General features: G+C 43.3%; 5 protein-coding genes across 8 annotated transcripts; 4 read left to right on the top strand and 1 right to left on the bottom strand.

The window, feature by feature from the left end:
* Positions 1–1305: 1305 nt before the first annotated feature.
* Positions 1306–5237, top strand: LOC124700086. 4 transcript variants are annotated; one of them, XR_007001622.1, is made up of 5 exons: positions 1306–1587; positions 1806–4044; positions 4184–4220; positions 4304–4369; positions 5038–5233. XR_007001622.1 is itself a non-coding variant. In XM_047232274.1 (2 exons), the coding sequence occupies exons 1-2, from the start codon at positions 1330–1332 to the stop codon at positions 3342–3344; spliced, it is 1797 nt and encodes a 598-aa protein (XP_047088230.1). In that variant the 5' UTR covers positions 1306–1329; the 3' UTR covers positions 3345–5237. The 4 variants fall into 4 exon arrangements, 1 of the variants encoding a protein (XP_047088230.1); XR_007001620.1 differs by having other exon boundaries at positions 4184–5237; XR_007001621.1 differs by having other exon boundaries at positions 1806–4369; positions 5038–5234.
* Positions 5238–20731: 15494 nt separating this feature from the next.
* Positions 20732–29950, top strand: LOC124697078. Its single transcript, XM_047229716.1, has 4 exons — positions 20732–20821; positions 20876–21143; positions 23296–23578; positions 28715–29950. Exons 1-4 carry the CDS (start codon positions 20732–20734, stop codon positions 29463–29465), a joined length of 1392 nt encoding a protein of 463 aa, XP_047085672.1. The 3' UTR covers positions 29466–29950.
* Positions 29951–32113: 2163 nt separating this feature from the next.
* On the top strand, positions 32114–37069 carry LOC124703904. Its single transcript, XM_047236143.1, has 10 exons — positions 32114–32345; positions 32947–33139; positions 33217–33374; positions 33496–33641; positions 34631–34693; positions 34808–34900; positions 35398–35559; positions 35678–35769; positions 35850–36013; positions 36371–37069. The coding sequence occupies exons 1-10, from the start codon at positions 32114–32116 to the stop codon at positions 36682–36684; spliced, it is 1617 nt and encodes a 538-aa protein (XP_047092099.1). The 3' UTR covers positions 36685–37069.
* Positions 37070–41676: 4607 nt separating this feature from the next.
* Positions 41677–46397, top strand: LOC124703903 (cationic amino acid transporter 3, mitochondrial-like). The gene is made up of 14 exons (XM_047236142.1): positions 41677–41988; positions 42997–43198; positions 43312–43396; positions 43486–43626; positions 43714–43832; positions 43911–44007; positions 44079–44251; positions 44352–44418; positions 44677–44835; positions 44985–45231; positions 45339–45447; positions 45531–45643; positions 45750–45825; positions 45924–46397. The coding sequence occupies exons 1-14, from the start codon at positions 41856–41858 to the stop codon at positions 46075–46077; spliced, it is 1875 nt and encodes a 624-aa protein (XP_047092098.1). The 5' UTR covers positions 41677–41855; the 3' UTR covers positions 46078–46397.
* A 483-nt stretch (positions 46398–46880) lies between these two features.
* Positions 46881–50567, bottom strand: LOC124697077 (RHOMBOID-like protein 12, mitochondrial). The gene is made up of 8 exons (XM_047229715.1): positions 50278–50567; positions 50033–50156; positions 49795–49914; positions 48792–48902; positions 48466–48495; positions 48146–48250; positions 48008–48049; positions 46881–47198 (listed from the first exon to the last, which is right to left on the bottom strand). Exons 1-8 carry the CDS (start codon positions 50565–50567, stop codon positions 47112–47114), a joined length of 909 nt encoding a protein of 302 aa, XP_047085671.1. The 3' UTR covers positions 46881–47111.
* Between the last annotated feature and the right edge of the window lie 20131 nt (positions 50568–70698).

Here is a 70698-nt window from a genome sequence, read left to right as displayed (position 1 = left end):
GCCAGGGCCGGTCCGACCGGATCTGGGACCGGCCAGGCTCTGAAAAACTTGCTGATTTTTCGTCGAATTGGGGGGGGGGGTCTCCCGTTGCCTTCTTGTTCCATTGCTACACCATCATACCTCTTTGGCTAATACCTGAACATCATCTTGTAGACATGTATTAGTCCAAATACTCTAGCACGGTGTCATAGATACCAAAATAATGGATAAGGGTAAAATACCCTTACAACAAGAAAGGCCAAATCGGAAACGCAACCGGTTAACTCTAGTTTCCTTATTTTTTTCTGAGGTGTATACTCGGCCGTATGTAGAGCACATGACTGGGAGGGCACCTAATTTTCCTGGGCTTGGGTCGACCACCCCTCCAGCACCCCTAGGGTTGGCCCTGCGTCCAATGTGGGTGTCCTAGCCCTATTCCTTTAACTGGGAGGAAGATGAAGTATGCAGTGATCGATTGGACATGGAGATGCCGAAGCTTCTAACTATGCCCCAATCAAGCTCCGACAAGGGTGCCACCGTCCTCTGTTTTCCCCGCGATGGCGTGAGATCTAAGGGTAGCATGAGGCAACCTCCAGTGCGGCCTCACCTAGTCACCCTCATTCCCTCCTTCCCATTCTCCGTTCCAAACTAATCGTCGTAACATTTTTTTAGATATAGATGTACCTACACGTTGAAATGAGTCTACATAAATTCATATGTAGATAAGCTGTGAAATTAATTTGTAACTCATATAATATTCTGGAGGCAGGCTGGTAAAAATGAGCCGGAATGTGGGATAGAGATTTGGTACACATGTGCACCAGTGATCTCGTTTTTAAAACAAATTAAAAATCATATTTTTGGGTTTCAAAAATTCTGAACAACATATCTGCATATAGCCAATAATGTATCCCACAAACATGTAAAATATCAATTTCAAATACTTTATATTTTAAGCTACACAAAAAAGACAAAAATAGAGATCTAAGTAGTCATTTTCAAATCTACAAAAACATGTCAGATTTGTTATTTTTGTCTGGCTCAAAGTAAAAAGAATTTTGGATTTAGATTTTCCATGATTGTGAGATGTATCACTAACAATCTACAGAATTATTTTTCAGATTTTTTAATAACTAATATTTTTTTTTTTTAAAAGCGAGAGCACTAGAGGTCGGGAGCCAAAAGCACTTTTCGCAATCTAAAAAAAAAGAAAATAAAAACTCACCCCTCCCCGCTCCTCCTCAATACTCGCTGCACCCAGCGCTGAAAAATTTGAAGGAAAAAAAGGTCCCCGCTTTTCTGTCCCATCCATCGGCGGCACAAATCCTAGGGTTTACCGCTCCGCCGGCGATGTCCGACGCCGATGAGCTGGAGGGCGCCCGCCGCCTGGCGCTGCTCGCCTTCGCGAAGCTCTCTCAGTACGGGCCCAGCGCGTCCTCTGCTCCTACCGCCGATCTCCCGCGACTCCTCAGCTGCTGCTTCCAGTTGCTGCGCCGCCTGGACCACGCCGACCTCGACCTAGCCACCAGATGCGCCGACCATCTCCGCTCCTTCATCCACAGCGTCCTCTCCCGCGACCCCGGCCCCTCCCTTCTCCCGGCCCTCGAGGTACCCTGCCTGCCCACATGCATCCTTAGTTCCTTCCTAGGCGCAATTAAGCTGCAATGTCCTCTTCCAAAAGAAAAATCTGCAATGTCCAGGGACGAGTTTGCTGAAACTTTTAGATGGGCCAATAAAAATTGTTGCTTGCGATCATTTTTCCATGAAGAAGGGGGAAGTTGATTTCAGAAATTTGATTAGGCATTCGGGCTATTGCTGTATTGCAGGTGTTATTTGAGAATCTTGCGGATGCCAACCAGCTGAGGGGGAGTTACACCATGCTCGATGATGATGCCACACAGAAAGGGTCGAGGATCTCTACCGTGGCCAAAACATGCCAGTGTGAGCTCCGAATCAACCTGGAGCTCATGTCCCACCATTTCATTTCATCTTTGCAAGATGAGGTGGGATCTGAGCAGTTTTTGGGCGCACTCGATTGGTCGGAGAAGGCAACGCAGCGCATCCCAGAACTTGGCTTGGCTACAGCTTTTTCCCTAGTCCGAAGGAGCTATTCGTTCTCTATGCCTGTCATTGCACAAGCTCATTTTGTATTGCTTGCGGCCAGATGTGTTGCCAATGGGGATCTGGACCTGCATTTGCAAGTGTTTCAGCATACCATGAGTGCTTATTTGATATGCTTGCCATCATTGGGTGTTTTCGACAGAAACAATGCCATGAAAACCCCGTTCAGTTACTGGGCCAACACGAGACCTCCTAACTCTTGCATCCCAGACGCGACTAATCAGAAACTAAACTGTCAGATCGATAGGCTGCTTTCTTGCTGCAAGGCGCACTCTGATGATGGCCTGCACCTCAAAGAGACGGATGCATTTGATATTTGTGTGAGCTTCATTGAAGAGAGCCAGCATATGTTTCCCGAACAACTGAGGCAGGAAGCTGTCATTATTGTCAAGAGAATAGTGTTAAATAGCCTTGGTTGTGCTAAGCAGAAGGAGACACATGGATTGGATGCTAAAGTTTCAGAGGAGGTGATCTACCTCGCTGCTGTACTTAGGCTAATGGGTTCTTCTTTTCTAGAGATTCTTAACTGTCTTAGGAAAATGAGGGTTGAAGATGGCATGCAACATGAGAAATTCACCGTGCTTTGCATATCTGAAACCATCCGCTTGCTTGGGCAATATGAAGCTAATGGACTTCATAGAGATGACTTGTTTGGCAGGTTTGACAAGCCTGTTGACAGGGAAATGCCCTTGGTGTCGATGCTTTTTCATTTTGCTAGTCTATTAGTCTTTTGTTTGAGAATGAGGTTTGGTTTTCTGTGGAAAGGTTGCATTATCATGCTGATGATGACCATGAATCTTGTGATTGATCAAGAGAGAAGTCTGAGTGCATTTCAGTTTCTTATTGCTTCAAAAGATTCTGCAACTCCTTCCATTCACCAAGAGGACAGTTTGAAGGTTTCTGTCCCCAGAAAGTCAATAGCGTCACAGTTCAACAATTTACGTAAACTTCGTGTTGGAGGTGACAGCAGTTTGGGCGCCCCTCAGAGGTGTAAATCTCGAGACGGAAGAGCCATTTTCGAGCTCATTCCAGGATACAAACAAAACTCTTCAGAGTGGGATGATCTTGTGGATTTTGTTGAATGCGATGAAGATATGGATTATTCAAGTTGGTTTATGCAGCGGGCCAAATTCAAGGAGTATAAGGACACCAAATGGAAGAGAAGCAAGCGACCCAGCGAGAACTCCTCCAAGATAAGGGAACTCTGTGCGAATAAAAGTGAAAGGCGGAAGCCCTCACGGTGACTCATCTGGCTGGATTCCATGGATTGGCCCAAATAACAGATTGCGTACTAGTCCTGCCTTGTTGTTTGAAATGAAACTGTTCTGTGATGTGATATAAGTGAAAGTATGTCCATTTACAGAAGTGTATATATGACAGTTGACTGCTGATCAGGGATCTTCTTAGCCGTTAATTTTTTGCGCTGTGCTTTCATGAAAAGAAAAGACAATTAAGGAAAATTGTTCTGTGTTTTCATGATGTTATCTGAGTTTGAAGGGTTTTATCATTTCTTAAATTGTTTTGCTATATCTTAGTCGACCACAAGAAAACTACAAGTCGACATTAAGAACCATCTGATTGAAATATTTGGATTTAAATAAGTAGGGATGAGAAGATCATCATCTAACAACTATGAATGTCGACTGAGAAGTTATAACTTTTTTGTGAAAATTATATGATCCAGTGGTGTTCGAGCTGTTCGTATCTTTGGAATATGTGCAGCCTTGAATTTCAACGGTCATACTAATTATTCCTGTGATTTATCTATCTATTTGCAATGGTCAAACTATAATGGATCTTTGATACTGTTTGATCTGCATATGCTTCATGGCTGGTCTTAGCTGCAGTGTTCTTCTTAGAACTGTGCATATGTTCTGATGTGCAGGACATCTGTGACTGAGACGGTGATGGACAATTATGTGTCTGAATATGACCGAAATTGAGGTACAAATTCAGTTTTTGGTCAACTGGAAATTTGGGAAATACTCAGTCCTTATTGAAGCTATATGACTTGTGATTAGATGGTTTACAGATATCAATGTGAAGGTGTGACGACAACTTACTGTCTATGTGCCTCTTGCAGATGATGGATACCATTTTTTTCTGCAGACGAGGTGCAGGTACATGTGTAGGACATTGTTTCCCTGATATATTAACGAGGTGCTGATGTTATTGCAAAAAAGGCAAATAACTTTTGATACAGGATGAATTCATGAATGAATTCCAGGGTTTTGGAAGGAAATCCAGGCAGCACCTTATTCATTGTAAGGTGCGTGGACCGGTTCGTGTTCTGACCTTAGTAACTAGTTCTGCAGCGATATTACTACTCCTACTTATATTGCCGATTCTTAATGTATTCTTAGATGGAGCTTGATGAGCACATGCATGTCTGAAATTATTTCATATGACTGCTCTGATGAATGAGCACTTTATTAGTAGGATTTGGAGGTTCATCTATCTTGTCAGTTCACTACTAGTATCTCAAAACCAGTACCACTTCATTAACAGTATTCTTCCTTACAGTCTGATTATTTTGGAGCAGTTCAATTTGATTTGGTTGGGATGCGCCAGGCCTGGGCAGTAGTGCACCGTGAGAACAAACCCAAAAGAATAGCCAAGCCGAACCATGTAAACGTAGCAGGATGAAAGTTAAAATGTTGTATTGTGTAACTACGTGAATGGTCTCTCTCTGAATATTATACCCTATATAAAAGCTAAACGGTTTAGGCGTCTGATATTGATTTGGCCACTGTAGATTGCATAATTTCCGTCCGTTTTCTTTCATTCCCTGAGCGACACGTGTTCCGTTATTTTTCTTTGCCTCCAACGATTATTTTTTCATTTATTTTTAGAGAGTCGGGCGATGTATTAGACTATGTATTATTAACTGCCTCTTTCGGTTTCCTTTCCTTACTTCACGTGTTTGATTTTGTTCAGTCAAAGCGGTGGTAGACCCCACCACCGAGCAATCGAGACAGTTCTGGATTGGGTCGTGGCAATGAGCCAGCATCTTTGGACTATTCCCCACCATCTCCGCCTCCATCGGCCTCTCCTTGGAGCTTTCCCTGGTCGAGAATTCGAGATCGCGACCGAGCTCTTTCTTCCCCAATACGCACAACCAGCCCGGGCATCACCTCTGGCCCCGGTTGTTTGCCCATGCTGGCTGCTGCGCGCCGCACCGTACTTCGCCGCCGGGCTGCCGCGCGAGCTCCGCCCTGCGATTTTGTCACCCAGCGCAGCCGACCTTGCTCGTGGCCCACGCCGCCTGCGCTGTGGGGCCGACCATGGTGGCGGTAGGCATCCACGAAGATGCCGGTGGGGGCACCTGCCTCCTATACGGTGGAGGCGCCGGGAGAAGCTACTTCTGCTTCATCTCTTATCTCCGGCAGGTGATCTCCTCTACAGTGGAGGCGGTGGGGAAGGCGGCTGCTGCTACTTCATCGAAGGTAGGCGCACCGGGGGATCCTGCCGCGGTGAACGCTTGGTACAGGGGCGCCTGAGTCCTTTTTTTGTCTTGCCTTCGTGATCTCTTTCCTCTAATTACTCCTCTGTATTCTGCTCGGCTATCTCCTTTTAGATTATTACCTTACCTTTACCTCTCTGTGTTGTATTGTTCATCTGATTGTTGTGTTTCGACCATGGCATAGAGCACTTCCGAACTATTAGACGTGATGCTTGAGAGAAGGCTTATCATTATCTTAATTTAGGACTAGCAAATCTGGAGATAATTAATTTTGTGTGTGTTTTAGCTGACCCTATTTGACATCAAGAACATCTGCACGAGATGGGAGTTTACTGCCATCATCAACACAAGAGGCTGGATGTAACTGTCCGTGCAGTGTGCCGTTGAGTTCTTCAAGTTGTCCGCCTTATTGAGAATTGCAAAACGAGTGTCAACAAGACTTCTACTGGGAAGGTGAGTACAGATTGATAGATTGTATTTTACTTTTGAGTATAGATTGGATTGGTTTGTACTTTCTACTTTCCTAAATCATTTATATCCATAAATTGTTATTTGACCAAGAGATTAGCCCCTTTGGTGACCATTTGGGTTACTTGATATAACATGGTGACCTTAGTTTACTCTCAGGAACATGGATAATGATAAAGCAATTAAAATGCACTGATTTTCATAAGAAATCATCAGAATATGTTGTATGTAATTGGCAAAAAATATAGAAGTACATCGAGTAGAAGTTTTTACTAGGTTTATGAATTGTTAATATCATCAGTGTTTACAGTAGCTTCATCCAATTTCTATTCTATTTAGTTTTCATTTATGGGTGACCTTTGGGTTTTTCTAGGCTGCCTAGAAAAAATGGTTCGAAGAATCATGAGTTGTTTTTTGCAACATTTGTATCACATATACTTCAGGTTTCCGCATGCTTTTTGAAGTATAGATGTAATATCTCTTCAAGTGGATGCTCCAGGTCCTGGTTCAGTTCTGATGTCAGTTAATAAATGGAAATGCTTTTCATGTTAGCAATTGTTATGCAGGGTTTAGTCTGTAAACTGGAGTGTCTGTTAACGATTTCGAATGTCCCGAGCCAATGAGTGTTCTTCAGGAGCCGGAATGTACTGATATTTACAGCCAACGCAATATTGGTATGTCCTGCAGTTTCCAGTACTATGACCACTCTATCGACTCCCATAATGTACAAAATCACTCATCTTTCTCTCAAGGGTTATTAATTTATGTGCATCCAAGCATTTAGTTCCATCCATGCAGTTTGTTTAGCAGACAATAGTTTCTATTCTATCTGCTGATAAGAAGAGACATCTAGCTTATTTGTGCACTTCACATCTTGCGAAGACAATAGTTTCTATTCTATCTGCTGATGAGAAGAGACATCTAGCTTATTTGTGCACTTCACATCTTGCGAAGTTCATAGAAATGGGAAGACATGTGCTTCTTTTTCATTACAGGTTAATATTCATAGTTACAGGTTTTCGCAGTAATGGATATTTACGAAAGTAATGTCTCATTCTGAGGATGAAAAGCTTTAGCTGCCAGTCAATAACAATTATTATCGTAAAATCGGCTTATCCCAAAGTTACACTCATCAACTGGGTAACAAGATGTTTCATTCTTGATTTTTGGAATATTGGCTTATCTTTTATTTTTCCAGTTTAGCCGTGCAAATCTGAAAGAAGTGAACCAAAGGTATGGTATTCTGCTCGTGCTGCTGACTAATTTATTTACTTCAGGATGAAGTCAGGACCCTTACTTCTGGCTATGTACACAAATTGAAGATGAGGCTCTGAGCAAGTCCCATTTCAGGTACATGTTCTTTTTATAATTTCAAGGTACATGCTCTCTTTTACATCCATGGGCAGAATCTGAAGCTATTATTGTATGCTGTTGGTGCAAACGAAGAAAAGTTCTTGAGTAGCTTTTATCTTCTTTTACTATATGTGCAATAATGCAACATTTACTGCATGTTTATGCATCCATATTAGCCTCTTATATCTAGGAGCTTCTTATTTATAACGTGCATCCCATCTGAAATGGGCAGTTAGCGCAAATTCCAATATTAATACCCGGTTATTAATATGGCCCTATCTCAATCCGAAGCTCGCAGTGTTGCCTCGATCACCGCCCATGCAGTAGCCCCAAGGAGAGTGTCACGGATAAACCATGGAAGCTGCGAGCAGTGTGCGGGACAACAGTCAGACGCTTTGGCTTCAAGGTTGGCGCCGTCGTCAAGGAGGCTCAAGCAGGCTCTGTTCTCGGTGGCCCTGACGCATGTGCTCTAGCTCACATATGGTTTTGAGGCTGCAATTTGGTTAACAGGTCGTGTATCCATTCGAAATTATTCAGTGACAGAGCATGTTGTTGGGTTTAAGCATGTTTTGGATGTCGGCATTGAGAGAATATACCAAAATTCCTTTTCTAACTTCAAAATTATAATGTATACTTGATTGCACAAGATGGCACCTTATAGAAAACTGAGCATCGACTAAGTATTTTGGTAGTGCCATATATTGTTATACTATACCTGATGTTCCCTTCCTGAAAATAAGATGGGACAAGTGAGCATTCACTGTATGTTGATATTACCCTGCAGGTTCCTGCAATACATGTTTCTGAAATAACTGAGGTCAAATCTAGAAGTTTGTGTGCACCCTAGCAATCTTTTTCACTTTACCACGAAAAGGCCTGAGCTTTTGTCCATCTAGCTTTTTTTTATTTTTAGATCTTTTGTCCATCTAGCTGATGTACTAAGGTTAGACACCCAATATCATCAGCTAGATAGACAATCTGAACTATAGCTCCTTTGGCGGCTCAGGAATGTTGTAATCGGTTAGATAGTTTGTTTTCTCTCTTTCACTAATGGTTGGCATCACTACATGTGATACATATCGAGTTACAATTCCTTATGTTGTGCAGCAGCAGTGTATGTTGAATTTGTATAATCTCACATAACTATGAACCATTGCCAAATCTGTTCTAGGATATAGGTTGTCTGGTACATCTTTTCACTATGTGGTACTCCTACATGAGCTGTAATGCTTCATTTTTCTTTGTCACTAAAAGTTTAGATAACCTAGCCTTGCTTTGACATGTGGCAGCAACCTTGGGACGTGCTGGCAATTATCCCCTAGCAAAGCCTAGCACCGCGAAACTACTTAGGCACCTAGACCTACCAGAATGCCTATCTTATGTTCTCTCACATCGATCAAAGCCTCTATAGAAAGAAAGGAAACTCCTCTACCAAACATCTCCACCGTCATTCTTCAGGTAAAATGTTCTACACCTATCAGAATCACACTCCAAACTAAAATAGGTAACATGAAGTACTCAAGCAAAATTGGTTAACACCACGCCGCGCCTACGCTTCCTAGTACTTATAAGGGGCTATATTTCTCACTGTAAATTATGATGCAGACTGATAAGTTGGATCTTGGATGTGCACTAGCCTTTGTGGACATGGTCCCTGCGGAGCTGGAAACGTATCAAATGGTGGCAACAAGTCTGATATAAGGCACTGATATGATAATCTGACACATGAAGTCATCGTGATGTTGTTCCACAAAGGCAACTTCCGGTGAACCTTGACCTTACTCCATACATACCGTGAATGACACTTCTGTCCAGCTTGGAAATGTTCCGAGTGTTTCTGGTTCTTGAACCTCTGCACCAGGCTCTGCTAAGAAGGCATCCTGCAGTTCATCCTGTGGGAAATACAGCTGGAGCTGTTGTAGTGGGGCTTGTACTTTCTTTTGTACTAGTAGTGATCGGTATTTCTCAGGCGGAAAGTTCAGTACGTTTCTTAGAGCGCGACGTATTTCGGACGCTCAAAAGTGGTCGCGAGCGTCCGTTTGCTTCGCCCCGCGGACATATTTTGTCCGCACGTCCATTTGCGTCTGGGTGTGCTCCCACCGGGGCGACCTATTTTTTGAATTGCAATATAGTTAAAAAACTTTCAAAGTAGTACATAAAAATACATAAAAACTATACAAATTAGATCTATAGGCCTAGACTACTTGCTTCCTGACGGACCGGCACCGTCGTTGCGTCGCTCCGTCGCCTGCTTCTCCGCCGCCTCCCGCGCGGCCGCTATGGCTCGGTGCGCCGCCGCGTCCTGGCTCAGTGCCTGCTCCAGCCTCGCGTTGGTGGCGTCGTCCTTGAGCGTCTCGAAAGACTCGACGATGGCCCTCTGCTCCGCCGCCCTCTCCTCCGGCATAGGCGCATCAGGGTCATCGGAGGACCAAGATATCTCCAAGTCGGAGTCCTCTGCTGCAGCGGCGGCCGCCAGCCTGCGCTGTTCCAGCTCGGCGTCCAACGCCGTGTGGCCCGCCAGCTCCTCATGTGCTTCCTTCTCCGCTTCAGCCAGGGTCTTGGCATCCCTGACCGGGTCGAGGAGGTCGCCCGTGCTGTCTTCGGAGTCGAACTCCTCGGAGGAGCTCGAGGCCGGAGGAGGTGGAGTGGGAGATGAAGGTGGAGGTGGAGGCGCGGCACCCTGGCCGCGTCCGGCGCTGCTCATGGTGGATCTGCTGGAGGCTAAGAGGAAGCGGCGCGACGGCAACGGCGGCTAGGGTTTAGTGCGGAGGAGATGAGATGCTCGCGTCCCTGTATATATAGGTCGGAGGCAGGGCGATGGCCGCGCCACGCGTGGCATCACCATTACTACGTGCGCAGAGGTAGGCGACGACCGCGCGCCACGCGAGGCATTGCCATTTACGCGGCCGCAGACTGCCGAAGTGACGCCTTGCTGCCAGTACTGGCGGAGAAGACGCATCGACGCAGGGTCGCTGCCAGGCGGGCCCGACGAAACGTCCGCTTGACGCGAGCGGACACTTTCCGCGTTCGCCGAGCGTCCGCCAGAGACGCATCCCATGCACATATTTGGGCCAGGTTTGCGTCTCCGCGGACGGTCCGATCACTTTGCGTCGCCCCGCTGGAGGTGGTGGCAGACGTATTTCCGGTCACGCCGGACACAAACGGTGCGTCACGCCGCTGGAGATGCCCTTACGTTGCATGCCGGAGCATGTCGGGTGAGAAGTGGAAATATAAAATGCAGTGTACTATATCACGACAATATCCAAATGAAGCGGAGTTGGAGTTGTATGTAGTCGTGACCGTGGGCAGAGTGTGTTATATCTCGAATGATTGCAGTTTGCTATTATTGTTAGCAAGTTAATAGTGATAGTCATAGCTTGGACAGTGAATTTTCAGGGAGGAGAAAAGCATAGAAATTTGCAACAGTAACCTACAGTTTCTCGTTGGAATTTGTAACAGTAACCTTCCAAACGGGCGGCCCTAGCTAGCGCTCGATCGCCCGGTTTAAGGAGAGCGATCGGTTTCCGATAGTCCAATTAGGAAAAGCCGTGTTAGCAACCCTAAATCCGTATTTGAAAATTTAAAATGTTTTATCTCACAAATGATAACTCCGATTTAAGATCTGTTTTCACCAATAAATCCGTCTCGACGAGATCTTCAAAACTAGCACCCATGTTGATATGTTTCGAGAAACTTTTTTTCGGGCTAAAAGTTATCAACCCTCTCTATCTGAATAATCAACCCCTCCGTACTTGATTGGTCAACGGTGAATGTATAAAATTATCAACCTGGTGCAGACTATTGAGGGAAAGTTCTGCATGCATACACAAATAGCCGAATCTGCTGATGTAAGCGGAATCTTTTCCAAATTTGTAAATTCAAAATGTTTTAACTTTCAAACGACAACTCTAAATTAAGATTCGCTTTCACCAATAAATTCGTCTCGACGAGATCTTCAAAACTAGCACCCATGTTGATATGTTTCGAGAAACTTTTTTTCGGGCTAAAAGTTATCAACCCTCTCTATCCGAATAATCAACCCCTCCGTACTTGAGTGATCAACGGTGAATGTATAAAATTATCAACCTGGTGCAGACTATTGAGGGAAAGTTCTGCATGCATGCACAAATAGCCGAATCTGCTGATGTCAGCGGAATCTTTTCCAAATTTGTAAATTCAAAATGTTTTAACTTTCAAACGATAACTCTAAATTAAGATTCGCTTTCTCCAATAAATTCGTCTCGACGAGATCTTCAAAACTAGCACTCATGTTGATATGTTTCGAGAAACTTTTTTTCGGGCTAAAAGTTATCAACCCTCTCTATCTGAATAATCAACCCCTCCGTACTTGAGTGATCAACGGTGAATGTATAAAATTATCAACCTGGTGTAGGCTATTGAGAAAAAGTTATGCATGCACAAATAGACGTATCTGCTGATGTCAGCGGAATCTTTTCCAAATTTGAAAATTCAAAACGTTTTAACTTTCAAACGACAACTCCAAATTAAGATTCGCTTTCACCAATAAATCCGTCACGACGAGATCTTCAAAACTAGCACCCATATTGATATGTTTCGAGAAACTTTTTTTCGAGCTAAAAGTTATCAATCCTCTCTGTTTGAATAATCAACCCCTCCGTACTTGAGTGATCAACGGTAACATGTATAAAATTATCAACCCAAAGTTAATTTTATTTGAAACAGTTTAGCGATTTTTTTTTAATTTAGAAACTATCAACCCGGTGTCCTGTTATTTATCAACAGTAAATATAAATAACTACCAACCCTAAAAATCTAATTTTATTTCGAATATTTTGGCGACTCTTTTTAGTTTACAAGTTATCAATCCGATGCCCCGTTATTTATCAATGGTAATTATAAATAACTATCAACCCTATAAAATATTCCATTTAGAATATTTTTTCGAACATTTTTTTATTTTACAAGCTATCAACCTGGTGCCTTGTTATTTATCAACGGTAAATATAAATAAATAATAACCCTATAAAGTATTTCATTTAGAATATTTTAGCGACTCTCTTTTAGTTTACAAGCTATCAACCCGGTGACCCGCTATTTATCAATGGTAAAATATAAATAAAAATCAACCCTAAAAATTTAATTTAATTTAAAATATGTAGCGACTCTTTTTTTGTTTACAAGTTATCAACCCGGTGCCCGTTATTTATCAACGGTAAATATAAATACCTAGCAACCCTAAAAAGTAAATTTCATTTAGAAATATTTTAGCAACTTTTGTTAGCTTACAACTTAAAACAGTACTTAATTTAAGTAGTAAGTGGTAGTTCATTTGAGTTGCAAGTGGATCTTCCCACCCGTTATTTTCCCCCTTAAATACCACTGGCCCGAAAAAAGGAATTGCAAAAGGACCCCATTAAATATGAATTACCGTACAAAAATAAAACCCAAAAAGGAATTGCAAAAAGAGAATTGAGTGTCTGCCTCGTGATGAAGAAAAAGAGTGAGATGATATATGTATGCAACAACTTATGAAAAGAGTGCTGAAAAGTTGGCTCATTAAATGCAAATCCATGAGATGCTCTGTGCATGTGCATGCATGCAACTTGCAAAGTAGTAATACAAGCTGTTAGTGTGAACATGTGTGAACGCAATTAAAACACTACGTGATAAAAAGGGAATTGAATCGCCCTTTCACGCGAGCGCTCCGCGCCGATAGAAACCGATCGCTCGAGCGAGCGATTGCCAGGCAGGGGATTCGCTTCCAAACCACCTTAGGCTTTGTTCGGCAGCCGTGGATCAGAGTGTTTTATCTCAAGTGTCTTCAAGTGTCTTGGGTGAGGAGGCGTGGATTGGCCGGTTTTTTTGTGTTTGAGGTGTTTTGAGTTGAACCATTTGCTGATCCGTGGAAGTACAGGTGAGGTAGGTGCGTGTAACACGGCGGGATTTAATCTGTGTGTCTCATAAAGGTGAAATATTCTTTCAGTGGAAGGGGACGTTCCCGTCAACAGCGATGCACCCGTGGTGACTTCGTCAATTTCAAGATTTGATCCACCGGCCCAGTCAACCGGAGGGACGAGTATATATGCGCGTGTATGTGAGCGTCTGTGTTTGTATTGTGTTTCTAAAAAAAATCCAGATTATATTCATAATATTTCTTAACCTACCAAGCTATATTTGAAGGGATTCATAAAAAAAAAAGGCTAGGAGCAGAGTTACTCCCATTATGTTTTTCTTCTATATTTCATGGTTTGATATGACTATTCAAAAAATAAAACAATTTTAGCATGGCTAATACTCATGTCAAAGCTTTTAAAAGGTACATAAGTGACACCATAGTGACGCTTCACAACAAGGAAATAAAGATATCATATGCCAATATTTCTCCAATTCTCTTCATGGCGGCAAGGGTGCATAAGATAGTAGCAATCTCCGACTTTCTGGATGCGAGAATGATTAGGCCTAGAGAAAACGACGTGAGTACACAAGAAGATGTCAGAGGGTCATCAGAAAAAAAACTGGCCAATAAAATCAGCAATAAAAATAGAATGAGCACATGTATAAGGAAATTCTGAATCAGATAACTAAACTAAACTTTGGGAATTCGAACGATTTCCGGCTATAATCAACTACTAGCTTGTTTTTGTAGAAATTATTTAAGATTATGAAAAGTACCGGCTTGGTAGAACCAAAGAAAGACACCAAATTTAAAGCACAGCTACTTCTACCTATTAAAAATACACAACGTTCTAAAAGCAGGAGTCAAATTTCTCATATTTTGATGACCAAATAATAAAATAATACTGGGATCCGTGAGATGAAAACTGTAAGAGCAGGTCTAACAGACCCCGTAAAAGGGGCAAACCCGTATAATAACTGCCAGAATACGGGTTTGAGCTCTACCCGGCCATCTAGCAGACCCCGTAAAAACGGCCCCCGCTTCGATTTTTGCTGTTTTCGATTACGGGGCGGGACTTCGCCCCTTACTTGTACGGGGTGGGAGAGCAAATACAGGACCAACCCCCCACTCGTGGCGGGCTGAAATTTCAGAAAATCTAACCGTTTCGCGATTTGCCTCGCCGGAATCCGGCTAAATTCCGGCGAACTGCAGCCGGGGCGAGGCTGGGCGAGCACCGCCGGGGGCGGCGCGAGCACGGCCGGAGCGGGGCGGGGCTGGCCGGAGCGAGGCGGGGCGAGGGCGGCCGGGGGCGGCGCGCCATGGCCGGGCGAGGCGGCGCGGTCGGGAGCGGGCGAGGGCGGCCGGGGCCGGGCGGGGGCGGGGCGAGGGCGGACGGGGGCGGGGCGGCCATGGCCGGAGCGGAGCGGGGCGAGGGCGGGGCGGGCGAGGGCGGCCATGGCCGGAGCGGAGCGGGGCGGGGCAGGCGGGGCGAGGGCGGCCGGGGGCCGGAGCGGGGGCGGGCGAGGGCGGCCGGGCGGCGCGGCCGGGGGCCGGAGCGGGGCGAGAGAGGGCGGCCGGGGCGGGGCGGCCATGGCCGGGCGGGGGAGCACGGTGGCGGGCCGGGAGTTGGCTAGAGGAAGAAGATGAGGGGAGTTTTTTTTTCGATTCGGCATATTTTGGGAATATTCCATTTTACAGGGTGAGTTTACAGGTTCTGCTAGATTGGACGCGTTTTTGGCCGGTGAAAAACGAATACAGGGCCCTCTACTCACGTTTTAAGGGGCGAAAAAATACGGGGCCTGTTAGACATGCTCTAACATGGGATTGTCACGACAGTAGTTTGAGACTGTTTTTTTACAGTACCTTTTAGAAGTATCACTAATGAGAGCCTTTTTAATGAGAACCTTTTATTGTCATGGGAGTAGAACATTTGGTGCATATGCACTGAGATGCAAGAACTAAGTCTAAAACTCACACCGAGCTGCCAGAACTGAGTCTCGAGCTTAGGCGGGCCAGAAAATATCAGCACTGCCTAGCCACAGGTTCAGGAAGTATGAGCACTACCTAGCCACCGGTTCGTATCTCTTGACTTTTTTTTGAACAATTTAGACCCGTAGGCATACATTACTTATATTCATAAACATGACAATAATAAAGGTACACATACAAGCAACTAAACACTGGGAAAATGCTACAATCTATCATTATTCTTGATTCTCTAATTATGACGTTCTTCACAAATTTTGGTCAATAAAGTAGATGGAAGAGTCCATAATCGTTGCTAGTGTTTTGAGCGTGATGCTGATTTTACCCTCGATGGATTAGTACTACTAGCAAAAGTGCCCGTGCGTTGCACCGGGAGAGGAACACGAACGATGCCGAGCCGGCAAAGTGGATCCTGTGGGTGGCGGCAATAGATTCTGGTCAGCTATCCATCTCTAGCACTTTGTCCCCTGAAGTCTTTGCTTGGCGCTGATGCATCGCCAACGGAGATCGAGGGGAGACAACGATGAGTGGAGATCTGACCAGTTTACCGGATATCCCCGAAGGGACGATCTGACCGGTTTATGTAGGAGTATAAGTTTGTAAATCCGTAGGGCCATGCGTTGCTACAGCTAGACCAAATGTTAAGCCTATATATTTAAGTAAAACTAATATATTTGTTATTAATAGCGAATATGTCCTTGAGTTGCTACTGGTTGATATTTATCGAGCCTCACCTACTAACCAGTGCCTCCCCATCGTCCACCTTGGGGACCCACCGACATTTCTTTTGTCACGACAATTATGTTTATATTTTGATGGACTACATAAATCTCAAACTTAATTTACTGCATGACTGAATTTGCAAACTACCAGAAAATAAATAGAAAATGTATTTCCATCATACGTATAGTACATGAAAGTTGTACCTAGCAAGTCAAATAAGTTAATTATTTGCATCTCTATTTGTTCTGTGCAACATCTATCGCTAATTCTCCACCCCATCTGTGTCTCCTCCATTAATCACGAGCATCTATTTTGGGCATCTCTTTTTTAGTAGCACCAGTGAGCTTTTCATCTTGAAGAAAAATTTCTTAGGCGTCAGCTTCTCTTTACCTGTTATATTGCCTGGTGTTGAATAATTTTTCCATGAAACTTATTTCTCTTTGCCATATCCGAACACTTAAAATTGTTGACAATTAATCTTCAGCGCGTTTTTAAGACAACTTTATCATGTCCAACTTTTATCTGTTCACACCACAGAAAAGACAGGCTCCACTTTGGTGCCCCGCGTTCTCCAAATCCCTGGAAAATTCTGTAGAGAAAGAAAGGTAAGAAGGAAAAAAGCCCAGCTAACGTAGCTGGACTGGCCCAAGTCGACCACTGCCTGTACCCAACCCTAGCGCCACATGACGGGCATCGCTCGATTTCCCTCAAGCGCCGCCACTCTCACGAGGCCATGGCCATCAACCTCTGATCTCTGACTGTCTCAACACGCCAGTTGCTCGCTTCCATCCCTCTCGCACGCCAGGCCGTCTACTCTCCTGTGGAGACTGCCCTCCGGCCGCCGCCTCGAACTTCTCCTTCCCGCGAGCGGCCGCCGCGTCCGGCCGCGCCCTAGCGAACTTCGCCATCCCCTTGCCCAGCTCGGGCTCGGGTAGCTCCGGTGCGTGTGCTGCGCACGCGTCTCCGACGGGATGGCGGCGGCAGCGTCGGAGCCACGGAGCCCCGGCGCGGCGAGCAAGAGGCTGGGTGGGACACGAATCCTTGCTTTTTTCTCCGTACAACCCCCATCCAATCTGGCAATGTTCCCGATTTTACTTTAGCTCACAGCAGGCATCCCTCTTTTCAATTCATGCGCAGCAGAGCATATATCCAACCCCTTTACTTTATAATTCATGCATGCCACAGATATCAGACCAAGCTACGGTGCTCCTTCTTGTTGATTCCCTTGCTGATAATCCAAGCAATTTCCAAGTATATGAATCGGTAGAACTCATTACCAGGTAACGATGTGGGACTATTCAACCCAGATTCTATCGAAGTTTCTCCTTTTAAGGACGATCGATGGTTGCTTCAAGTGTCTTTGTGGCCCAGGAGGCAAAATCTTTACGACCCAGCCCACGATTAATTGGAAGAGAAGCAGCGACGACGGAAACAAACAGCGAAACGTTATTTTGGTGGCATTGGTGCGTAATATGCGATTTGGTGGGAGGGTAAATCGGTCTAAAAAAAAGCGTTGACGAAACTTTTTGGCAGAAACCTTAGCTCCTTTATTATTAGGTATAGATTTACATTTTGAGCAGTAGCATTTAATCACTCACGTTTGGAGCAAAAGTATACATTAATATTATCCAGTGGATCCAAATGAAATAGATGACACATAATATATGTAATAAGGGCAATTATGCCTTCCATCTTATATATACTCTGTTGCACGGACAAATCAAAGGTCAAGCTGCACATTAAAGATTATCCCGCTATACAACAACAAATGTTGCTGAATAAACGAGTACAGTTAGTGAGGAGTGATGAGAATAATTTACCCCGTCTCGGAACTTCTTTTTCACCTTCCACATGAATGGTTCCTCATCCCGCCAATAAAGTACTCCCTTGTTCCTACAAGTGAATCATCATTGGTCAATAATAATGTACTACCTCTATTTATAAATTTTTAGTACTCCCTCTCTCACAGTTTATAAGGCACGCACGTACCCCTAGGTTGCAAATTGAGGTAGCTTCTGTGCCGACAGCAATTTGTTAGGGCCGTCAGCACATGTCCCGAACAGGGCAGACCACGAAGAAGGCCGTCCGCACAAGAAACCCGTCGGCACAGAAAAGCTTGTACCGACGGCCACCGTCGACACAGAAAAAGACCGTCGGCACAGGAAGGCCGTCGGCACAGGTCCTTGCCGTGACGACCAGAAAAACGACGTTAGGGAGTAGGCTCTGTGCCGACGGCTTTGCCATCAGCACAAAAATAAAAGAAAATGTTAGAAAATTTAAAACAGTAAAATCCTCCGAGATGGCTATGTGTTATGTCATCTAGTTTTAAGGAAAATTAATAAATTTGAATTTCGACTTTTTGTGTAAAGAAAGTTTAGAAAATGGTAAAATGGCATTAACTTTTGCATACGGGTTTCCCCGATTGGCATTTTTTTTAGATTCTCAAAATTCTAAATTGAAATATGAAAGGAGTAAGATTTTAATTTTTGCGAGAAATTTAGGATTTATATATTTTTTAAAATTAAATTAATAATTGCATCCTGCATAAAGATTATTATTACTTAACTATTAATGTTTATTTAAATAATTATTTAAAATTCAAAATAATAGAAAGTTTTGATATCACGTCGTAAGGGTTAATAGGATTGATATGGTAATATTATCAACAAGGTGTCATTTCATTCTTGGGAGCTCAACCAGAAGGAATAGTTAAGCCTGTTAGCATTGGAGTAGTGTGAGGATGGGTGACCAATTGGGAAGTTAGACCATTAGTGTAATTTGATTTAAGATTAAGTGTAGTTAGAGTTAAAAATTATCAATGTGAGATGTGAGAGAATAAGAAAAAAAATTAAAAAATTGATTTTTTTTTTAAATCGAGCCATAATTCCCAAACGGCTGTTAGTTCTATGCCAACAGCCAAACCGTTGGCACAAGCTGATGTGCCAACGGCCAGCCTGGGCCGACAGCAAAAAGGTCTGCGCCGAGGACATATTGTGCCGACGGTGGCCGTCGGCACAACATATGCCGACGGCCAAATTGGCATGTGCCGACGGTTTCTGATCGTCGGCACCTTGACTGGTTCCGTAGTGATACTATTTAGTGTTTCTATATTTTTGATAAAATTAAGAAATTTAATTATAGATGGAGGTTATGTTGAACAGTTAATTAAGTAGGCAAAACACATACCAGTGACGATGGAAGCAACATGTAAAGACATGGTGGATAAGATCACAAGGTCCTTGTGCCAAGCCGTTCATGCTGCATTCATCGGTTGCTAGCAACCAGGTGCTACTACCGAGGCAATATTGAGCAAAATGTCCCTGCCGTGGATGGGAATAGATGACGGCGTCGCCCGAAATGGCAGGCAGTATCTTGGAAGAGACGCACAATGCTCGTCCTCCCACGAAGATGGCTTTGCCTCCGATGCTCTCTACCGGGACATACCGTTCTGAGATAAGATCCGCCAGCCTATGAACCGCCAAGTGCGTCAGGGACATGTCGTTGTGGCCGACCACTAGGACCTCCGAGTCACATTCTACCAGATAGACAGGATCGCAGAGTTTCTCCCTAGGGAACGTGGCGATCAGCTTTGGTGGGTCGTGCAGGTGCGCCTCCATCTGAAAAACCTGTGATACGTCAGTATCTCCAATGACAGTGTTATGCACGAGATATTGCCTGCCTCGCGACGACAGCGGTTGGTAGTGACTAGGGACTCTCCAAGGCAGCACTGTCCACTCCGTATCTTTGGAGGTAGCAACAGCCGCAAGCATCATATCCATGAGGATAACCATGACTCTGACGACTCCGCCGGCGGCGACGGAGACGGAAACAGAGATGCGTCTCATTAGTTTTAGCTTGGTTGCCTCCATATAAGCCTCATTCTTCAGTTGCATGGCAAGAGACACGGCAAGAGACGTGAGGAGTGGGAGCTCGACGATGTCGCCGGTGAAAGGGTGGAGGAGGCGGATGGCGGTGTCCTCGTCTCGCTGGAGGACGAGGAGGCCCTCCACGGAGTCAAGAACACAGTGATCCGTAAACAGCGGGAGCCGGACTCGGACAAAGCTCCCCGAGTCGAGGTTGAAAAACCGGACGTGTTCGTGGAGATCTCCGTGGCCAGGGTAAAGTCCATGGCCCTCCGCGAACATCATCCAGCGGCGCGGGTGGAAGCGTGGATCGATCACGCCTCGGCCGCAAGGAGACACGGCGGAAGACCGCCAGTTGGTGCAGACGGCACGGAGGCGAACATAGTCCGTCAGGTCGCTGGCCAGCAAGCGCCACGCCACAAGACGAACAATATCTTCCGGCAGCGATGCCCATGGAGACCGGGTTGCCGGTGGCAGCGAAGGTGGCATATTGCTCTTACAGATCGATGATGATCCAGACCTGCTATAAACCAACTTTTGTAAGAAAAACAACAAAAAAAAATGGCAACTGGAGCCACACGGAATTCACACCTCACAAATACATACAAAAATATAATACATGGTATTAGACGTAATTACGTGCTTTAGGATGTAACCTTTATGGCTACACCTTAGCAAGAATTTCACGGCTGGCGGCAGGAAGAAAATACGCGGCGATTAAACGACACCCCAAGCGATAACGCACCTCGCGTCAGTTTAGGGTCGATGCAATCTAATTGGATCTCGTCGGATCGTATGCTCATGTATATATATGATCCACCCTAACCTTCAAATATCAAACGGAATATGGTTGGGTTTATGTACGAAACGGACAAGAGTTGGGTTTATGTATGAAAGATGGACAGGCTGGGGGTTCTTTTTGTGCTTTTGGCTGGTACTAGCCGGGTCTGGCTTTGTGGAACAGAGCAGGTCGTCTCTAGGAGTGCTGTCTGGTGAGGCGTGTATGTTGTTCTGAACCTGACTGTTCCACTCTTGTAACAGTTTTTGGCTGAGGCACGTTTGTGGCAGCAGGAGCCGGGAAAGCTTGTCATCTCCGCGATCCCCTGCACGCTGAGACGGTTGCCTCTTCTACGGCCATCGAGGGGGCAAGGAAAGCGGGTGCTCGATGCATCATCTTTGAGTTGGGTTCCTCAAACCCTAGTGAAAGCCCTAAACAGCCAGGACTACGACAAGTCCAGCATCGGCGCCCCGGCGAGGGACGCCACGCTGTTCTTTGATTCTGTCACTTTCTCCTTCTCTAGATGGGGGTGTAATTCTGCAGCTCACAAACTCGCAAAGTTCAGCATTTCATCAGATTTGTATCACTGTTTTGGGTGGACTCTGCCCTCAGTTGTGTAACAAACCTTGTTGCCAGTGATTTAGTTGAGGAGGTTTACTAATGGAATAACATAGACTACAGAGTGATCAACCAGTATTAGGCCTAAATAGTGGTTAGCTCCGACAACCCTAATAAGGAAAGTTTCTAATCACCCGTTATCCTTCTCGAAATAGGCTTTCGCCCCGCTATATTAATATAACAACCACACTGATACAAAAGTTTGAAACTAAAGAAATGTTGAACAACAAAACATGCCCAAAAGGAAAGTAAACAAAAGCAAAGGCAAAACACCAAGACAATGATGACCCTCAACCGCTGCGCCCCCGTCTATGGTTCACCATGCTCCAAGCCCTCCAAGGCACCTCATACCAAGCAACACCTTCAAGAAGGGAAACGGCGTCGACACGGCGCTGCTGCCCGGACCAGACCGGTCCTAGGGTTTCCCCCACGTACGCAGAGTGCAGTGAACATGGTATTACCATGAAGCCCTACATGAAGGAATGGTGCCACGCGAAGGTGGCACCGCACTAGGACCAGACAAGTTGATAGGGATTTCTCCCGCCCCATACACAAAAAACCCTGGGACCTCGGAGCACCACCACCAAGCGTCGCCACCCCCGAACATGCGCCACCACGATGGTGTAGCCTCCATCATCAGACGCTTCGCGACCTAGCCTGCAAAATGAACAGCGAATGCACACGACGTAATCGGAGCAAGGAATAACAGACTCACAGCCAAGCGGGAGGAACCCACCTCCACCGCCGAGAAGCAGTCATTGGCTGGACATAGTGAAAGGACGAGATGTCGCCTAGCAGAGGGGGGGAGGGGGTGAACAGGCGTTTTAAAAACTCTTACGGATTTTGGCTTGTAAGATTACGGAATTAAACTAACGTTTATTTTACAAGCATAAACCGTAAATATGCTAGGCTCAACTAAGTGCAACAACAACAACAACTAGAGCTAAGCAAGATAGGCACAATATATATATGAACAACAAGTGATAGCAAGATATAATAAATACTTCAAACTCGATGGCTATCACAAGGAAAAGTAAACTCGGGTATAGAAATAACCGAGGCACGCGGAGACGAAGATGTATTCCCGTGTTCCCTTCCTTTGCAAGAAGGTACATCACGTTTGCATAGGTGGGTATCATACGAAGGATTTCCCCACGCCACGAAGGCTCACCTTCTTCTCCGAGCCTATCCCACGAAGGAATAGCCCATTTCCTTATGGTTAGCTTTTCCTCCACTCCGGAGATGGCAATCTCCACAACCACTTCATAAGCTCCACGAAGGAGAAGCCCGGGCCCCTTCACAATCTTCCACGAAGAGGTCACCGGGACACCAACTAAGTCAACTAGGAGGTCACCCTCCAAGAGTAACAAGCTCACGGTCTCTCACTCAAAAAAATCGTGGTGGAGAGCTCAACACGATGCAATGATGCAAAGCAAGAACACCAAGGTGTTCAAATCCTTCACACTCAAATCACACCAAAGCAAACAATGCTAGGATGAAATTAGAGAATAAGACAATGGAGGAAATCAACAAATAACTCCAAGATCTAGATCCCAAGAGTTCACCTCACTTAGAGGAGGAATGGATTGGCGGAGGTTGTAGATCTAGATCTCCTCTTTCAAATCCCCCAAGAATATGCAAGAATCATTGGAGGGAAGGGAGAGGAAGAAAGCTCAAGATGTTCAATAATGGTGGTCAAAAACATGCTCGAGAACCCTAGAAAACCGTTGGGGAAGAAGCCTCTTTTATAGCCAACAGAAATATGACCGTTTGGGGTAGATCTGTGAGTTTTTCGTGCAGCCTGGCGGGAGGGCCGGCACGCCGGCCATGGTACCGGGACGCCTGGTGGGAGAGCCAGTCACGCCGGGCAAGTAAAATTTTGTATTGCTTGCGGCCAGATGTGTTGCCAATGGGGATCTAGACCTGCATTTGCAAGTGTTTCAGCGTACCATGAGTGCTTATTTGATATGCTTGCCATCATTGGGTGTTTTCGACAAAAATAATGCCATGAAAACCCCGTTCAGCTACTAGGCCAACACAAAACTTCCTAACTCTTGCATCCCAGACGCGACTAATCAGAAACTAAACTGTCAGATCAATAGGCTGCTTTCTTGCTGCAAGGCACACTCTGATGATGGCCTGCACCTCAAAGAGACGGATGCATTTGATATTTGTGTGAGCTTCATTGAAGAGAGCCAGCATATGTTTCCTAAACAACTGAGGCAGGAAGCTGTCATTATTGTGAAGAGAATAGTGTTAAATAGCCTTGGTTGTGCTAAGCAGAAGGAGACACATGGATTGGATACTAAAGTTTCAGAGGAGGTGATCTACCTCGCTGCTGTACTTAGGCTTGTCAATGTTTGTCACGGGAACCGTATGTGGATCTGGTACGGGTTTCATGTTATATAGTGGGCACAAATACATTATATGTAGACACAATACGTATGGTATATGTATAGAAGGAGGAGAGAAGACCTATTACATTGTCTAACATCCTCCCTTAATCTAAACCTGTTGACAGGTTGAGATTACGCTTAAACTCAACAAGCTTCTTGACTGGAAGTGGCTTACTAAAACCATCTGCAACTTGATCATTACTTGAGACAAAGCGAATAGCTAACTGATTGCTTGCAACTCTTTCTCTGATAAAATGGAAATCAATCTCAATATGCTTGGTATGAGCATGAAACACATGATTAACTGAGAGATAAGTGGCACCCAAATTATCACACCGAATAGTTGGCTTTTGTTTCAATCTTACTCCAAGTTCAGCAAGAAGAGCTTCGACCCAAATTAATACAGCAGTACCATTGGCTAATGCTTTATATTCAGTCTCTGTGCTAGACCGAGACACTGTAGCCAAGAGGTAGTCCAATTGTCTGTAGTCATCAGAGCCAAGAGGTGTTCCAATTGTGATAGACAGTTGTTCATAAGTAGACAAAGGTGTTGGAGCAGACTTACAATGGTGCATACCAACCTTTTTGAGTAAATCTGTAGCATATTTTTCCTGTGTCAGAAGCAATCCATTGTTCACCTTTTTAACTTCAATACCAAGGAAGAAATGTAAATCACCAAGATCCTTGATAGCAAAATTCTCATTTAAATCTCGAAGAAGAGCTGTGATAGCATAACTAGAAGAACTTGTGACTATGATATCATCAAGATTTACAAGAACAAATATAGTGATACCTGACTTGTTAAAGAGAAATAGTGATGTGTCAGCCTTTGAAGGTGTAAAACCAAGTTCAAATAGTTTGGAACTTAATCTGGAATACCATGCTCTTAGTGCTTGCTTCAGACCATACAATGCTTTATCAAGTCTGCAAACATGATGTGGCGCATGTGGATCTTCAAAACCAGGAGGTTGTCTCATATAGACTTCCTCTTTCAGAACACCATGAAGAAACGCGTTCTTGACGTCTAGCTGCCTTAGATTCCATCCACGAGAAACAGCAACAGCTAAAACAGTTCTGATAGTAGCAATTTTAACCACATGACTAATGGTGTCCTCATAATCAATGTCATACCTTTGTTTAAATCATTTTGCAACCAATCTTGCTTTGTATCTGTCAATGGACCCATCTGCTCTTTTCTTGATTCTATATACCCACTTGCAATCAATCAGATTCTTATTTTTGCTTGGGGGAACAAGGTGCCATGTTTTATTTTCCATCAAGGCATTATATTCCTCATCCATCGCTTTGCGCCAGTGCGAATCATCAAGGGCCTCAGAAACGGTGGATGGTTCTCCTGTAGAAGAAAACAAGCCATATCTAACTGTACCATCAGTGTACCTTTTGGGCTGTCTTATACCTTGCTGCAATCGAGTACGAATACGCGAAGGTGAAACAACAGGAGAAGAAGGTGGTGGTGTGGGATGATCTTGCTCTTGTGAATGTGCTGAAGAAGCCACATAATCACCCTCACTGTCGCCTACCGCAGACGATCCAGAGAGGACAGGATCAGCAGCAGGCTGTGGAGAGGCAACGGGCGTTGCAGATGAGGCGGGCGACGCAGACGAGGCGCCAGATGGCGCGCCAGGGCTGGGCGAGGGCGCGTGGCCAGCACGTGCAGCCGACAACACCGGGGACCGCCCGCCATGTGGAGCACCAGGACGAGCCAAAGGCGTGTGGCCGGCAGACGCTGCCGGGGCATCTCCGCGCGACCGAGGGCGGGAGAATCAGCCTCGGGCTGAGATCCCTCGGGATCGGAGAGATCTGCAGCAGGATCTGCATGAGTTTCAGTGCTGTTTTTGTCTTCTTGTGCCTCATACTCAAGTTCATTTTCTGCAGGAATTTGCACACTGTTTTGACTAAAATTTTCATTAGTATTTTCTGCAACTGGCAACACATTAGTAATAGGCACAATAGGCATATGATCATCAACATTATTTGCACCCTCATTTGACTTAGATGTGAAGGATGGAAGAAGAAGAATCTCTTTCCTAAGGAGAGGACCAGCATTAGGACGCAATGAGGCAAAAGGGAACACATTTTCATCAAACACAACATCACGGGAGATATACACTCGTCCAGTATTTATGTCTAGACACTTGACACCCTTATGAAGAGGACTATAACCAAGAAACACACAACGAGTGGAGCGGAAAGCAAGTTTGCGAGTGTTATTGGGACGAAGGTTGGGCCAACAAGCACAACCAAAAACTCGAAGGGCATCATAGTTTGGTGTCATATTAAGGAGGCGTGCAGCTGGAGTTTCAAGGTTGATGACTTTGCTGGGAAGTAAGTTTACGAGAAAAGTGGCAGTAAGAAAGGCTTCATCCCAGTATTTAAGAGGCATGGATGCATTTGCAAGCAAGGCTAGACCAACTTCACCTATATGACGATGTTTTCGTTCAGCAGAGCCATTTTGGTGATGAGCATGAGGACATGAGACATGGTGAGTGATTCCAACTTTTTGAAAGAAGGCATTTAGCTTTTCATATTCACCACCCCAATCAGTTTACATTGTGACAATTTTCCTATCAAATTTACGCTCAACATATTTCTGAAAGTTGAGAAAGACTTGATAAACATCAGCACGACTTTTAAGCAAATAAATCCAAGTGAACTTGCTAAAATCATCAATAAAGCTTACATAATATGAATGTTTCCCAGCAGAGAGAGGTGCAGGACCCCATACATCAGAGAAAACTTGTTCTAAGGGAACAGTAGATCTACTACTAGAAATAGGATATGGCAATTGATGACTCTTTGCCAATTGACATGAATCACACACATATGGGGTACTCTCTGGGGTGTAAGCTATCTTATTTTTCCTAAGCACTTGTTGAACCACAAATGAAGAGGGATGTCCTAGACGGCGATGCCATGTAGAGGATGATGGCTTTATTGTGATGTATGCATGTTTGGAAGACGCGGTGGAGATGGGCATCAAGGGATATAGGCCTCCATAGCAAGGGCCTCTAAAGAGGACGCGTCGAGTTGCTTGGTCCTTGATGACAAAAAAGAAAGGATGAAACTCAATGAACACGTGATTATCAAGAGTGAACTTATGAACGAATAAAAGATTCTTAGATGCACTAGGAACATGTAGTATATCATTGAGATCAAACGAAGCATGAGGAGTGCGCAAAGTTGAATGACCATTGTAGTCATCATGAGTGGAGAGCTTATTCAGTTCACCAGTGATGTGATCAGTAGCACCAGTATCATAATGCCAGTTTGTATCAACTCCATGAGAGACAAAATTTGCATCCTTGTGGCCATGATCTCCATTGTCACGACGATCACGATCCTCCTCATAATGCCACCAACAGTCTTTTGCAGGGTGACCATAAATTGTGCAAATTTGGCAAGTGGTGTCAACAAAATGAGTAGGCTGGCGATCACGACGGTGTCCACCATCATCACGCCGATCTCCATCATCACGGCGACGTGGGCGATCATCATCACGGTGATGATCTTGATATCCACCATTGCCACGGCCTTGGTAGCCACCACGGTGACCACCACCCCCACGGCCACGCCCATCATCCTCACGATGGCGTGGGCGATCATCACGCCACCTGTCCTGGCCACCACGATCATCATGCCAGCGATCCTGGCGTGGAGGAGCATCATGGTCACCATGGTCATCGTGCCAACGATATTGGCCCCGCGATGGAGCACCACCACCACGGCGAGGAAGGTGAGCGGAGGAGGTAAAACTTGTATCTTCAGTCTTGTGCATTCAATCAAACGCCTGAACTTGGCCAAACAAATCAGATAGGGTGGTGTTTGGGTTTGCACGAACAGCGGTGATCAGATTGTTGTAGTCCCCACCAAGATTCTTCAACACATACCACACAAGTTCATCATCATCGATGGGCTTCCCGGCAGCAGCAAGCTCCTGAGCAATGGTTTTCATCTTGGAGAAGTACTTTTCAGCAGACATTGTATTCTTCTTTGTCTCAACAAGAGCTGTCCTGAGGTGTTGCACACGAGATTTTGATGAGGCGGGGACATGGGTGTTGAGAGCATCCCAAACTTCAGCAGACGTTTCAAGACCAATGACATGGGCTAGCACATCTGGGGACAAAGCATTCAACAACCAGCGAAGGACTTGTTGATCACGAGCAATCCAGGAGGCGTAGTTGGGGTTTTGAATAGTCACCTTCTTGCCGTTTGCATCTTCGGTTTCTAGAACTTTGACAGGGGCCTTGTCTTCAACTTCAACCAGATTAAGAACACAGGCGCCACGGAGAGCGGGAACAACCAGGGCCTTCCAGATGAGCGCATTGTCCCGTGTCAGAAGCTGGGTCGGAGGAGCACCGAGGGCAGCAGCCAAAGCAGTTGCAGAGGAGGACGAAGTCATGATCGGATGCGGATGTGTGGAGCAGATGCTTTTGGGTTGGGTTTTGGGTTTTTGTAGGCAGCAGCGGCTAGGTGAGCAGCGGCGACTGATTTGTTTTTGGAGGTGTTGGGTTTTGGGCGGCGGCGGCTAGAGGAGCAGCGGCGGCGGGTTTGAGTTCTGGGTGTTTAGGGTTTTTGAGCGGCGGCGGCTAAGGAGCAGCAGCGGCGAGCTTGGTTGTGGGGCTTTGGTTTTCGGCTGTGTATATGGGCGGCGGCAGCAGCAGAAGGCGTGCGGCGGCGGCAAGGGTTTTGATGGCAACGGCGGCTGGTTTGCAGCGGCGGCGGCGGCGATCGGCTTGGCAGCTAGGTCAGGGAATAGACAGCTCTGATACCATGTCAATGTTTATCACGGGAACCGTACGTGGATCTGGTACGGGTTTCATGTTATATAGTGGGCACAAATAAATTGTATGTAGACGTACATATCCAATACATAGTTTCTTCGGTAGTGCGTGTGGGTGTGTGGTGTCGTTTTGTAAGCTGGGTTCAGCACTTTGTATCGTTCTCGCCGTTGATGGCTTTGTTAATTCAAAGTCGGGCACTTGAGTGCCTTTTATCTAAAAAAAATACACAATACGTATGGTATATGTATAGAAGGAGGAGAGAAGATCTATTACATTGTCTAACAAGGCTAATGGGTTCTTCTTTTCTAGAGATTCTTAACTGTCTTAGGAAAATGAGGGTTGAAGATGGCATGCAACATCAGAAATTTACCGAGCTTTGCATATCTGAAACCATCCGCTTGCTTGGGCAATATGAAGCTAATGGACTTCATAGGGATGACTTGTTTGGCAGGTTTGAGAAGCCTGTTGACAGGGAAATGCCCTTGGTGTTGATGCTTTTTCATGTTGCTAGTCTATTAGTCTTTTGTTTGAGAATGAGGTTTGGTTTTCTGTGGAAAGGTTGCATTATCATGCTGATGATGACCATGAATCTTGTGATTGATCAAGAGAGAAGTATGAGTGCATTTCAGTTTCTTATTGCTTCAAAAGATTCTGCAACTCCTTCCATTCACCAACAGGACAGTTTGAAGGTTTCTGTCCCCAGAAAGTCAATAGCTTCTCAGTTCAACAATTTACGTAAACTTCGTGTTGGAGGTGACAGAAGTTTGGGCACCCCTCAGAGGTGTAAATCTCGAGACGGAAGAGCCATTTTCGAGCTCATTCCAGGATACAAACAAAACTCTTCAGAGTGGGATGATCTTGTGGATTTTGTTGAATGCGATGAAGATGTGGATTATTCAAGTTGGTTTATGCAGCGGGCCAAATTCAAGCAGTATAAGGACACCAAATGGAAGAGAAGCAAGCGACCCAGCGAGAACTCCTCCAAGATAAGGGAACTCTATGCGAATAAAAGTGAAAGGCGGAAGACCTCACGGTGACTCATCTGGCTGGATTCCATGGATTGGCCCAAATAACAGATTGCGTACTAGCCCTGCCTTGTTGTTTGAAATGAAACTGTTCTGTGATGTGACATAAGTGAAAGTATGTCCATTTACAGAAGTGTATATATGACAGTTGACTGCTGATCAGGGATCTTCTTAGCCGTTAATTTTTTGCGCTGTGCTTTCATGAAAAGAAAAGACAATTAAGCAAAACTGTTCTGTGTTTTCATGATGTCGTCTGAGTTTGAAGGGTTTTATCATTTCTTAAACGGTTTTGCTATATCTTAGTCGACCACGCGATAACTACAAGTCGACAGTAAGAACCATCTGATTGAAATTTTTGGATTTAAATAAGTAGGGATGAGAAGATCATCATCTAACAACTATGAATGTCGACTGAGAAGTTGTAACTTCTTTGTGAAGATTATGTGATCTAGTGGTGTTCGAGCTGTTTGTATCTTTGGAATATGTGCAGCCTTGAATTTCAACGGTCATACTAATTATTCCCGTGATTTATCTATCTATTTGCAATGGTCAAACTATAATGGATATTTGATACTGTTTGATCTGCATATACTTCATGCCTGGTCTTAGCTGCAGTGTTCTTTCTTAGAGCTGTGCATAGGTTCCGATGTGCAGGACATCTGTGACTGAGACGGTGATGTACAATTATGTGTCTGAATATGACCCGAAATGAGGTACAATTCAGTTTTTGGTCAACTGGAAATTTGGAAAATACTCAGTCCCTATTGAAGCTATACTACTTGTGATTAGATGGTTTACAGATATCTATGTGAAGGTGTGATGACAACTTACCGTGTATGTGCCTCTTGCAGATGATGGATACCGTTTTTTCTGCAGATGAGGTGCAGGTTCATTCAAATCATGTGTGCCCCATTGTTTCCCTGATATATTAACGAGGTGCTGATGTTATTGCAAAAAACCCAAATAACTTCTGATACAGAATGAGTTCATGAATGAATTCCAGGCACTACTGGGTTTTGGAAGGAAATTCGTAAGGTGCGTGGACTGGTTCATGTTCTGACCTTTAGTAACTAGTTCTGCAGCGATATTACTACTCCTACTTAAATTGCTGATTCTGACCGCATTCTTAGACGGTGCTTGATGAGCACATGCATGTCTGAAATTGTTCGTATGACTGCTCTGATGAATGAGAACTTTTTTAGTAGGATTTGGAGGTTCATCTATCTTGTCAGTTCATTACTAGTATCTCAAAACCAGTACCACTTCATTAACAGTATTCTTCCTTACAGTCTGATTATTGTGGAGCAGTTCAAATTTGATTTGGTGCAGACTGATAAGTTGGATCTTGGATGTGCACTAGCCTTTATGGACATGGTCCCTGTAGAGCTGGAAACGTATCAAATGGTGGCAACAAGTCTGGTACAAGGCACTGATGTTATAATCTGACACATGAAGTCATCGTGATGTTCCACAAAGGCAACTTCCGGTGAACCTTGACCTTCCATACCGTGAATGACACTTCTGTCCAGCTTGGAAATGTTCTGAGTGTTCCTGGTTCTTGAACCTCTGCACCAGGCTCTGCTAAGAAGGCGCCTTGCAGTTCATCCCGTGGGAAATCCAGCTGGAGCTGTCGTAGTGGGGTTTGTAATTTCTTTTGTACTCCCACCGTCCCACCAAAAGTGTCACAACTTTGTATACATCCAAATTTTGACAAAGTTGTTACACTTTTGGTGGGACGGAGTGAGTAGTAGTGATCAGTGTTAACTCGGTATTTCTCAGTTGGAAAGTTCAGTATGTTTGTGCTGTTTCTTACATTGCATGCGGGAGAAAATAAGGTATGCCCTACTCTCGAAAAAAAAATGCCGTAGCATGTCTGGAGTTGGATGTTGTCGGGTGAGAAGTGGAAATATAAAATGCCTTTCGTGACCGTGGGTATATCTCGAATGATCGCAGTTTGCTATTATTGGTAGCAAGTTAACAGTGATGGTCATAGCTTGGACAGTGATTTTTCAGGGAAGAGAAAAACATAGGAATTTGCAACAGTAACCTAGAGTTTCTCGTTGGAATTTGCAACAGTAACCTTTCAAACCATCTTAGTCGGTGTTGGACTAGCTTCTCGTTGATCGGTGCCACCCTTAGCATATCGCGAATTACCTCGTTTCTCCGTCGTAGGCTATAGGGCTTGCAAATCATTCTTGTTGCACCGCCAGTATTTTTAGCAAAACATTCTTGTTGTTTCGTGGTGTTGGTCCAGTTTGAAGAGTTCATCATCTTTGAAATACTACTACTCCCTCCGGTCCATATTAATTGACTCTAATGTGGATGTATTTAGACACATTTAGTTCTAGATACATCCATATTGAAGTCAATTAATATGAATCGGAGGGAGTATGTGATTCAGCGGTACTCAAGCTGTTTGTATTTTCGGAGCATGCGCAAGTTTGAATTTCAACGGTCAAACAATATTTTTTTTTCAAATACTACTTGGCTGTTGAAGTGGGCCGTGTAATAAATTCAGCAGAGAAAAAACCAATGTCTCTGTCCAGTACACACGCAACACGCTTTCCCCGACAAACGAAGCGGGTTTCCTAAACTCGAAGCGAAGAGCTTCACGCAGCCCGCCCGCCTGCGCTTTCACATCCAAAGCGCCGCCGCGGGAGATGGCCCCGGCCCCCGCCGCCGCCGCCGCGGCTGCCGTGCCGGGGGCGGCGGCCACCACCACCTGGTCCACGTCAGCGGACGCCGCGCGCCCCACCGCCCCCTCCCAATCGCCCTCCCGGCGCACGGTCCCGGGGCTCCTCGTTTTCTTCTCCCTCGCCGCCCTCCTCATCCTCTCCTCCGGCGACGACGCCGCCGCCTACGAGGCCGCCACGTCCGAGCGCCCCCTCAAAGGTCCGTGCCACCCCGAACCAAACTCTCCCCGCGACCGCTCTCCGTGCTCGGATTTAGAGCTCCTGCTGCGTGAGGATTGCGGGCTCCCTCTAGGGTTTAGGGTTTTTTGCGCGGTCCTGCATTAGGAGCTCTGGCTGGGGCTTAGTTTCCGAATATGGTGTTAGGGTGTTTTTATTTTTCAGTAGTATTGTACTGGAGAAGTAGCGCCTGCTTTTTGGGCGAGGATATTAAGTAATATGGCCTTCAGGGCTTGTGCTCTGGAGTCAGTTGGGGTGGGGAGGGGTTGGTTGATTTCGTTCTTCTTTCAGTATCGCAAATGCCGCTGTAGGTTACAGTGTTAGTGCTGCCCTTGCGTTGGCTTGGCTAGTTTCAGTAGTATGGTTGATTCAACGAGGGATACTGATTTCAACCCTATGTGCTGTCATACGTATGTGTGCTAAGGTTTACTTACACATATGCCTGTAGTCCTTCCTTTTAACCCCCCTCTAGCTGAACACCTGAAGCATGATTTCTAAATATTCTTGTTATACTTCAGCACATTTATTGTACTACTTTAGTATTCTGCATGCTCTGATATTGACCTAATTAGTTATCACCGCAGATGTTAGTTTGGAGCATCCAGAGTTGACATTTGCTCTGTCATCCATCGGTGGAAAATTTTGTGAGCGAATCCGCGTATCTGGAATACCAAGGTGGCAGCTTCAAAGCTATGCAAACCAAATACATGTTGGACTGAATGTTTCTCATTCAATGCCAGAAAAGTTCCACTGGAAAATTGGTGTTTGCTTTCATAGGTAAGTCTTGTATTGTCTAATATGTGGAATGTACGCATCTTTGCTCTCCAGAAAACTGAAGCAATTTTCGTTTGCAGGAATGTTTCTATGGGTTTGTGCGAATGCGAGACGGGTGACTGGCAAGTTTTGCAAGATGGCAGGTGGAATGCTGTGAAGTCACCATATGGTAGCAAATACGTTGACGTGAAGCTGGCTGATAAGAAATCTACTGCCTTCAGCCTTTCCATTCAGGAAGGTAAGGATATTTTTCCTGAAATGATTCTTTCTTGCTGGTCACATATACTATCTAAGAGCATCTGTATCTGCCTTTTTCTCTCAAACAATTTGTTGTCATTCCGTGTGATCTAATTTTGCAGAGCTTCAGAAATGGCGTTTAGCTTGCCTTGTTATTGGATTTGTTCTGCTATTCATATCACCCATTGTTAGTAAATGGGCACCTTTTTACTATAGCAGCTCTATGGCTCTTGGAATCCTACTTGTGGTGCTGATTGTCCTTTTCCAGGTATTACTTTAGTTACTCGAATATGATTCTTTTCATAAAGATTCATTATTAAAAAAGTGAAATGAAATTAATGCATTCTATCAAGACAACCTATTTTCTAAGGATTTCTCGCAAGTTCACTAATTGTTCGATGCTCAAAAATTTGGAGTACAACTAAGCTCTCTGGATGCAGCTTAAATTGAATTTGCTGTTTATGGTAGTTTTAAGTAGAGTACACCATAAATCAAGTCTAAAGTTTGCACCATTTTCCCTTAAGGATCCTTGCAAATTGTAAATTGTGTTAATGCTAACATTTTTTTATTATTAAACCTAGAGACTTCGGTTCACTTATTTAAGTAAGATAGTTAAGCCCAGTAACTTTTTTTTGTTAAACATTATTTTTTTATGGTGATTCAACATAGTACTAAGTTGATTCAATAGCATTTTACCGATCTTACTGTGATAGTATTTGAAGTTCTTTTGTGCAACTACTCTATTAAACTTTGTAGCTCCTTGTAGCATCATGTAGTGAACAAATGGACTAGCGTCTTGTAAGATCCCTATGTAATATTGTAAAGTGGATCAGTGCAAGCATAAGAATACTGTAATCTCAGAGGTCTGATTGACCAACCAACGTTGAACTTTGTTTACTTTAGTACATTAAATGACCATTTTCTTGAAATCAGTACTGATTTTGCCGGTTGAGGGAATCACGGGCATGTCTGATAAGGGAATTATTTTTTGGTTAGGTTCATCTCTGTCTGTTCTCTACTCTTCTAGATAAGTAGATAACTATTCTAGTGCTCATATAATATGATGTTACAGTAATCAAAACTCTCCATTCCCTGAATTTGGTAATGTTTGCTCAATACACCTTGATGGTGACAAGTTATCAGTCTGACTCTGACACTCTATAATTGCTGATAAAGAACAGTCATTTGTGACCAGGTTTCTGTTATTTGCTGATGGAAAATTGGTTCCCTTATATCCTGACCTAGTTCTTGTTATAGGGAATGAAATTGCTACCAATGGGCAAAAAAAGTGTATTATACCTTACAATTTATGGATCTGTGGTAAGTTCTGTATATCCTCAACATTTTCCTTAACATTTTATTACACCATAAATATTCTTCTTTGACTATTCTCCCTAATTCATGACATCTGTCCATTCCTTTCCCAATATTTAGTTAGGTGTTGGCTCCTACGCCGTACACTATTTCTCCACATTGGTTGCCTCTATTCTGGAAAACTTTGGCTTGAGCGAGGAGATGCACAACCCTGTAAGTAATTCATCCATGTATCAATCATCAGAGTTGTTGATCGAAGAATTAATTATTTTTTTGACCTGGAAAACAACTCCTACTGTTAGATATTAATCAAAAAGGGATAATTACACGAAATTATATGTGCAAGGCCACATGGGCTTGAAGCCACATGCTACATCGAATAATTAATTAGCTCAATACCTCACTGCAATGCATAATTGTTAAAGTACCATTGAGCGCGAGGAAGACATGTGGTGGTATTGCATTTGTCCTAAATACCCATATTTGCAATGATACTGACCTAATTCCTTGAATATACTTTAGCCTAGTTTTTTGTTCGCCCTTTCGCATGATATTATGTTATTTGCGCAATCTGCTGACTTCCCAAATATTTCTGCTTTCAGAAATGGTTCATGTCATTTTATCTTGTCTAGCAATAATACTCATTTATCATTACTTTGGATAATCTACAAGCTCTTCAAATAGCAAAATTCATTGATCATGAATTACAGGTGTCCATCTTCCTGGTGGTAGCAGTTGTCTTGACTGGAGCTGGTTTTGGCTATTGGATGGTGAGGAGATTTATCATTTCGAAAGACGGGAGCGTTGATGCTGGGATAGCACAGTTTGTGAAGTGGGCTATGCGTGTTGTTGCAATATTCTTTATTACACAGGTGTGCTTCTTTTCAAACACTTAGTAGTCTTCTCATGTATCTATGACTCTGAATCTCGGTTACTGCCTACATCATATTTAGCTGTTTTTGGAAATTCATATATGGCATTATCTTGTAGAGCACACTTGATCCTATTCTAGCATCGGCTGCTCTTGCTGCTTGCTGGTGGATTTGCTCTGTATTGACAGCAAACCGCAAGCCAATGACACGGTAAGTCCCGAGTTAATTAATGTTGATGTTGCGAACTTACTGCTGCTATTGAAGCCCTGAATATGTTGATTCTACCGCAGGAAGCAAAAGCAATCAATGATTTCTTCTCCTCCAAGGTTTACTCAAGTATCACCCAACAGCCGCCAGGTCCAGTTCTTAAGTCCATCATCCAGGGCAGGTATTGGAAGAGTCACATCAACCAGTTCAGCCACACAGTATGGTTGGAACAATTTAGCCAATGGAGGTAAAAACAGTTTTATTATCTGTGTACAACTGGGAATCCAATGTACTGTACCTCTTATGGGAAACTGGAACTGTCATAAAGAACCTTGACATATTTTTATGTTGATGTCTGCTTATTTTTGGTACTCCCCCCGTCCTATGAAACTTGTCTCAACTTTGTCAAAATTTAGATGTATCTGGATGCTAAATAGTGTCTAGGTACATCCAAATTTAGACAAAGTTGAGACAAGTTTCATGGGATGGAGGGAGTACTACAAACTAAGGATGTTCTTACAGTCATGATTAACTCAGACCTATAAAACCCGTCAACTTTGACACACTGAAGCATTTGACAAGTAGCTACCTGTTATATTTGCAGGTCCACCCCCCTCAACACTTACAAGAAGGGTAGCACCCAATCAAGATGAAGACTACTACTCCACCTTCCACAATATCGAACCACGGAAATATTCGAAGAGAGAATGGAAGGATTTCACCGAGGAATCGACCAGAAACGAACTGATGAAACACACAGCTACGCCAGAGTTTGCCCAATGGGCTGCTGACAATGCTCACCGGGTGCGGGTTGAGCGAGATGATGCATCGGAGGATGAGACGATTGAGAGCTCCTCGAGCTCTTCCAAAGAAACCGAGGAAGTTGATAAAGCTTCTGGCCTGTTCAGGTGGCTTTGATATTGGACACAGACTGAGCTAGCTCAGCGTGCTGCTTTTGTGCACGGTGTGTATAAGTAGGAAGACCGGATTGAAACTTGGTAGCAGTAGGGGTGGTAGTTTATCAATGTAGGCTGTAGTTGACTTAACCTCTCAATTCAACTAATGCTAGGCAGTTCATCCATGGATTGTTTGTCGTCAGTTGATGCATGCATCAGAGGACTTGAACTGATGCGACTTCTAAGTGGATGGATTAGAAACAATTCTGTCATTGTCTTGTTGAGAACTTCTTGTCGCCCCCTTTCTCAGATGTAGAGTAGCATTTCAAGGGTCACCGTAATCTTATTTGTATGAATTTAAGCTTGTATGCCAAGGTAATGCAAAGAACGTTGGTAATTCTTGTTTATATGGGAGCTGATATGCGATGCTAAGGCTGATTGATTTCACATAGTATACAGACCTATAAGGCTAAAAGATTCATGAGTCATGTAGCACCTTGTTTTTGTAGCCATTATTTGACACTAGAATCACAACACTAAAATGGAACCACATGCATACTTTTGTTTGGTTGCTACTGGATTTGGAAAATGAGGCCGGTATGGAAGATGATGATGCAAGGAGGCACGAAAAGGGAAAGTCACGTTCCTAGTTGGCAAATTGCTAAGCACCGATTCCGCAACTGGGCAAAAACTATGTTCCAATGGCTACGCGGCTACGCCAAAACCACGAGTGTTCAGTATTCTCGCGTGTCTTGCGGACGACCGTGCGAACCTACCGCCATAAGATGACATAGGGATACGATCTTCTGGTCGGTTTCTGAATGTAGAAAGTAACAACTGTTTCTAGCTACACATCTCGAATCGTGTCAGATAAGATATCTCGGTTGCCAACCAATTATGAAGCTACTCTTAAACTGATTATGTGGTAGGGCTTAGGAGTAGCTGTTAAGATGGATATCCCCTGATATTCGTTGGGATGTGCCAATTTACCCATGTAAAATGCTCTTAATTTTCCTCATTTTTTATGACAGTTGTTTCAGTTACTGCTGAACAGGCAAGCTAGAGGCGCTGCAGTTCTATGTTGTCAGCCGCTACACAATCCTAACATGTGGATCCGGCATGCAAGCGCGATCCAATCGCTTCCTATGTGAGAGTCTGAGAGAGATGATTGCCTTCTTTGTGGGATCTGAATTTTAGACCAACGAAAATGGATGATGAGCCGTATGGAGGTGGAACACCCAGCCAATCACTGGATGCACACACAGACATACGGGAACGTGGTTTTGTCTGTCAGTGATACACCGGAAACAACGAGAACAAACTGTGGACTCTGCTGCGGGGTACTGCCAAATACTTCCTCCGTTCTCTTCTAGTCTACATCTTAAACTAAAATTTCACAAAGCAGTACCGATTATATGTGAGAGACGGTGCTTGCAAGATCATGCGATAAACAGTGTATGTGGTCAGGGGCGGACCCAGAACAAAAGTGACCGGGTGTCCCATCTCTAATATTATATCAATCAATATTATGGAGTCTACTAACACGCCAATTTAATATAAATATACTGAGATGTAAGTGAAAATGCTTACATGAAATCGGACCTGGGATGCCCAGTTGAAATAATAGTTGATCATAGGAAGAGTGAGTAATAAGGTACCAAAGATTACAAACTATAAAAGATTACAAATGAAAGCGGAAAGATGCACACTAGATCTCAATTGCCTACAAAGCAAAGAGAAAAAAGTACTTAGAAACATATTTAATAAAATTGTGTACTAAAACTAAATTAGTAAGTTAAGACCATTACCTTTAAAATGGTTTCCTACGTTCATCAATGGCCTCAAAGCGCTCAATTACCACATCATTGGTAACCTTCCTCATTTCTTCCTTCTCCACATAACAAATAAGATTGTATTTCAAGGCATCGTCACTAAGGCGGTTGCGCAAATAAGTTTTCACAATTCTCATTGCTGAAAAACATCTCTCAACTGTAGCAGTGGCAACTGGCAAGACTAGTGCTAGCTTTAATAGTCGATATACCAAAGGATAGCAAATATGTTTCCTTGTCTCCACCATTTTTTGAGAGAGCTCACATATATTATTTATACCAGAGAATCGGTCATCTGCTCGGACATCATTTATATACAAAAGGAGGTGGTGTCTAAGGTCCCTTAGTTCTGCATCATCGAAGTCTTTTGGATATAGTTTAGCGAGACTCATCAAATTATCCAAATTGAAATCACGAAATGATTCTTTTGGGCTCAAAGCGGCCGAGCAAATAATGATCTTGGAATTTTTCTCATTGAAGCGAGTATCAAGCTCTTGAAGCAACCAATCAATCACGTCATTGAAACAATCCACTTGATAATGATGCTTGTTGGTAATACCTGTTTTTTGACGTGGCTTCTTAGGATTCACATATGGATCTTCCATTTGTAACTTGGAAAGGGAATGTTTGTCACAAAATGAATATGCTTCACCTAGGACAGATTCCCACCCATTCATCTGTAGCTCAGTTAAGGTGTTTTTGGTTGAAGTAACACAACCAATGGCATTTACACTGTCCTGATCCTTCCGTTGTAGAGCCAATGATAATGTGTTTGTAATTATCAGTATGGTGGACATAAGCTGCAAGTAGAAAACGAAATCAAATGACTGGAAATAAACAAGAAGACCACATGCTTGCCTTCTGTTTGTGCCATCTCTGTCTTCTTCTTCCACATATTCTAGCACTTTGACAACTGTAGGGAACAAATCAATCAAACTCTTTAGAGTCTTATATTGTGAACTCCACCTAGTGTCCCCGGGTCTTTGAAGAGCTAGCTCTTGATTTAATCCCGTCCCACTTTTAAGTAGCCCACAACCTAAAGCTTGAATCACTTGTTCTCTATATTTTTCACGGACCATGTCCTTTCTCTTTGCAGATCCACAAACCACATTCAACAAGACAGAGATCATGTCAAAAAATTGCCCAATCCATGTGTGGTTCCGTACAACAGCCACAATAACTAATTGAAGTTGGTGCGCAAAACAATGAACGTAATACGCTGTGTTATTTTCTCTCATGATTAAAGACTGCAGCCCATTGAACTCACCTCGCATATTGCTCGCACCATCGTATCCGGTGTCCCTCTACAAAATTTGGGGGTGTCACGCTCTGTAGTATTATACAGGTACAAGGCAAAGTGAAATTTTACCCGGTGTCCTGTGCTACCGGAAAGGACAACGTGCGTCCGCCCCTGTATGTGGTACTCGCCAGCGACGCAAATTGCGCCCATGCCTGGTCGTGTCGTGTAGCACATGAACAAGCTCTTAGGGTATGTATTGACGGTTGAGCAAGTCTTTACAGATGAGAAACATACATAGGAAAAATTCGTAAGTATTACAGTCCAAGTCCTCTAACAAATAATCATTTGTTTTTTTCATTTGTTCTACTAACTTTTGTAGTTGCGGAAGAATCCATCGAAAGAAAAAACCCTAGTTGCTGCTTGCGGCTATCTTCTTCCACTGGTGGATCGCTGCCACTGCCTTGTTTTCAGGTTATGTTTTGCTCTCCGATTGCTTGTGGGGAAGTGATGACATAACCATCAAATGGATTAAGTACTCCCCCCTCGCCCTTGTTTCGGCAAAGCTTCATGGCATCATTTGGAGGCGTGTGGAGGTTGGTGTTTTCTCCTTGTGCGAGAAAGATAACTCCATGTCAAGTCCTTCAGATCAATTTAAGAGTTTAGTGGCGACGCCTTTGTCTCTAGGATGCTGGTCCTTAGGGTCACGTGCATGAAGACTTTCCAATGTCATCAACAAAGTCAGGACGGCTCCGGTAGGTGAGGACGGCTCCGGTAGGGGACAGTGGCGTGTCGGTGACTCGTTATGGCGGCAGTAGTGATCGTTCGTGGTCCATGGACCTTGATGTATTTTTATTATATTTGGGGTGCTTTTATGACGCACCTCTATAATAGATATGAATCCTTCTTTTCTATTTTTTGTTGTTGTGCAAATTTACAATATCCTGATTTTGGGCTCAATATGTGATTGCTAGTTGAAGTTATGGTATAATGTACTACACAAATCTAGTCGCAAACTAAAATATACCGAAACATGCAAAAACTAGTCGGGCAAACAAGATTATCAGTAGCCACAACCTTAGTTACACCAATAATTGTATGTTATTTAGCCTATAGCTGCAAAATGAAAAATATTACTTTCATGGGGACCGGTCGTGAAGGCGGTCTCTCCCATCCTAATGGGTACAAAACATCAACAATCATATAACTAAGAGGACGTGGAGTTGTATTGAAGGTTAACTGCCCCAACCTAGACGCCGAATTTTGACAGATGGAGCCGAATCTAGGATTTTGAGAAACACGAGAGGACATCAAACCATAGGCCTATATGTGACCGAGGGAAAGATAATGAAGTGATTTTTTTCAAAGGCTGGAAATTATGACCAAGATTAAAAACATCTTGCAACTTAAATGCACAATCCTAAAAAATTGCGTACACATTCTTCTATGCAGATTGAAAATATTAATTCATATATACGGTAGTACTAAAAAAACATGACTTATGTATATCACTCTCTGGATCGTCGATATGATATATATAATATAAGTTTTATAACAAACAAATCATACGATTAAAAACTACAGTATAACATTTAAAGTTTACAATGATATATATTTTTATAACTTAATGCCTTCTTGCCTCTTTATTCACAAAAAGAAATGTAATACTCCCTTCTGAGTATTTACTCACAAAAAGAAATATAATACTACTACTCCTACCTCCCTTGTAAATCACTTGTAGGAGTACAAGAAACCTCAAAAAAATACTACTTGTACAAGTAATTTCTTATTATTTTGTTCCGTGATAATAGAATCCAAGAATCTGGAGCCGCCCCAGTCCCAGTCGAATCAGGCAACTGAATCTCTTGTGGACTCGCATAAATCGCAATGGCAGAGGTAAAACCTCTCCTATAGGTGGATCACTATAAGAACTCCTCTCCTCTCCGCTCCTCCTTCCGAGAGAGAAAAGAACACACCACCAGAAATCGAAGCCGTCGCGCTCTCTCTCCGTCTCTAGCACTCCCGTCGTTTTCTCCCCCTCGCCTCCCGCCGTAATCGGTCGGCGGAACCAGATGCCCTTATCCGTCTTGTGATCGAGCCCCGGTTACTTGGTTCCCAGCGATCTCGATGGCATTGGGTGGCGGCGGCGGCGGCGGGTTCCGGAGCCTGATGCGCCGGAAGCCGGCCGACTCCGACAGGGTCCGCGCGGAGGGGCAGCAGCTCGCCAAGGAACTCAACATCCTGGAGTTAATCGCCATCGGTGAGGCCCCGTCTTCCTCGTCCGCTTTTATTGTTCTTTTTTTTTTCCGTCTCCGCCGTTCTGTGAATTTCCTTCCGGCTTCCTTATTTCTGCAACTGAGAAAGGTGAAGTATTTTGTGGATTTTTGGGACCGAGAAACTTCAGTGGTACTACGAGTTTCGTGGTGGTGGAGTTAGTTTAGTTTATGGTGAATGCTGTCAAATTCAGTTGTCTTTTGGGTCAATGGAACTGCTAGATTTGGAGATAATACTTTTGTTTATTGTGCTTATTTACAGTATATAAAATCTTCCTTTTTTTTTACTCTGGGATAGGCGCATAAAAACTTGAGAATTTAATTGGGGATTTTTGATTTGTTCTTCGTTCTGAAATAATAACAGAAAGAAAAAACTTGCCTTGGTACTCTTTGTCTTTTTTGAACTAGTAGATAAAATAAATCAGGATGTACTTTAGTTTTTTGGATAGTTGTATCAGTATTAGCCTGTGACAAACGTTCAGATGAGTATCAACTACACTTCCGTGTGTGTGTGGCAGAAGTTCTATTTTGGGTAGTTGTTTCACTTTTACTTGTTAAGTATAAATCAATACAGAGTAATAGCTAAAAACAATAAGAGGTCGTTGTTGGTTGGCCCCTCTCAAATGTGGTTGCCCTCATCCTGCGATTTTGATGATATCATGATCATTTGCAGTAAATTAGTTTAAGGCATAGTTCCACCGGCGTGGTGTATTATCTACTTGTACGCTCGTTTGCTTAAGATTGTGGTCGCTGAACTTATTTTTTAGCTGAAATGAAACAGCCACAGAAGTATGAAAAGTTTTGTTAAACAAATGGTAAGATATGCAAAGACAAATGGCATTATCAATTTACCATAATCCCTCACGGTGCCAAATAGAGCCTGATGTTTCAGATTTTGAAGTCAATAAAATTTATTTTTGCACTTCATGGGGGGCTTATATGGATTGCCTATGACATATTTGTGATTGTTAATGAACCCTTGCCTTATCTACCAGGAGTTGGTTCAACGATTGGAGCTGGAGTATATGTTCTTGTGGGAACAGTTGCTAGGGAGCACACTGGTCCAGCATTGACGGTTTCATTTCTGATAGCTGGAATAGCCGCTGCACTTTCAGCATTCTGTTATGCCGAGCTTGCTAGCCGTTGCCCCTCTGCTGGAAGCGCCTATCATTATACATATGTCTGTGTTGGCGAAGGGTAAATAACTGGCCCCGTGCATATAATGCTTTCTTGTTACTGTGTTACACTTAAGGTCCTACAAACATATGGCTTGGATGATCTAATATGGTTCACATGTTTTATTTATCTAGTGTTGCCTGGCTGATTGGCTGGGCTTTAGTGCTGGAATACACTATTGGCGGATCTGCTGTTGCCCGTGGCATATCCCCCAATTTAGTAAGTGCGATCTACCTTGCTCTGTGGAATTTTGATCAGTGCTCGCTTGCTATATTCTTGATTTTTATAAACTGCATTTCTCTTGTCAGGCATTGTTTTTTGGAGGACCAGATAGCCTACCGTGGATTTTAGCACGCCATCAACTTCCATGGTTTGATGTTATTGTTGATCCCTGTGCTGCTGCTCTTGTTTTAGTTGTCTCTGCTTTGTTGTGCCTGGGGATTAAAGAGGTTAGCACTTTGCTCAGGTCATAAGGTGAACTGTTTTTTACCCTAATATAGTGACATTAATGATTGTTCTATCTGAATTTCTTGCAGAGCTCATTTGTACAAGGAATTGTAACAACTCTGAATGCTTGTGTGATGCTATTTGTGATTGTAGCTGGTTGTTACATTGGCTTCCAGATTGGTTGGGATGGCTATAAGGTTACTGACGGGTATGTACCCTGAAACCATTTGGTACTCTGCATCCTGCACATTGATTGCTAGTAAAATCACACAGCTAAAATTTTCAGGTACTTTCCATACGGAGTGAATGGAGTGCTTGCTGGATCAGCAACTGTTTTCTTTGCATACATAGGCTTCGATACAGTAGCTAGTACTGCTGAGGAGGTAAAGAAGGTCCTACTTAGTAACTTTCTCCACTTCCTTTATGGAGTTGTTGATTTTTTTTACCTCTGCAGGTAAAGAATCCTCAACGAGATCTACCACTGGGAATAGGAGCAGCATTGTCAATTTGCTGTTTGTTGTACATGATGGTCTCCGTTGTTATTGTTGGGATTGTACCATATTCCGCCATGGATCCAGATACACCTATTTCATCTGCCTTTGCAAAACATGGAATGCAGTGGGCAATGTAAGGACTCAACTTCCCTTTTGTTTAGCCACTTACCTACAATGGTCTTATAACATGCTTCTGACCGAATTATTCACTGTCGTGCTTTTGCTTATTTTAGGTATGTTGTGACAAGTGGTGCTGTTCTTGCACTGTGTTCAACCTTGATGGGCTCACTTCTTCCACAGGTATGCAAACACACCATTTGATGTGTGTTTCAAACTCTTGATAGTCTCAAGTATCTTAAACAGTTATATTTGATTAGACTTTACACTCATGGATTCAGCAGTCTACACTATAACATTCAGTTTATATATAGAATTGTCAGTCTAAGGGCAGCTACTATTCCTGAGTACATAGGTCATAGATGAACCTAGCTGTATAGCTTGTTGAAGCTGAATACTTCTAGAATAGGTGCTAAAGTACGTGAATGTTGTTTCTCACAGCCCAGAATACTGATGGCCATGGCACGAGATGGACTATTGCCATCTTTCTTCTCTGATGTTAACAAGCAGACACAAGTACCTGTCAAGGGCACAATTGCGGCTGGCATATGTGCTGCTGCCCTGGCTTTTTTCATGGATGTTTCCCAGTTGGCAGGAATGGTAAGGAACCATCAAACTTTATCTTTTGCATATTTTGATAGTCTTCTACACACAAAAATTAACTGTCGCACTCTGTAAAAATATATGCATGCATATAATCACTGCATAGATGTAATATGAAGAGAGAATTAAATGCTTGAGTGTTGCAGGTCAGTATAGGCACACTCCTTGCGTTCACCATAGTTGCAGTATCGATCTTGATACTCAGATATGTTCCTCCGGATGACGCCCCCCTGCCATCATCTCTGCAAGAATCATCCCATTTGAACCAAGAGTATGATGAGGAAAAGGGTAGAGATCTACTGGGAGATGAGATCTGCAACAAGTCTCAAATAAAGGATTTGATTGTGGAAGAATCAATGAAGGACCCTCTTCTCGAGAAGAAGCAATATACAGGTAGTATGCACACAGTTGCTTTAATTTAAACTAGCTGTAACATTTTCCCCACAAATGGTACTTCTTCAGCTAACCGTAAGGAATTATATTTTCTTATAATATATTAGGCACGATGGATGAGATGAAACGTCGAAGGATAGCTGCTTTCAGCATAGGATCTGTCTGTCTAGGAGTTCTAGTCCTCACATCTTCAGCTTCTGCCACATGGCTACCTTTGTAAGTATGCATATGGCTGTTTCACTTGTTTGAAAGATATGAATCATTGCTCTAATAAATACATGTTTGTTTCTTATTGTCAGTCTCCCGCTTTGCATTGGCTGCATCATTGGGGGTCTGCTCCTGATAGCTAGTCTTGGAATATTGTGCTCGATCGATCAAGATGATGGCAGACACTCTTTTGGTCATGCTGGAGGTATATTAAACTGCCTGTACTTTATTATCCTCTGTTTTTTTCTTTTGGTCGAAGAGATTGAAAAAAAAACTGAATAAAAACCTTCCCGATGATGCCTTTTCTGCAGGATTCACATGCCCATTCGTTCCATTCCTACCTGTCCTGTGTATCCTCATAAACACCTATCTGTTGATAAACCTGGGGTTAGTTCTGTTCCAAATGATCCATTTTGTGCACGTAATTAGATGTTTATTTCACTCCCTTTCCCCCCTTTATTAATCATCTGCAATGTGGTTTTCAGCGGAGATGCATGGATGAGAGTCAGCATATGGCTGCTGATAGGTGTTCTCATGTACATCTTCTATGGCCGAACCCGCAGCTCGCTGATCGATGTTGTCTACGTCCCTGTAGCTCAGGTCAATGATTGCAGGAGTTCATCAGGTTTTTTGTCCTAGAAGAGAACTGTGTCATCTCCATTGACATGCCCTAGATGACAAGACCTCGCCGGCTCTCCGCCGCGTGTAGATGGGTACTCGGGCATCAGCCTGGCGGTGGCCTGTTGAACCGTTCAAGCTTTGTCCACAGGATGTCACGGATGCAAGTTTTGCACTGTCCATGAAAGAGATATATCAGATGATGTGTATAGGTCGGTATACCCAATTGGGTGAATCATGCAATTCTGTTTGTAATTCATGTATAACAAACCTCTTTGTAATCAAATGGGTAAAAACCGAAATGAGTTAACTGTTATCTTACAAAGATCCACTTCTTTGAAGTTGGAATGTGTTTTTGCTGTTTTGTACTCCGGCCTACTTCTTTTAGATGGTCAAGTGTTTCCCTAATTAACGTGGGAATTTCTCAAGGGTCTGTAGGCGAGGCACATGCAAATGCTATTCCTGTGGACCATGATCCAACCATTGTTGACTCAGGGTAGCATCTGAGATAATAATATCTTCAACCGAGATTGTCCTTCATGTCCAGGATGGCGAGGGCCTGTGCCAAACAGTCGTTGGGCTCCCTGCTACTGGTTCGCCTGGTGCTCATTGCTGAAGCTCCAACATGAACGATTCGGCTCCCTTAGGCTAACTATACCGTGTTAAGAATCTTAGGTGAGCATGAACAATTTCAGATTTATTCACTCCGTTTTCCTACTTCCAAGTAAGTCGTGTCAAAACTTGCACTCGAATTTGACACAAAAAAGTAGGAACACGAGATTTAACAATGCACTTCTACTTCTTTCATGTTTGAGGAAGGCTCCTTTGAAGATAAATCAATTGGACCAATTTGTTGGCAAGATGTTATCTAGAATTCTAGACTTCGTTTAAAGACCTCTACCTCAGTAACTAGGATAATGAGTAGCATGTTCTACGAGTCATCCCACAGACCCACACAAGTCAAATAACAACAGATTTCAATCCGAAGAGGCCCCATTGTGGAGGCATGCTGGCCCTTGGATTTGCAGCACATCAGTAAGAGTAAAGCTGTATGATCAGATCCAGCCCTTCAATTTTGCCCACACAAGCGCTGCGACAAAGGCGCCCCCTAAATGAGCAGAACCTGCCACACCACTCTGACCCTAAAAAAATGAACAGGCATCAGTTAGTTGCATTGTAGACGAGAAAAGCATGAAGAATTCATGGTTACCAGAACATGAATAATAAAAACAATGATCACTGGGAATGTGCAGAAGATACAAGAACAAACAGGGATGAAGATAAATAGCATATGGTTATATACTCAGTAGTCAGTAATGCAAATTAATCACATGGACGTGAATTTTGAACTGTCGCCAATCTCCCTAGGTGTGAATATTGAGTCATATTTTCAAACCCAGGTCGATGAAAGACCAGGAGTGAAATCGTATGGTTAGGAACCACACACGTGCAATTCACAAATTTACATGTTCCGGTTAATAATAGATGAAAGTAGCAGCGGACATGGTCAAGACTCATGGCCAATGAACATAAGCAACAGTGGCACAGATAACATTCACTTATTACTAGAGTTGCTTGGTACCCGGCTTTAATAGAGATTAAATATATATATATAAACTAAATAAAATAGAATAGAGATTAAAGTTATATACATGCTACATTTTTTTCACAAATGTAGTGCATTCTAGGTTTATTCAAACAAAACAAGGAGCCTTCACGATGTCGCTTAAGATTTTCGAGTCTCCATGCGAAAGTGCATTGGGAATGGAATGCAGATATGTGCCCGCTCATAAAGCTTGAAGCATGAGGCGTAGTGCAGAAAATGAAAAGAATAAGTTATGACCCAGAAATTTAATGAGGCAAAGGTGCACTAGTGGGAGGCTAGAACGGAATGCATTTTGGAAATTCTCAGAATCGTAAAATGCTCTACATTCTGAAAAGAAGCCAGTACCTTCTTGACCCTCCACAAATCAGCACCAATGAAACCAGCTCCCTGAAATAAGTGAAGTCAGTTAAACAACTTGTGTTCTCACTACCTAGCACACATATGTTTGACATAATTTTTGTAATGAAAACATAAGCTTCTCACCGCTATTGCAGCTGGAACAGGAATGCAGAAGTGTAAGTACAACATTCTCTTTGGATACAGAAAAATCTCAAGAAAAACTGTTGCCCTAACTGCAGCACTTGCACCCTGAGTGACATGAAAGGACCATATTCAGCGTGTAACAACTTTTGCACAAAATCAGCAACGGTATCTATTTTGTGGTTTTCATATTGTATTAGAGTAAATCACTCTATCACCTCTGATCACCACATTTACCATACACTCAATATTTCCTGGATGACAAATAATTGGCCGGTTGGGGCCATTTTTTTAGTAATATATGATGACAAGAAATCACTTACAAGCATAGGAGTTTTCCATCCTCCAAAACCCTGCAATAGAAGCAGTACATATTACGCTAGGAATAATATCACAGTAAATTTTAAAAAAATGGAATCTTATGCGGGGTTTTAGATCTTAAAGCCAGATCCCAGAAGATTATCTGGCATCCGGTAGCTGACTGATTACCAGCCTTCTCACAGGAAAGTACAAGGGAAAATATAAGTACAAAATCAGAGATAATCACGCCATTGGAATTTATGTGATAATCAGATGTAATTGAATGTCATGTCGAGGATTTGGAATCCAGGTCCCTGATTTATAAACGTTGTCGGTGTGAGAATGTTACCTCTTCCCGTGGAGCTAGACAAGCCATTTCTGCCAAGAAGAATGCAGATCCAGTGAGTGCTCCTGATACATACAACTTTAAGAGAAAAGCAGGACCAAACATGCCGGCAATCTGGTGCATACAAAGTGAAACAAAATTCAACATGTGCAAGAAAGGTAATAATTGGTCACCACAAAACAGATGGTGAGCGTTAGTTACTCAAGGTAATAATGAAACAAATAGTTAAAAACCAGGATAGCGTGTTGGTTTAAACATGGAAATATAATATTGATTAATCCTAGGGAATCCGGTTGAAGCTCGGAGAATTCAGTCAAACGTAGTATATATTTCCAAGTCTCAGGTCTCATATACCAGTACCACTTATATAGTTATACACTTACATATTTGTTTTAGAGATCTCTTTGTTTTACATTATCTTATCACTTCTAGAAGCCCGCATTGCTTATGCTACATTAATGTTTATTATCGTTTCTCCGAAGAAAAACAGATAAAACATGCTAGAGCTAATTCACTCCTGTCAAATATAATATTTTTTTTAAAACACCAGCATATGACTTCAGCATCTTTTACAGGAACAAGTGAATGTTAATTAATCTACACTTGCTTGAAATGTAGATAACATACTTCCAGTACAACAACAGGAGGTTCTTTACAAGACTACAAGCATATACTACTAAGGCATCTCCTAGGTGATGTATAAGTGCAGGTTCTGTAAGATGTTGGTCTGATTGGCAATGCGGACAGGAAAGATAACTTGTGCAGAAGGAATCGTGCATTGCAAAAAAACTACATTAGATTTTCAGAGAAAGCGGCATGTTCTACCGCAAGGGGTTGCTCTCGGGGGAATTGGGAAAGCAGGAGTGAGCTATCTGTGTATCATACCAACAGCTGTCAACTTATCTTCTCACTTGTTAATATGTGAAAAATCACATACAAACCAGAAATTATGAATGTGCCGTACTCAGCCTGACAAACAAGGCGTGCAGTAGAGTGAGCATCTTACGTCTGAGCCGAAGAAGTAGAAGGTGCTCATGTTTTTGAAGAGGTGGTCAAGATGTATGTGGGTGAAAGCGCTGGTGAGCAATGTGTGCAGCCGGCCGCTGTTGTAATTGTCCAGCGAAGTCTGCTCATGACGACGCATCATCAAAAGAAATCATCAGGTATTCAGGTGAGTGACACCAGACCAGGAGTCGCGAAACTAGATCGAGCACAAGCCCCTTGTGTGTTGCGTAAGCACTGACCGCGAAATGGTTCATCTTGAAGCTGGGATCCGCCAGGCGGCAGAGCGCGTGGACGGCGACATTGGCGCCGACGAGCGTGAGCACCATGCCATGAGGGCCTTCAGGGGTCGACCTCCAGTGCACCCTAGGGAGAGAGACGCGAGAAGCCGAACTAAGGTGACGAAAAAGGCAAAAGCTTTCTTCTCCCCGGACCCGGAGGCCGGAGCAGAGTGAAGACGTAGGAAAGAACCGAAACCCTCACTCACCATGCTGAGAGAAGCGCGGCGACGACCTGGGCCGCGGGGAGCACTGTCTCAGCTAGCTCGAGTAGGTACGCGGCGGCGGTCGGGGCGGACTCCGCCACGACGGCCGCAGCGCTCAGCGGCGGGAGCGAGCCGGAGCTGCGCGAGAAGAGGTTAGGCGACGGGGAGGGGGCGGCGGCGACGGCGTCGAGGATGGAGGGGGTGTGGAGGAAGCGGCGGCGGGGGGTGGGTGGGGGTCTGGGCTTTGGGATGGCACGGCGGAGGACGCGCAGGAGCCGCCTCCGGATGGCCATTGCCTAGCTTTCGCCCAGGCTGCTCTGCTCTTGCTGGCTGTCCCCGCCGGCCGCTGGGGTTTTCGGTTTGATCAGTTGCGACTTCCTCCCACTCGGGAAAACGCTGGTCGGAATACAGTGTGGGCATCAATTGACCTACCTATGGCTAGCCAGGAGGACGCGTCCGGTCAGACCGTAGAATTTGCGATTTAGGAACCGAAAAATGCCTCCGCAGACCAGACACCGGAAGAGGTATAATCCTTAATATGCATTGTTTAACCAAATAGATGTGACACATTTTTTGCAAAAAATGCAAAAAAATGATTGCAATATAAAATAAAACTTGATAGTTTTAAACATCACATAATACAACAATAATCCTTATTACAACAATAGTTCAAATCCAAATAATTAAACAAATAGTTTGGAACACAGATAATGGTTCAAATCACACGGGAAGGAATATAAAACACAATGAATTAAATAAAAGTGCCACACTATCGACTGCTATGCCTAAGCCAATGGTGCTGAATGTTATCGAGCAGCTCGTCCAAATCAGAGTCATCAGAGTCCGACAAATCCTCCATCAAAAACAACGTGCACGGACTCAATCACATCGACATACGCAACGACAGAATCAGTACGTATCTATGGCCGCGGCTGCGATCGAATGCATCGAAAGGGAGGCGATATGCATACCTATGCGGTGGCGGCAGATTAGCAGCAACGGCCCGTTGGGTGTGGTCAAATCGCGATAGAGTGAGGCGATTCGGTGTGGCGTAACGATTCACGTCGGCACACCGGCCTTCTCGTGCACGAGCAACGCGGTGGAGAGCCTACCACGCCGGTCGGCATCCATGGCGGTGGCTACCGCAGCTGGGATCCGGTCAATGGCCTCCCGGGAGTGGTGGACGGTATGGCGGCGCGACAGGTGGGTTTCTACCAGCTAGAATCAGAATGGGGAACAAAGATGCGGCCAGGATCTAAGGTGGCGCGTGTAAGGCTGGACGTTCGGCCCGAGCTTTTGGCTCGGCCCGAGCTTTTCCTGGCTCGGCTCCTTTTGGGCTCAGCCCGCGTAAGACAGAGACCGAGCCGAGCCTACTTTTCTGGCCCGTGGCGGGCTAAAAGCTCGCCTGGCTCGGCCCGAGCCAGCCCGAAAGCTCGCCAGATTTTTTTTCCCGAATTAACGGGAAGGCCAAGGGAGAGAGAGTGGGCTATTTTCTGGCCCATGAGCAGATCAAACGAACGGGTAGGTCACGGGCTCACGAACTATTCCTCACATCCCTTGGTTCTTCCGTTCTTCCAAGCACAGAGCTGCAAAAAAAAAAAAAAAGAAGCACAGAGCTGCACGCGCCGGCGCCGCCGCCGGCGTGGAAGAAGACCAGCGCCCGCCCCCGGCGTGGAAGAAGACCAGCGCCCGCCCCCGACGTCCGCCGTCCTTGCCGTCGCCCCCGACTTCCGCCGTCCTTGCCAGCGCCATCCAACGCGCCCCCGGCCACGCGAAAGCTCCCCCATGCCACGGCGTCCTTGGTCACCGTCCTTAGTCACCACTGCATCGATGATTCACCGGCGACACATCCAGAATTCACCATTCAGAGCTCATCTTCATTCGTTGGCATTATGGGCCCACTTGGCAGTGACTTGAGACGTTTGGCTCGCGAGCCAGCCCGAGCCAGCTCGAGTTTTCGTATAGCTCGAGCCGAGCTCATTTTTCCAGCCCGGGAGAGAAACGAGCCAGCCCGAGCCGAGCCGTTTTGGAGCGAGCCAAAGACTGGCTCGAACCGAGCCCAGCCCGAGCTGGCTCGTGTCCACCCTTAGGCGCGTGACAACGGTAGAGGCGGAAGGGCGAGCGTGAGCTAAAATGTCACCGCACGGCTAAACTAGTCTTGACGTCAACGCCTCGCGGGGATGAGGATCGCCCCCCGGTTTGGCCCTCGAAACCATTCTTCTATGGGTTGGGAGGCCGCGTTTACCAACCCCCTAAAAAAAATTACGGTTTTGGCAAATTTAGGGAGTCTGTTCTAGCACTTTTTTCGACCCAAAACCATAAATAAGCAGTATTTTTTTACAGACCGGAGCATTATATGGGATCTGCTAGAGATGCTCTCAACAGGCTAGAGCATCTCCACCGGGCGAGTCTTAAATAGGCGCCGGCAGCAGCACCGATACAATGTTCTTGGAGCCGTTGGTAGTAGCTCCGATCCCTTGATGCAGGGAGGGGTGCCCCACATCGGCAACCCCTATAATTTTTAAGGGTTGAGGTGAACCAAATTAAAATGGAAAAATCCATTCAAATTTAGTTATGTATGGCAAAGTTGAATGAAAATTGCTAAATTTAACTAAAACCTAATCTACTCGTTGTGCGCGGCGGGCCAGCCTCGCTATCGTTCTTCTTTCTACTTGTTCTCTATGTGGTATGTCATGCTCATGAGGAATTAGAGTTCAAATACCCATTAATTATCTTTAGTTGGATTCTATTTGCCTCTTGTTGTTACCGTTCAATTTTCGTGGTCCATAGATTCCGTTGGTTCTAGCCCGGATACTCCGGTGGTTCAACCCCGGAGAGTTCGTCCCCCTTGAAATTTCCGGTCCCACTTTGTACCGAAACGGGTAAAGTACTGACAGGTGTTGCTGGAATCTTACAGAAATGTGCATTCACCTCGGAGAATCTCTAGAGTGTGTGTAGTTAGGCTGGTACCAATGCATCACCCCACTATAGCCTCGACACGTCAGCTTTTACCCCACTCTCACCCCATGGTGCCAGTGCATGGACTATAGTGCCAGCTCCCACTTCTCTCTCCTCCCTACCGTCTCCCTACCGCCTCCCTACCGCCCCCACTAGCACCGCTATCGCCTCCCTCTCGCCCCGCTCTCGCCTCCAACGCGGGCTATAGGCGGGCGGTACCGCCCCCTACCGCCGGGCGGTGGATCCACCGCCCGCCGCTAGCGTCTCGCCCGCCTCTCGCCTCCCTCTCGCCCCGACGCGGGTGGTATCGCCCCGCCTCCAGCCCGCGTTGGCACCAGCCTTAGAGCATCTTCAACAGTCGCGCTAAATTTTGGCGCTGTAAAAGTACTTTGCAGCGCGCTCCATCCATGTTTCGCGTGATGCCATATTCACCTCCACCATAAGCTCTAAATTTTGGAGCGGTAAAACTGGGTAGTTGTTTCTGCGCGCGATTTGTACCGCACGCTCTTTCCGGCATTGTAGATATAGTGTACGAGATAGAGCTTTTACAGCGCGCTCCACTTTACAGCACCGGTTGCAGCTGTTGGAGCATCAATTTACGCCTCTCGCGCGCTAAACTAGTCGATTTTTTGGATACAACGCTGGATACAGCGACTGTTAGAGATGCTCTTAGTATGGTGAAGTAATAATAAATGATGCACATGTTTTCTCGTAGATGAGGATCCAAACCATTGTTGCCTCAGGCCTCAGGGTAGCATCTGAAATAATACCTGTTTCTCTAACTCTTTGCCCAGCCGCTTCTTAGCCTCTTAGAGCATCTCTAGTAGAGCCCGAAAAAACGCAAACTGAAAACGCCAAGGTTAGTGCACCGAAAACGCGAGTTCTGTCGAAATTCGCAGTGGCGCAGAATAGAAACCGTATAATGGAACTGAAAAGAGGAATTCGAAATGGCGCGGGTAAAATTTAGCGATGATCATAGTTCTAGATGACATAGATGCTCCGATTGAGCGTACATACGTACATAGTTCTTGAAATTGAAAACGTAATTACTGGTACACCGGCAAGCGCAACCTAGCTAAGCAAAATGCAGCCTATATGACCTATGGCGCGCGGCGGTGCCGGTGCTAGCGGAGATGGTCGGCGGCGTGGAAGATCTTCACGCGTCGTCCTTGTCAAGCTCGACTATTTCGAGCTTGACGCGGCGGACGCGGGCTTCCCGGCGGGCCGCCTCGTACTCCCTGACCTGGCGGACGGCGTTGGCTTCCTCCCGGCGGAAGCGCGCCCGAGCCTCCTAGTGCGCGTAGAAGACACGTCCGTTGGGAACCCCAAGAGGAAGGTGTGATGCGCACAGTAGCAAGTTTTCCCTCAGTAAGAAACCAAGGTTATCGAACCAGTAGGAGCCAAGAAGCACGTTGAAGGTTGTTGGTGGCGGAGTGTAGTGCGGCGCAACACCGGGGATTCCGGCGCCAACGTGGAACCCGCACAACACAATCACGGAACTTTGCCCCAACGTAACGGTGAGGTTGTCAATCTCACCGGCTTGCTGTAAACAAAGGATTAGATGTATAGTGTGGATGATGATGGTTGTTTGCGAAGAACAGTAAAGAACAATTGCAGTAGATTGTATTTCAGATGTAAAGAATAGGACCGGGGTCCACAGATCACTAGTGGTGTCTCTCCCATAAGATAACAGATGTTGGGTGAACAAATTACAGTTGGGCAATTGACAAATAAAGAAGGCATAACAATGCATATACATATATCATGATGAGTACTATGAGATTTAATCAGGGCATTACGACAAAGTACATAGACCGCTATCCAAGCATGCATCTATGCCTAAAAAGTCCACCTTCAGGTTATCATCCGAACCCCCTCCAGTATTAAGTTGCAAACAACAGAGAATTGCATTAAGTATGGTGCGTAATGTAATCAACACAAATATCCTTAGACAAAGCATCGATGTTTTATCCCTGGTGGCAACAACACATCCACAACCTTAGAACTTTCTATCACTGTCCCAGATTTAATGGAGGCATGAACCCACTATCGAGCATAGATACCCCCTCTTGGAGTCACAAGTATCAACTTGGTCAGAGCCTCTACTAGCAACGGAGAGCATGCAAGAACATAAATAACATATATGATAGATTGATAATCAACTTGACATAGTATTCAATATTCATCGGATCCCAACAAACACAACATGAAGGATTACAAATAGATGATCTTGATCATGATAGGCAGCTCACAAGATCTAACATGATAGCACAATGAGGAGAAGACGACCATCTAGCTACTGCTATGGACCCATAGTCCAGGGGTGAACTACTCACACATCGATCCGGAGGCGATCATGGCGATGAAGAGCCCTCCGGGAGATGATTCCCCTCTCCGGCAGGGTGCCGGAGGTGATCTCCTGAATCCCCCGAGATGGGATTGGCGGCGGCGGCGACTCTGGAAGGTTTTCCGTATCGTGGCTCTCGGTACTGGGGGTTTCGCGACGAAGGCTTTAAGTAGGCGGAAGGGCAGGTCAGAAAGCACCACGGGGGCCCCACACAACAGGCTGGCGCGGCCAGGGCCCAGGCCGCGCCGCCTTATTGTGTCATCGCCTCGTGGCCCCACTTCGTTTACTCCTCGGACTTCTGGAAGCTTCGTGGAAAAATAGGACCCTGGGCGTTGGTTTCGTCCAATTCCGAGAATATTTCCTTACTAGGATTTCTGAAACCAAAAACAGCAGAAAACAACAACTGGCTCTTCGACATCTCGTCAATAGGTTAGTGCCGGAAAATGCATAATAATGACATATAATGTGTATAAAACATGTGAGTATCATCATAAAAGTAGCATGGAGCATAAGAAATTATAGATACGTTTGGGACGTATCAAGCATCCCCAATCTTAGTTCATACTCGCCCTCGAGTAGGTAAACGATAACAAAGATAATTTCTGAAGTGACATGCTATCATAATCTTGATCATACTATTGTAAAGAATATGAGATGAGTGCAGCGATTCGAAGCAATGATGAAGATAATGAGTAAACTAATGAATCATATAGCAAAGACTTTTCATGAATAATACTTTCAAGACAAGCATCAATAAGACTTGCATAAGAGTTACTCATAAAGCAATAAATTCAAAGTAAAGATATTGAAGCAACACAAAGGAGATATAAGTTTCAGCGGTTGCTTTTAACTTTAACATGTATATCTCATGGATAATTGTCAACACAAAGTAATATAACAAGTGCAATAAGTAAACATGTAAGAATCAATGCACACAGTTGATACAAGTGTTTGCTTCTAAGATAGAAATAATAAGCAAACTGACTCAACAATAAAGTAAAAGAGAGGCCCTTCGCAGAGGGAAGCATTGATTATTATATTTGTGCTAGAGCTTTTCATTTTGAAAACAAGAAACAATTTTGTCAACGGTAGTAATAAAGCATATGTGTTATGTATAAGACATCTTATAAGTTGCAAGCCTCATGCATAGTATACTAATAGTGCTCGCACCTTGTCCTAATTAGCTTGGATTAACACAGATTATCATTGCATAGCATATGTTTCAACCAAGTGTCACAAAGGGGTACCTCTATGCCGCCTGTACAAAGGTCTAAGGAGAAAGCTCGCATTGGATTTCTCATTTTTGATTATTCTCAACTTAGACATCCATACCGGGACAACATAGACAACAGATAATGGACTCCTCTTTAATGCATAAGCATTCAACAACAATTAAAATTCTCATAAGAGATTGAGGATTAGTTGTCCACACTCGAAACTTCCACCATGGATCATGGCTTTAGTTAGCGGCCCAATGTTGTTCTCTAACAGTATGCATACTCAAACCATTTGATCATGAAAATCGCTCTTACTTCAGACAAGACGAACATGCATAGCAACTCACATGATATTCAACAAAGGTAAAGTTGATGGCGTCCCCGAAAAACATGGTTACCGCTCAACAAGCAACTTATTAAGAAATAAGACACATAAGTACATATTCTTCACCACGATAGTTTTTAAGCTATTTGTCCCATGAGCTATATATTGCAAAGGCAAAGAATAGAAATTTTAAAGGTAGCACTCAAGTAATTTACTTTGGAATGGCGGAGAAATACCATGTAGTAGGTAGGTATGGTGGACACAAATGGCATGGTTATTGGCTCAAGGATTTGGATGCACGAGAAGAACTCCTCTCAATACAAGGCTAGGCTAGCAAGGTTGTTTGAAGCAAACTCAAGTATGAAAGGTGCAGAAAAGCTCACATATGAACATATTGTAACTATTATAAGACTTTACATTGTCTCCTTGTTGTTCAAACACCTCAACCAGAAAATATCTACACTCTAGAGATCAATCATGCAAACCAAATTTTAACAAGCTCTATGTAGTTATTCATTAATGAGTACAAGGTACATGATGCAAGAGCTTAAACAATATCTATATGAGCACAACAATTGCCAAGTATTACATTATTCAAGACATTAAACCATTTACCACATGTGGCATTTTCCGTTTCCAACCATATAACAATGAATGAAATAGTTCAAATTTTGCAATGAACATTAAAGATAAAGCTAAGAACATATGTGTTCATACGAAACAGCGGAGCGTATCTCTCTCCCAAACAAAGAATGCTAGGATCCGATTTATTCAAACAAAAAAAAAACAAAACAAACAGACGCTCCAAGTAAAGCACATAAGATGTGACGGAATAAAAATATAGTTTCACTAGAGGAACCTGATAAGTTGTCGATGAAGAAGGGATGCCTTGGGCATCCCCAAGCTTAGACGCTTGAGTCTTCTTAAAATATGCAGGGATGAACCACGGGGGCATCCCCAAGCTTTGACTTTTCACTCTTCTTGATCATATTGTATCATCCTCCTCTCTTGACCCTTGAAAACTTCCTCCACACCAAACTCGAAACAAACTCATTAGAGGGTCAGTGCATAATTCATATATTCAGAGGTGACATAATCATTCTTAACACTTCTGGACATTGCACAAAGCTACTGAAAGTTAATGGAACAAAGAAATCCATCAAACATAGCAAAAGAGGCAATGCAAAATAAAAGGCAGAATCTGTCAAAACAGAACAGTTCGTAAAGACGAATTTTAAAGTGGCACCAGACTTGCTCAGATGAAAATGCCCAAATTAATTGAAAGTTGCGTACATATCTGAGGATCACGCACGTAAATTGGCAGATTTTTTTGATTTTTCTACAAAGACTACTGCTCAAATTCGTGACAGCAAGAAATCTGTTCCTGCGCAGTAATCCAAATCTAGTATTGGCTTTACTATCAAAGACTTTACTTGGCACAACAATGCAATAAAATAAAGATAAGGAGAGGTTGCTACAGTAGTAAACAATTCCAAGACTCAAATATAAAATAAAGTGCAGAAGTAAAATAATGGGTTGTCTCCCATAAGCGCTTTTCTTTAACGCCTTTCAGCTAGGCGCAGAAAGTGTGTATCAAGTATTGTCAAGAGACGAAGCATCAACATCATAATTTGTTCTAATAATAGAATCATAAGGTAACTTCATTCTCTTTCTAGGGAGGAAATTGATATTTAATATTACCTTCCTTCATATCAATGGTAGCACCAACAGTTCGAAGAAAAGGTCTTCCCAATATAACGGGACAAGATGCATTGCATTTAATATCCAAGACAACAAAATCAACGGGGACAAGGTTATTGTTAACCATAATACGAACATTATCAATCCTCCCCAAAGGTTTCTTTATAGCATTATCAACAAGATTAACATCCAAATAACAATTTCTCAATGGTGGCAAGTCAAGCATATCATAAATTTTCTTAGGCATAACAGAAATACTTGCACCAAGATCACATAAAGCATTACAATCAAAATCATTGACCCTCATCTTAATGATGGGCTCCCAACCATCTTCTAACTTCCTAGGAATAGAAGTCTCAAGTTTTAGTTTCTCCTCTCTAACTTTTATGAGAGCATTTGTAATATGTTTTGTAAAGGCCAAATTTATAGCACTAGCATTGGGACTTTTAGCAAGCTTTTGTAAGAACTTTATAACTTCAGAAATGTGACAATCATCAAAATCTAAACCATTATGATCTACAGCAATGGGATCATTATCCCCAATATTTTGAAAAATTTCAAGCAGTTTTATCAATTTCAGCAGTTTTAGCGGTTTCGGGCAATTTTGCACGCTTTGCACTAGGAGTAGTAACATTGCCAACACCAATTATTTTACCATTGATAGTAGGAGGTGTAGCAACATGTGAATCATTAACATTACTAGTGGTGGTAATAGTCCAAACTTTAGCTACATTACTCTCTTTAGCTAGTTTTTCGTTTTCTTCTCTTTCCCACCTAGCATGCAATTCAACCATCAATCTAATATTCTCATTAATTCGAACTTGGATGGCATTTGCTGTAGTAACAATCTTATTATCAATATCCTTATTAGGCATAACTTTCAATTTTAAAATATCAACATCAGAGGCAAGACTATCAACCTTAGAAGCGAGAATATCAATTTTATCGAGCTTTTTCTCAATAGATTTGTTAAAAGCAGTTTGTGTACTAATAAATTCTTTAAGCGTGACTTCAAGACCAGGGGGTACACTCCTATTATTGTTGTAAGAATTCCCATAAGAATTACCATAACTATTACCATTAGCAGAAGGATATGGCCTATAGTTGTTACTAGAATTGTTCCTATAAGCATTGTTGTTGAAATTATTATTTTTAATGAAATTCACATCAACATGTTCTTTTTGGGCAACCAATGAAGCTAAAGGAACATTATTAGGATCAACATTAGATCTACCATTCACAAGCATAGACATAATAGCATCAATCTTATCACTCAAGGAGGAGGTTTCTTCAACAAAATTTACCTTCTTACCTTGTGGAGCTCTTTCCGTGTGCCATTCAGAGTAATTTGTCATCATATCATCAAGAAGCTTTGTTACCGCCCCCAAAGTGATGGAAATAAAGGTACCTACAGCAGCTGAATCCAATAGGTTTCGCCAAGAAAAATTCAATCCTGCATAAAAGGTTTGGATGATCATCCAAGTAGTCAGTCCATGGGTTGGGCAATTCTTTACCAAAGATTTCATTCTCTCCCATGCTTGAGCAACATGTTCATTATCTAATTGCTTGAAATTCATTATGCTACTTCTCAAAGATATAATTTTAGCGGGAGGATAATATCTACCAATAAAAGCATCCTTACATTTAGTCCATGAATCAATACTAATTCTAGGCAGAGATAGCAACCAATCTTTAGCTCTTCCTCTTAAAGAGAAAAGAAACAATTTTAATTTTATAATGTCACCATCTACATCCTTATACGTTTTCATTTCACATAGTTCAACAAAATTATTAAGATGGGCAGCGACATCATCGGAACTAACACCGGAAAATTGCTCTCTCATAACAAGATTCGATAAAGCGAGGTTTAATTTCAAAGAATTCTGTTGTAGTAGCAGGTGGAGCAATAGGTGTGCATAAGAAATCATTATTATTTGTGCTAGTGAAGTCACACAACTTAGTATTCTCAACAGTACCCATTTTAGCAGTAGTAAATAAAGCAAACTAAATAAAGTAAATGCAAGTAACTAATTTTTTTGTGTTTTCGATATAGAGAACAAGACAGTAAATAAAGTAAAGCTAGCAACTAGTTTTTGTGTGTTTTGTTTAAGTGCAGCAAACAAAGCAGTAAATAAAGTAAAACAAAGCAAGACAAAAACAAAGTAAAGAGATTGGAAGTGGAAACTCCCCTTGCAGCGTGTCTTGATCTCCTCGGCAACGGCGCCAGAAAACAGTCTTGATGCGCGTAGATGACACGTCCGTTGGGAACCCCAAGAGGAAGGTGTGATGCGCACATTAGCAAGTTTTCCCTCAGTAAGAAACCAAGGTTATCGAACCAGTAGGAGCCAAGAAGCACGTTGAAGGTTGTTGGTGGCGGAGTGTAGTGCGGCGCAACACCAGGGATTCCGGCGCCAACGTGGAACCTGCACAACACAATCACAGAACTTTGCCCCAATGTAACAGTGAGGTTGTCAATCTCACCGGCTTGCTGTAAACAAAGGATTAGATGTATAGTGTGGATGATTATGGTTGTTTGCAAAGAACATTAAAGAACAATTGCAGTAGATTGTATTTCAGATGTAAAGAATAGGACCGGGGTCCACAGATCACTAGTGGTGTCTCTCCCATAAGATAGCAGATGTTGGGTGAACAAATTACAGTTGGGCAATTGACAAATAAAGAAGGCATAACAATGCACATAAATATATCATGATGAGTACTATGAGATTTAATCAGGGCATTACGACAAAGTACATAGACCGCTATCCATCATGCATTTATGCCTAAAAAGTCCACCTTCAGGTTATCATCCGAACCCCCTCCAGTATTAAGTTGCAAAAACCAGACAATTGCATTAAGTATGGTGCGTAATGTAATCAACACAAATATCCTTAGACAAAGCATCGATGTTTTATCCCTACTGGCAACAGCACATCCACAACCTTAGAACTTTCTGTCACTGTCCTAGATTTAATAGAGGCATGAACCCACTATCGAGCATAAATACCCCCCTCTTGGAGTCACAAGTATCAACTTGGCCAGAGCCTCTACTAGCAACGGAGAGCATGCAAGAACATAAATAACATATATGATAGATTGATAATCAACTTGACATAGTATTCAATATTCATCGGATCCCAACAAACACAACATGAAGGATTACAAATAGATGATCTTGATCATGATAGGCAGCTCACAAGATCTAACATGATAGCACAATGAGGAGAAGACGACCATATAACTACTGCTATGGACCCATAGTCCAGGGGTGAATTACTCACACATCGATCCGGAGGCGATCATGGCGATGAAGAGCCCTCCGGGAGATGATTCCCCTCTCCGGCAGGGTGCCGGAGGCGATCTCCTGAATCCCCGAGATGGGATTGGCGGCGGCGGCGTCTCTGGAAGGTTTTCCGTATCGTGGCTCTCGGTACTGGGGGTTTCGCGACGAAGGCTTTAAGTAGGCGGAAGGGCAGGTCAGAAAGCGCCACGGGGGCCTGATGACCCACAAGTATAGGGGGTGTATCGCAGTCTCTTCGATAAGTAAGAATGTCGATCCCAACGAGGAGCAGAAGGTGTTGACAAGCAGTTTCGATGAAGGATTCACTGTAAATGCTCACAGACAAGTATTCAGGGGGTTTTGATGTGACAGATGAATAAAGTACGAGTAAATAAAGTGCGAGAGTAACAATTGCAGCGAGTGGCCCAATCCTTTTTAGCACAAAGGACAAGCCGGTTTGTTTACTTATAATGACCAAACGTTCTCGAGGACACACAGGATTTTAGTCTAGTGCTTTCGCTACATACGGCTAATTAATCTTCATTGTTTTGATAAGTGTTGTGTGGGTGAACCTATGCTAATGTACCGCCCTTCCTAGGACTAATACATACTTGTGATTATACCCCTTGCAAGCATCCGCAACTACAAGAAAGTAATTAAGATAGATCTAACCACAGCCTTAAACTCTGAGATCCTGCTATCCCTCCTGCATCGATGTACCAACGGGGGCTCAGGTTTCTGTCACTCCGGCAACCCCGCAATTGGCAAACGAGTACAAGATGCATTCCCCTAGGCCCATAAAGGTGAAGTGTCGTGTAGTCGACGTTCACACGACACCACTAGAAGAATAACACCACAACTTAAATATCATAACATTGAATATTACTCAACCATACTTCACTACTAGCATTTAGACTTCACCCATGTCCTAAAGAACTAAACGAACTACTCACGAGACATCATATGGAACATGATCAGAGGTGATATGATAATGAATAACAATCTGAACATAAACCTTGGTTCAACGGTTTCACTCAATAGCATCAATAACAAGTAGAAATCAACACCGGGAGAGTTTCCCCTATCAAACAATCAAGATCAAACCCAAATTGTTACAGCGGTGACGAGGTGCAGCGGTGGAGACGGCGGTGATGATGATGAAGATGATGGTGATGGTGATGGAGATGATGTCCAGCTCGATGGCGGTGACGATGGCGTTGATTTCCCCCTCCGGGAGGGAATTTCCCCGGCAGATCTCAGCCTGCCGGAGAGCTCTTTTCTCTCTGGTGTTCTCCGCCCCGCAGAGGCGGCTGTGGCTCTCCGCGACGTACCCCTGGAGTTTAGGTTTTCGGGACGAAGGCATACGCGAAGAAAAGGAGGCAAGAGGGGCTGTGGGCCCCCTCCTCACAGGGCGGCGCGGCCAGGCCTTGGGCCGCGCCGGCCTATGGGGTGGGCCCACCTCGGGTCCCCTCTTCTCCCCCTTCTGGCTCCCTTCGTCATCTGGAAAAATAGGATTTTTCATATAATTTCCGTCAACCGTTGATCTTCCGAAATATTGCATTCCGACGGTGCTTTTTCCGGCAGAATCTCGACTCCGGTGCGCGATCCTCCAATAATCATGAAACATGCAAAATAGATGAAATAACATAAGTATCATCTCCAAATATGAAATATATCAATGAATAATAGCAAATTATGATATAAAATAGTGATGCAAATTGGACGTATTGATACGCCTCCGACGTATCGATAATTTCTTATGTTCTATGCCATATTATTGATGATACCTACATGTTTTATGCACACTTTATGTCATATTCGTGCATTTTCTGGAACTAACCTATTAACAAGAAGCCGAAGTGCCCGTTGCTGTTTTCTCGCTGTTTTTGGTTTCGAAATCCTAGTAACGAAATATTCTCGGAATTGGACGAAACGAAGACCCGAGGGCCTATTTCGCCACGAACCTTCCGGAAGACCGAAGAGCATACGAAGTGGGGCCACGAGGTGGCCAAACCACATGGCGGCGCGGCCAAGGGAGGCCCGCGCCGCCCGTGGTGTGGGCCCCTCGTCGCCCCCCGACTCGCCCTTCCGCCTACTTAAAGCCTCCGTCGCGAAACCCCCGATGAAAAACCACGATACGGAAAACCTTATCGAGACGCCGCCGCCGATCCCATCTCGGGGGATTCTGGAGATCTCCTCCGGCACCTCGCCGGAGAGGGGATTCATCTCCCGGAGGACTCTACACCGCCATGGTCGCCTCCGGAGTGATGAGTGAGTAGTTCACCCCTGGACTATGGGTCCATAGCGAGTAGCTAGATGGTTGTCTTCTCCTCATTGTGCTTCATTGTTGGATCTTGTGAGCTGCCTAACATGATCAAGATCATCTATCCGTAATACTCTATGTTGTGTTTATCGGGATCCGATGGATAGAGAATACCATGTTATGTTAATTATCAAGTTATTACATATGTGTTGTTTATGATCTTGCATGCTCTCCGTTACTAGTAGAGGCTCGGCCAAGTTTTTACTTTTAACTCCAAGAGGGAGTATTTATGCTCGATAGTGGGTTCATGCCCGCATTGACACACGGGACGAGTGACGAGAAAGTTCTAAGGTTGTGTTGTGCTCGTTGCCACTAGGGATAAAACATTGGCGCTATGTCCGAGGATGTAGTTGTTGATTACATTACGCACCATACTTAATGCAATTGTCTCGTTGCTTTGCAACTTAATACTGGAAGGGGTTCGGACGATAACCCGAAGGTGGACTTTTTAGGCATAGATGCGAGTTGGATGGCGGTCTATGTACTTTGTCGTAATGCCCAATTAAATCTCACTATACTTATCATGCCATGTATGTGCATTGTTATGCCCTCTCTATTTGTCAATTGCCCAACTGTAATTTGTTCACCCAACATACTTTTATCTTATGGGAGAGACACCTCTAGTGAACTGTGGACCCCGGTCCATTCTTTTATACTGAAATACAAATCTCGTCGCAATACTTGTTTTACTTGTTTTCTCTGCAAACAATCATCTTCCACACAATACGGTTAACCCTTTGTTACAGCAAGCCGGTGAGATTGACAACCTCACTCGTTTCGTTGGGGCAAAGTACTTTGGTTGTGTTGTGCGGGTTCCACGTTGGCGCCGGAATCTCCGGTGTTGCGCCGCACTACATCCCGCCGCCATCAACCTTCAACGTGCTTCTTGACTCCTACTGGTTCGATTAAACCTTGGTTTCTAACCGAGGGAAACTTGCCGCTGTGCGCATCACACCTTCCTCTTGGGGTTCCCAACGGACGTGTCAATTACACGCATCAAGCAAATTTCTGGCGCCGTTGCCGGGGAGATCAAGACACGCTGCAAGGGGAGTCTCCACTTCTCAATCTCTTTACTTTGTTTTGTCTTGCTTTATTTTATTTACTACTTTGTTTGCTGCACTTATATCAAAACACAAAAAAATTAGTTGCTAGTTTTACTTTATTTACTGTCTTGCACTCTATATCAAAAACACAAAAAAATTAGTTTACTTGCATTTACTTTATCTAGTTTGTTTTATTTACTACTGCTAAAATGGCTACCCCTGAAAATACTAAGTTGTGTGACTTCACTAGCACAAATAATAATGATTTCTTATGCACACCTATTGCTCCACCTCGCTACTACAACAGAATTCTTTGAAATTAAACCTGCTTTACTGAATCTTGTTATGCGAGAGCAATTTTCCAGTGTTAGTTCCGATGATGTCGCTGCCCATCTCAATAATTTTGTTGAACTATGTGAAATGCAAAAGTATAAAGATGTAGATGGTGACATTATAAAATTAAAATTGTTTCCTTTCTCATTAAGAGGAAGAGCTAAAGATTGGTTGCTATCTCTCGCCTAAGAATAGTATTGATTCCTGGACTAAATGCAAGGATGCTTTTATTGGTAGATATTATCCCCCTGCTAAAATTATATCTTTGAGGAGTAGCATAATGAATTTTAAACAATTGGATAATGAACATGTTGCTCAAGCTTGGGAAAGAATGAAATCTCTGGTTAAAAATTGCCCAACCCATGGATCGACTACTTGGATGATCATCCAAACCTTCTATGCAGGACTAAATTTTTCTTCGCGGAATTTATTGGATTCAGCTGCTGGAGGTACCTTTATGTCCATCACTCTTGGTGAAGCAACAAAGCTCCTTGATAACATGATGGTTAATTACTCCGAATGGCACACGGAAAGAGCTCCACAAGGTAAGAAGGTAAATTTCGTTGAAGAATCCCCTTCCTTGAGTGATAAGATTGATGCTATTATGTCTATGCTTGTTAATGGTAGGACTAATGTTGATCCTAATAATGTTCCGTTAGCTTCATTGGTTGCTCAAAATTCTAGGCCAAATCCTGCTAATAATAACTCTTATGGTAGATATGTTTCGCCTTATGAGGAAAAGATGTTAGAAATTGAAAGATCCACCAAGAGCTTTATGCAATCACAATATGAGAAAAATAAATTGTTTACTAAAACTATGAATGAGCAATCTACCTTGTTGAAGAATATAGGAAATCAACTTGAAAATCTGAATAAGGAGATTTCTGGGTTGCAAACTAAACTTGCAAATGCTGAAACCCGAATCTCATACATGTCTGCGTCACAATCTTCTTTAATTAATAAAATGGCTGCTAAACCTGAGGATATTGAAAATAAAATTGTTACTACAGCAAATGCCATCCAAGTTAGAATTAATGAGAATATAAGATTAATGGCTGAACTGCGTGCTAGGTGGGATAGAGAAGAAAATGAAAAACTAGCTAAAAAGGAAAATATAGCTAAAGTTTGGACTATTACCACCACTAGCAATGCTAATGATTCACATGTTGCTGCACCTCCTACTATCAATGGTAAAATAATTGGTGTTGGCAATGCTTCTACTCCTAGTGCAAAGCGCGCAAAATTACCTGAAACTGCTAAAGCTACGAAACCGCTCGCGATAAAACTGCTGAAATTTTTTCCAACCTTGGGGATGATAATCCAATTGCTTTAGATTGTAATGATTTAGATTTTGATGATTGCCACATCTCTGAAGTTATAAAGTTCTTACAAAAACTTTCTAAGAGTCCTAATGCTAGTGCTATAAACTTGGCTTTCACAAAACATATTACAAATGCTCTCATAAAAGCTAGAGAAGAGAAACTAAAACTTGAAACTTCTATTCCTAGAAAGCTAGAGGATGGTTGGGAGCCCATCATTAAAATGAGAGTCAAAGATTTTGATTGTAATGCTTTATGTGATCTTGGTGCAAGTATTTCTGTTATGCCTAAAAAGGTCTATGATATGCTTGACTTGCCACCATTGAAAAACTGTTATTTGGATGTTAATCTCGCTGATAATGCTAAAAAGAAACCTTTGGGGAGAGTTGATAATGTTCATATTATGGTTAACAATAACCTTGTCCCCGTTGATTTTGTTGTCTTGGATATTGAATGCAAGATTAACATCCAAATAACAATTTTTCAATGGTGGCAAGTCAAGCATATCATAGATTTTCTTAGGCATAACGAAATACTTGCACCAAGATCACATAAAGCATTACAATAAAAATCATTGACCCTCATCTTAATGATGGGCTCCCAACCATCTTCTAACTTCCTAGGAATAGAAGTTTCAAGTTTTAGTTTCTCCTCTCTAGCTTTTATGAGAGCATTTGTAATATGTTTTGTAAAGGCCAAATTTATAGCACTAGCATTGGGACTTTTAACAAGTTTTTGTAAGAACTTTATGACTTCAGAGATGTGACAATCATCAAAGTCTAAACCATTATGATCTACAGCAATGGGATCATTGTCCCCAATATTTTGAAAAAATTCAGCAGTTTTATCACAAGCGGTTTCAGGCAATTTTGCACGCTTTGCACTAGGAGTAGAAACATTGCCAACACCAATTATTTTACCATTGATAGTAGGGGGTGTAGCAACATGTGAAGCATTATCATTACTAGTGGTGGTAATAGTCCAAACTTTAGCTACATTATTCTCTTTAGCTAGTTTTTCGTTTTCTTCTCTTTCCCACCTAGCATGCAATTCAGCCATCAATCTAATATTCTCATTAATTAGAACTTAGATGGCATTTTCTGTAGTAACAATTTTATTATCAATATCCTTATTTTAAAAGATCAACATCAGAGGCAAGACTATCAACCTTAGAAGCAAGAATATCAATTTTATCAAGCTTTTCCTCAACAGATTTGTTAAAAACAGTTTGTGTACTAATAAATTCTTTAAGCATGGCTTCAATACCAGGGGGTACACTCCTATTATTGTTGTAAGAATTTCCATAAGAATTACCATAACTATTACCATTAGCAGGATATGTCCTATAGTTGTTACTAGAATTATTCCTATAAGCATTGTTGTTGAAATTATTACTTCTAATGAAGTTCACATCAACATGTTCTTCTTGGGAAACCAATGAAGCTAAAGGAACATTATTAGGATCAACATTAGATCTACCATTCACAAGCATAGACATAATAGCATCAATCTTATCACTCAAGGAGGAGGTTTCCTCAACAGAATTTACCTTCTTACCTTGTGGAGCCCTTTCAGTGTGCCATCCAGTGTAATTTATCATCATATCATCAAGAAGCTTTGTTGCCGCCCCCAAAGTGATGGACATAAAGGTACCTCCAGCAGCTGAATCCCATAGGTTCCGCGAAGAAAAATTCAATCCTGCATAAAAGGTTTGGATGATCATCCAAGTAGTTAGTCCATGGGTAGGGCAATTATTCACCAAAGATTTCATTCTCTCCCATGCTTGAGCAACATGTTCATTATCTAATTGCTTAAAATTCATTAAGCTACTTCTCAGAGATATAATTTTAGCGGGAGGATAATATATACCAATAAAAGCATCCTTACATTTAGTCCATGAATCAATACTATTTCTAGGCAGAGATAGCAACCAATCTTTAGCTCTTCCTCTTAAGGAGAAAGGAAACAATTTTAATTTTATAATGTCACCATCTACATCCTTATACTTTTGCATTTCACATAGTTCAACAAAATTATTAAGATGGGCAGCAGCATCATCAGAACTAACACCAGAAAATTGCTCTCTCATAACAAGATTTAGTAAAGCAGGTTTAATTTCAAAGAATTCTGCTATAGTAGCAGGTGGAGCAATATGTGTGCATAACAAATCATTATTATTTGTTCTAGTGAAGTCACACAACTTAGTATTATCAGCAGTACCCATTTTAGCAGTATTAAATAAAGAAAACTAAATAAAGTAAATGCAAGTAACTAATTTTTTTGTCTTTTTAATATAGAGAACAAGACAGTAAATAAAGTAAAACTAGCAACTAATTTTTTGTATTTTTTGATATAGGAGCAAACAAAGCAGTAAATAAAGTAAAGTAAAGCAAGACAAAAACAAAGTAAAGAGATTGGATGTGGGAGACTCCCCTTGCAGCGTGTCTTGATCTCCCCGGCAACGGCGCCGTAAAAATATGCTTGATGGCGTGTAAGACACACGTCCGTTGGGAACCCCAAGAGGAAGGTGTGATGCGCACAGCAGCAAGTTTTTCCTCAGTAAGAAACAAAGGTTATCGAACCAGTAGGAGTCAAGGAACACGTGAAGGTTGTTGGTGGCGGAGTGTAGTGTGGCGCAACACCAGGGATTCCGGCGCCAACGTGGAACCTGCACAACACAATCAAAGTACTTTGCCCCAACGTAACAGTGAGATATTGTCAATCTCACCGGCTTGCTGTAAACAAAGGATTAGATGTATAGTGTCGATGTTGATGATTGTTTGCGAAGAACAGTAAAGAACAATTGCAGTAGATTGTATTTCAGATGTAAAGAATTGGACCGGGGTCCACAGTTCACTAGTGGTGTCTCTCCCATAAGATAAACAGATGTTGGGTGAACAAATTACAGTTGGGCAATTGACAAATAAAGAATGCATAACAAGGCACATACATATATCATGATGAGTACTATGAGATTTAATCGTGGCATTACGACAAAGTACATAGACCGCTATCCAGCATGCATCTATGCCTAAAAAGTCCACCTTCAGAGTTATCATCCGAACCCCTCCAGTATTAAGTTGCAAACAACAGACAATTGCATTAAGTATGGTGCGTAATGTAATCAACACAAATATCCTTAGACAAAGCATCGATGTTTTATCCCTAGTGGCAACAAAGCACATCCACAACCTTAGAGGTTGTTGTCACTCCCCGATTCAATGGAGGCATGAACCCACTATCGAGCATAAATACTCCCTCTTGGAGTCACAAGTATCAACTTGGCCGAGCCTCTACTAGCAACGGAGAGCATGCAAGAACATAAACAACATATATGATAGATTGATAATCAACTTGACATAGTATTCAATATTCATCGGATCCCAACAAACACAACATGTAGGATTACAAATAGATGATCTTGATCATGATAGGCAGGTCACAAGATCTAACATGATAGCACAATGAGGAGAAGACAACCATCTAGCTACTGCTATGGACCCATAGTCCAGGGGTGAACTACTCACACATCGATCTGTTATCACCAGAATTTGACCGGATCAGAGGTGGGCCGCGAT

Source organism: Lolium rigidum, chromosome 3 (assembly GCF_022539505.1).
Source record: "Lolium rigidum isolate FL_2022 chromosome 3, APGP_CSIRO_Lrig_0.1, whole genome shotgun sequence".
NCBI lineage: Eukaryota > Viridiplantae > Streptophyta > Magnoliopsida > Poales > Poaceae > Lolium > Lolium rigidum.
Note: the sequence above shows the minus strand (reverse complement) of the source record. Positions and strands in the feature narration are given on the sequence as shown.

Excerpts from the sequence above, each read along its gene's own strand:
- LOC124703904 (XM_047236143.1), top strand. The coding sequence starts at position 32,114 with ATGGCCCCGGCCCCCGCCGCCGCCGCCGCGGCTGCCGTGCCGGGGGCG. Across the intron at positions 33,642-34,630 it reads TGCTGATTGTCCTTTTCCAG|GGAATGAAATTGCTACCAAT; the intron begins GTATTACTTTAG and ends TTCTTGTTATAG. Across the intron at positions 34,901-35,397 it reads GCGAGGAGATGCACAACCCT|GTGTCCATCTTCCTGGTGGT; the intron begins GTAAGTAATTCA and ends CATGAATTACAG.
- LOC124697078 (XM_047229716.1), top strand. The coding sequence starts at position 20,732 with ATGGACAGGCTGGGGGTTCTTTTTGTGCTTTTGGCTGGTACTAGCCGG. Across the intron at positions 21,144-23,295 it reads CTCCTTCTCTAGATGGGGGT|ACGCGACTAATCAGAAACTA; the intron begins GTAATTCTGCAG and ends CTTGCATCCCAG. Across the intron at positions 23,579-28,714 it reads TACCTCGCTGCTGTACTTAG|GCTAATGGGTTCTTCTTTTC; the intron begins GCTTGTCAATGT and ends TTGTCTAACAAG.
- LOC124703903 (XM_047236142.1), top strand. The coding sequence starts at position 41,856 with ATGGCATTGGGTGGCGGCGGCGGCGGCGGGTTCCGGAGCCTGATGCGC. Across the intron at positions 43,833-43,910 it reads GGCTATAAGGTTACTGACGG|GTACTTTCCATACGGAGTGA; the intron begins GTATGTACCCTG and ends TAAAATTTTCAG. Across the intron at positions 45,448-45,530 it reads TCTGCCACATGGCTACCTTT|TCTCCCGCTTTGCATTGGCT; the intron begins GTAAGTATGCAT and ends TCTTATTGTCAG.
- LOC124700086 (XM_047232274.1), top strand. The coding sequence starts at position 1,330 with ATGTCCGACGCCGATGAGCTGGAGGGCGCCCGCCGCCTGGCGCTGCTC. Across the intron at positions 1,588-1,805 it reads CCCTTCTCCCGGCCCTCGAG|GTGTTATTTGAGAATCTTGC; the intron begins GTACCCTGCCTG and ends GCTGTATTGCAG.
- LOC124697077 (XM_047229715.1), bottom strand. The coding sequence starts at position 50,567 with ATGGCCATCCGGAGGCGGCTCCTGCGCGTCCTCCGCCGTGCCATCCCA. Across the intron at positions 49,915-50,032 it reads TCAAGATGAACCATTTCGCG|ACTTCGCTGGACAATTACAA; the intron begins GTCAGTGCTTAC and ends CGTCATGAGCAG. Across the intron at positions 48,496-48,791 it reads GTCTAGCTCCACGGGAAGAG|GGTTTTGGAGGATGGAAAAC; the intron begins GTAACATTCTCA and ends CTTCTATTGCAG.